Source organism: Salmo salar, chromosome ssa11 (assembly GCF_905237065.1).
Source record: "Salmo salar chromosome ssa11, Ssal_v3.1, whole genome shotgun sequence".
NCBI classification, from domain to species: domain Eukaryota; kingdom Metazoa; phylum Chordata; class Actinopteri; order Salmoniformes; family Salmonidae; genus Salmo; species Salmo salar.
In genome coordinates this window covers 63,499,924-63,572,012 of record NC_059452.1, presented here as the reverse complement: position 1 = coordinate 63,572,012, position 72,089 = coordinate 63,499,924, and the positions used below count along the sequence as shown (strand labels likewise).

Genomic DNA, 72,089 nt, shown 5'->3' with positions numbered 1-72,089 from the left:
AGATATATTGAAGCAACATCTCAAGACATCAGTCAGGAAGTTAAAACTTGGTCGCAAATGGGTCTTCCAAATGGACAATGACCCCAAGCATACTTCCAAAGTTGTGGCAAAATGGCTTGAGGACAACAATATCAAGCTATTGGAGTGGCCATCACAAAGCCCTGACATTTACATTTTAGTCATTTAGCAGCTCTTATCCAGAGCGATTTACAGTATTGAATACATTCATTTCATTTCATGCTTTTTTCCCCCTTTTTTTTGTACTGGCCCCCCGTGGGAATCGAACCCACAACCCTGGCGTTGCAAACCCCATGCTCTACCAACTGAGCCACAGGGAATGCCTCAATCCTATAGAAAATGTGTGGGCAGAACTGAAAAAGTGTGCGCGAGCAAGGAGGCCTACAAACCTGATTAATTTACACCAGCTCTGTCAGGAGAAATTGGCCAAAATTCATCCAACTTATTGTGGGAAGGTTGTGGAAGGCTACCAAAACGTTTGACCCAAGTTAAACAATTGAAATTCAATGCTACCAAATTCAAATTGAGTGGATGTAAACTTCTGACCCACTGGGAATGTGATGAAAGAAATAAAAGCTGAAATAAATCATTCGCTCTACTATTATTCTGACATTTCACATTTTTTAAATAAAGTGGTGATCCTAACTGACCTAGGACAGGGAATTTTTACTAGGCTTAAATATCAGGAATTGTGAAAAACTGATTTCAAATGTATTTGGCTAAGGTGTATGTAAACTTCCGACTTCAACTGTGTGTGTGTGTGTATAAATATATATATATATATATATATATGTGGAAAATGTCAAGAACTTTGAAAGCTGTCGCTTAGAATACAGATAATTCTCGAATGATACAACCTAATCTTATGAAATGTTTTGGTGAACATGACAGATTTGATTACAATGTCTAAACGATTTGAGGAAATGACCAACATGCATTATACATACTGTGTGGCCTTCCAATGCTATGCCGACATCTATAATCAAGCCTCATCAATTCCCAGCTACAATTGGCTAATGCAGGTCATTATGTCCCAGGAAATACTGAGAAATGACTTCCTTTCAGGGTAAACAAATGAAAAGCCCCGGCGAACGCAGAGGAGGTTCTGCATGGACGGGCTAATGATGGCCTGTGGTTTCAAGTTGCAAGAAAAGGGCTACTTAAATGGAAAACCTTGATGGGAAACTACTCAGACATAAGTACCACAAATCAATGGAGTGTTGAATCAAGGCCTGCATATTTATTATGAAGTAATAGAGGAGAACATATGACGATGTTTATTCATTGAAGGGAGATGACAGCTCTAGCTGATCCAATCCATGGAGTATCTAGTTGACTGCATTATTTGGTTCCTTAAGACATCAGCTGACATTTGTTCTTGGCATTATTGTACCCTTGTAACAATGGTAACCGTCTGTGATTGCCACACCACACACACGCACTGCACAGTATGAAGATCACCACTCATGGTGCAAATGGAGGTATTCAGGTAACAATATAGTGAAGGTGAGCTTAGAATAATAGAGGAGTTAGTTTATGAAGTAGTCTATGCAAAAAAAACATGTACTGTACTTAGTTTCCTGATGCAATGTGATGGATCATTCTCTTTGGCTTGCTAATTTAGAACAGTATACTCTTCCTGCCTGTACATCTTCTTTCTCATTCTGTACATGAAGATGGCGCTGCAGTGGATAGCAGCCGTCTTATGGGCTCCTGACCAATTCTGGTATTTTTTCTACGCTGATCATAATGTCTCCGCCATCATTTTCTATGACAGTAAACCGTTTCTGGACATGAGGACGGCGATCACTAACCTTGATTTGGATGAACATTTCTACTTCAACGAGTTGACAGCTCTGGACATTCTGCTTACTCCGGACAAGGCCCTATTTCCCGGGACTCAAAAGAGGAAACGGCGAAAGCGAGGCAGGCGAGGCACCATCCTGACAAGACTACATCGGCGAGAAAATATAAGTTAATTGAAAATCTGTAATATCTTATGTTTCTGGCTGAACGAAGACATGGATATACACTGAGTGTACAAAACATTAGCAGCAAAGCATTTCCATGACATATACTGACCAGGTGAAAGCTATGATCCTTTACTGATGTCACCTGTTAAATCCACTTAAAATCAGTGGAGATGAACAATAGGAGAAAGGTTAAAGAAGGATTTTTAAGCCTTGAGATAACAGACATGGATTGTGAATGTGTACCATTCAGAGGGTGAATGGACAACACAAAATATTTAAGTACCTTTGAACGGGGTATGGTAGTAGGTACCAGGAGCACCGGTTTGAGTGTGTCAAGAACTGCAACACTGCTAAGTTTCACGCTAAGCTGTGTCATGACTGTCCTGATCAGGTCAGGTCACAGGAGACCACAATCCTACAGGGTATCTCTCAACCCCCAACAGAGGAGGAAAGATCTAGGGGTCTGAAGATGTGGGGGTTTTATGACCCCTCACGCCCATGATAGTCTTAGGCCACAGAGAAATTCCTTTGTCCTCACTATGGAGAACTGGCCTCAGAACATTAAACATGCAATAAAGGGACTTTGGAACAATGGTTTCCGTCAGCCACAATGGTGGTCATGACGATAGATGGAATATGAAAATGTATGTCATTTTTGTTTCGTTATTAAAAGTTAACAAATGACGTTATTATGAAAACATTGTACCTTTAAGAGTTTTCCCAGTATATGCCTGATGTTTATACATTGCACGTTGTGTGGAAAATATCCAAATCAAAGAGAATGTTTTGGTAAAGATGAGATGTGAAGTTAGTGTCTAAAATTGGATTTGAGTAAAATCTAGGCCTTGTCCCTTAACTTGGTATGCCCAGAGAACTGCCCTAAAGGCAGTTATGCCCACTTCTGACCCGAGGGTATAAGACAGGAGAATGGAGAATTAACATAGCAGACTAAGTGACCCCAAGCTGCAGCGAAGATCTAACAAAGTAAACGAACCCCAAAACGAAACACAAGGTTGAAGACAAAGAAATGTTTTTCTACACGAGCTACGGATGAGTAGCTGTGTCTAAGCGGGTGAATTCAAGCCGAACCACCTAGCCTCCACTCTCCATTGAATCGTGGTATCTACACTGTTTCATTCCAAAGCTGTGAGCTCTGAGCTACAGAGCTGTCTGTCCTCAGAAGACGCCTTTCAGAGCAAGGGCGAGGGATCATACCACTAAGCCAAGAAGGACACTGACATCGTGAGGACAATCGGAGAGTTGCGCCGGAGAAGTGCGTCATTGAGCAGCCTAAACGACCCACGCGGAGCTTCCCACCTGAGACCTCCAACACGTAATTACATCATTATATTCTGACCCATAAGAGCGGCAGTTCGGGGCAAGGCTAGGTTTAAATAAGCATAGCTGACAAATGAACCCAAATGTATATCTCTCTCGTGTACTTTCTTTTTTTCTCTCTCTTTGAAATCCCCATTTTGGGTAACACGCGCCATAGTGTGTTGGCCCATTATACTCAGTCCTAATCAATAGCCTAGACTGTGTTTTGTGTATGTGTATTTTTATCATCATTTTAGCTTGCTAGTAAATAAATAATCAACTAAGATTGGTGTGGTAAACTCATTGGTGTAGCCCGGGTTCATGCAGATTCCCAGATTATGCGACGTTCAGACATGAGACTAGAGGTTGATTAATTTAGCGACTGTTGTAAAATCGATATTCTGATATTCTTTGAGTTAATTTGGGAATGGGAAACTCAATAAAACTAATTTTCCCATGGTGCCCCAGGTTAATGAGTTAATAATTGCTTGATTCATTGCTTAATTCATTTAAGCACGCAATTATAAACAGTTAATCATTCGATGAGCAACAGTCGTCACATTAACTAATACAACGTCACGACAGCTGTTTCCCGTGTGTATCAAGAATGGTCCACCACCCAAAGGACATCCAGCCAACTTGACATAACTGTGAGAAGCATTGGAGTCAACAACATTGGCCAGCGTCCCTGTGGAACGCGTTTGACACCTTGTAGAGTCCATGCCCTGACGAATTGAAGCTGTACTGAGATGAAAATGGGGTGCAACTCAATATTAGGAAGGTGTTCCTAATGTTTTGTACACTCAGAGTACATCTCGTTGGTTTTTCTAATCATTGCCAAGACCGGATGGCAGACTTGGGTAAGAGGAAAGGAGGAGGGGTGTGTTTCTATGTTAACAACAGCTGGTGCGCAATCTCTAATGTTAAAGTCCAGAGTTTTTGCTCGCCGGTGTTAGAATACCTCATGATAAGCTGTAGACTATTCTATTTACCAAGAGAGCTTTCATCTATATTTTATATAGCTGTCTATTTACCACCACACACCGATGCTGGCACTAAAACTGCACTCAACAGGCTGTATAGGGCCATAGGCAAACAAGAAAATGCACATTCAGAGGCAGCGTTTCTTGTGGCTCGTGATTTTTATGCAGCAAATCTGAAATCTGTTTTACCTAATTTTTACTCGCATGTCACCTGTGCAACTATGGCCTCAAAATTCTAGATAACCTTTACTCCACACACAAAATGCATATAAGGCCCTCCCCTTTCACAAATCATACCATCACTCTATCCTCCTGCTTCAAATAGAAAGTAAAGTGATGCGTCAATACGGAATTGTTCCCGTGAAGTGGATGCTAACTACAGGACTGTTTCACTAGCACAGACTGGAATATGTTCCTCAATTCATCCGATAACATTGAGGAGTTTACCACATCAGTCATCTGCTTAATTAATAAGTGCAACGATGACGTCATCCCCACATTGACCATACGTACAGTACATTTTCCAACCAGAAGCCATAGATTAGACATCATTCGCACTTAACCTGTTAGGGCTAGGGGGCAGCATTGACACGGCTGGATAAAAAACATACCCGATTTAATCTGGTTACCACTCCTACTCAGTAACTAGAATATGCATATACTTATTACATATGGATAGAAAACACCCAAAATTTTCTAAAACTGTTTGAATGGTGTCTGTGAGTATAACAGAACTCAAATGGCAGGTCAAAACCTGAGAGATTCCTTTACAGGAAGTGGCCTGTCTGACCATTTCTGGAACTTCTTTGCCATCTCTATCATTTACTAAGGATCTCTGCTCTAACGTGACACTTCCCACGTCGTCCATAGGCTCTCAGAGCCCGGGAAAAAAGAGAATGTCGTCATTCCAGCCCCAGGCTGAAACACATTATCGCCTTTCTCAAGTGGCCCATCAAGAGACACTAGCTTATGCGCGTGACCCCGACCGCCCCCGCCTTTGGGATTTTTTCCTCTGTTTGCCGAAAAGGAGATTCCCTGTCGGAATATTATCGCTTTTCTACGAGAAAAATGACGTAAAAATTGATTTTAAACAGCGGTTGACATGCTTCGACGTACGGCAATGGAATACTTTGAATTTTATTGTCAGGAATTGCGCCAAGCGCGCGACACTTCTTTACTATTTCGGATAGTGTCTGGAACGCACGAACAAAACGCCGCTATTCGGATATAACGATGGATTATTTTGGACCAAACCAACATTTGTTATTGAAGTAGACGTCCTGGGTGTGCATTCTGACGAAGACAACAAAAGGTAATGACATTTTTATAATAGTAAATATGATTATGGTGAGTGCTAAACTTGCCGGGTGTCTAAATAGCGAGCCCGTGATGCCTGGGCTATGTACTTAGAATATTGCAAAATGTGCTTTCACCAAAAAGCTATTTTAAAATCGGACATATCGAGTGCATAGAGGAGGTCTGTATCTATAATTCTTAAAATAATTGTTATGCTTTTTGTGAACGTTTATCGTGAGTAATTTAGTAAAATGTTAGCGAATTCCCCGTAAGTTTGCGGGGGTATGCTAGTTCTGAACGTCACATGCTAATGTAAAAAGCTGGTTTTTGATATAAATATGAACTTGATTGAACAAAACATGCATGTATTGTATAACATAATGTCCTAGGGTTGTCATCTGATGAAGATCATCAAAGGTGAGTGCTGCATTTAGCTGTCTTCTGGGTTTTGGTGACATTATATGCTGGCTTGAAAAATGGGTGTCTGATTATTTCTGGCTTGGTACTCTGCTGACATAATCTAATGTTTTGCTTTCGTTGTAAAGCCTTTTTGAAATCGGACAGTGTGGTTAGATTAACGAGAGTCTTATCTTTAAATGGCTGTAAAATAGTCATATGTTTGAGAAATTGAAGTAATAGGATTTTGAAGATTTTGAAAATCGCGCCACAGGCTGGCAGTGGCTGTTACGTAGGTGGGACGAATTCGTCCCGCCGGTCCCATAGAGGTTAACTAAAAGCTAGAGTTGCTGCTTTCAAGGAGCGGGACACTAATCCGGACTCTTATAAGAAATCCTGCTCTGACGAGCCATCAAAACAGGCAAAGCGTCAATACAGGACTAAGATCAAATCCTACTATGCCGGCTCTGACACTCGACAGATGTGGCAGGTCTTGCAAACTATCACAGATTACAAAGGGAAACCCAGCCATGAGTTGACATGCAACACAAGCCTACCAGAGAAGCTAAATGCCTTCTATGCTCATGTTGAGGCAAGAAACACGGAACCATGCATGAGAGCATCAACTGTTCAAGACGACTGTGTAATCTTGCTCTCCGTAGCCGATGTGAGTAAACCTATAAACAGGTTAAAATTCACAAGACTGCTGGGCCAGGCGCTTACTCAAAGCATGCGCTGACCAGCTGGCAAATCTCTTCACTCACATTTTCAACATATCCCTGACCCGGTCTGTAATACGAACTTGGTTAAAGCAAACGAACTTGGTTAAAGCAAACCAACATAGTCCCCATGCCCAAGAAGGCCAAGGTAACCTGCTGTAAGGGCTGTCGTCATGGAGAGAAGTGGACCAAAATGCAGCGGAGTTCGTGTTCGTCATCTTTAATGCAAACGGAACACTATACACTTACAAAAACAATAAACAACCGACAGCTAAACAGTACTGACAGCATAACACACTGAACAGAAACAATTACCCACAACCACAAGGAAAAACACACACTACTATAAAGGACTCCCAATCAAAGGCAACTCAACACACCTGCCTTCAATTGGGAGTCCAACAACCAACTCACACGTAACACAAAAATCTCTGCAACGTCCTGACCAAAACTAATACAATTGTTCCCTCTGCTGGTCAGGACGTGAGACCTGCCTAAATTACTATTGCCTATCAACCCCAGTCAACTGCCCTGCACCCCCCACAGCAACTCGCCCAAGCCTCCCCTATTTCTCCTTCACACAAATCCAGATAGCTGATGTTCTGAAAGAGCTACAAAATGCGGAACCCTAAAAATCAGCCGGGCTAGACAATCTGGACCCTCTCTTTCTAAAATTATCTTCCGAAATTGTAGCAACCCTTATTACTAGCCTGTTCAACCTCTCTTTTTTATCATCTGAGATTCCCAAAGATTGGAAAGCTGACGCGATCATCCCCCTCTTCAAAGGGGAGACACTCTAGACCCAAACTGCTACAGACCTATATCTATCCTACCCTGCCTTTCTAAGGTCTTCGAAAGCCAAGTCAACAAACAGATTACTGGCGATTTTGAATCCCACCGTACCTTCTCCGTTATGCAATCTGGTTTCAGAGCTGGTCATGGGTGCATCTCAGCCACGCTCAAGGTCCTAAACGATATCATAACCGTCATCGATAAGAGAAATTACTGTGCAGCCGTATTCATTGACCTGGCCAAGGCATTCGACTCTGTCAATCACCACATTCTTATCGGGAGACTCAACAGCCTTGGTTTCTCAAATGACTGCCTCGCCTGGTTCACCAACTACTTCTCTGACAGAGTTCAGTGTGTCAAATCCGAGGGCCTGTTGTCCGGACATCTCTGGAAGTCTCTATGGGGGTGCCACAGGGTTCGATTCTCGGGCCGACTCTCTTCTCTGTATACATCAATGATGTCGCTCTTGCTGCTGGTGATTCTCTGATCCACCTCTATGCAGACGACACCATTCTGTATAACTCTGGCCCTTCTTTGGACACTGTGTTAACCTGTTAGGGCTAGGGGGCAGTATTGACACGGCCGGATAAAAAACGTACCCGATTTAATCTGGTTACTACTCCTGCCCAGTAACTAGAATATGCATATAATTATTGGCTTTGGATAGAAAACACCCTAATGTTTCTAAAACTGTTTGAATGGTGTCTGTGAGTATAACAGAACTCAAAATGGCAGGCCAAAATCTGAGAAGATTCCATGCAGGAAGTGGCCTGTCTGACAAGTGGTGTTTCATCTTGGCTCTTTTTATTGAAGACTGAGGATCTTTGCTCTAACGTGACACTTCCTACGGCTCCCATAGGCTCTCAGAGCCCGGGAAAAAGCTGAACGATATCGGGGCAGGCTCTGGCTGAAACACATTATCGCTTTTGGCAAGTGGCCGAACAGAGTACTATGGGCTTAGGCGCGTGCCCGAGTCGACCAAATGCTTTATTTTCTTTTGTCTGTTTACCTAAACGCAGATTCCCGGTCGGAATATTATCGCTTTTTTATGAGAAAAATGGCATAAAAATTGATTTTAACCTGTTAGGGCTAGGGGGCAGCATTTGCACGTCTGGATAAAAAAAATGTACCCGATTTAATCTGGTTACTAATCCTACCCAGTAACTAGAATATGCATATACTTATTATATATGGATAGAAAACACTCTAAAGTTTCTAAAACTGTTTGAATGGTGTCTGTGAGTATAACAGAACTCATTTGGCAGGCAAAACCCTGAGACATTTTCTGACAGGAAGTGGATACCTGATGTGTTGTATTGCCTTTAAACCTATCCCATTGAAAAACACAGGGGCTGAGGAATATTTTGGCACTTCCTATTGCTTCCACTAGATGTCACCAGCCTTTACAAAGTGTTTTGAGTCTTCTGGAGGGAGATCTGACCGAACAAGAGCCATGGAACGATGATGTCCCATTAGACACCTGGCGGGCGAGTTCATGTTGGGTACCCTCGTTCCAATACGTTATAAAAGAGTATGCATTCGTCCACCTTGAATATTATTCATGTTCTGGTTAAAAAGGCCCTAATGATTTATGCTATACAACGTTTGACATGTTTGAACGAACGTAAATATATTTTTTCCCCTCGTTCATGACGAGAAGTCCGGCTGGCTTAGATCATGTGCTAACAAGACGGAGATTTTTGGACATAAATGATGAGCTTTTTTGAACAAAACTACATTCGTTATGGACCTGTGATACCTGGAAGTGACATCTGATGAAGAGAATCAAAGGTAATGGATTATTTACATAGTATTTTCGATTTTAGATCTCCCCAACATGACGTCTAGTCTGTATCGCAACGCGTATTGTTCTGGGCGCAGTGCTCAGATTATTGCAAAGTGTGATTTCCCAGTAAGGTTATTTTTAAATCTGGCAAGTTGATTGCGTTCAAGAGATGTAAATCTATAATTCTTTAAATGACAATATAATATTTTACCAATGTTTTCTAATTTTAATTATTTAATTTGTGACGCTGACTTGACTGCCGGTTATTGGAGGGAAACGATTTCCTCAACATCAATGCCATAGTAAAACGCTGTTTTTGGATTTAAATATGAACTTGATAGAACTAAAAATGCATGCATTGTCTAACATAATGTCCTAGGAGTGTCATCTGATGGAGATTGTAAAAGGTTAGTGCATCATTTTAGCTGGTTTTATGGTTTTGGTGACCCTGTCTTTGACTTGACAAAACATTACACACAACTCTTGTAAATGTACTGTCCTAACATACTCTAAATTTATGCTTTCGCCGTAAAACCTTTTTGAAATCGTAAAACGTGGTTAGATTAAGGAGATGTTTATCTTTCAAATGGTGTAAAATAGTTGTATTTTTGAAAAATTTGAATTTTGACATTTATTTGGATTCAAATTTGCCGCTCTTGAAATGCACCTGCTGTTGATGGAGTGCACCACGGGTGGCACGCTAGCGTCCCACCTAGCCCATAGAGGTTAAACAGCGGTTGACATGCTTCGAAGTACGGTAATGGAATATTTAGAATTTTTTGGACACGAATTGCGCCATGCTCGTCACCCTTATTTACCCTTTCGGATAGTGTCTTGAACGCACGAACAAAACGCCGCTGTTTGGATATAACGATGGATTATTTTGAACCAAACCAACATTTGTTATTGAAGTAGAAGTCCTGGGAGTGCATTCTGACGAAGACAGCAAAGGTAATAACATTTTTCTTATAGTAAATGTGACTTTTCTGAGTGCTAAACTTGCTGGGTGTCTAAATAGCTAGCCCTGTGATGCCGGGCTATCTACTGAGAATATTGCAAAATGTGCTTTCACCGAAAAGCTATTTTAAAATCGGACATATCGAGTGCATAGAGGAGTTCTGTATCTATAATTCTTAAAATAATTGTCATGCTTTTTGTGAACGTTTATCGTGAGTAATTTAGTAAATTCACCGGCAGTGTTCGGTGGGAATGCTAGTCACATGCTAGTCACATGCTAACGTAAAAGCTGTTTTTTGATATAAATATGAACTTGATTGAACAAAACATGCATGTATTGTATAACGTAATGTCCTAGGGTTGTCATCTGATGAAGATCATCAAAGGTTAGTGCTGCATTTAGCTGTGGTTTGGGTTTATGTGACATTATATGCTAGCTTGAAAAATGGGTGTCTGATTATTTCTGGCTGGGTACTCTGCTGACATAATCTAATGTTTTGCTTTCGTTGTAAAGCCTTTTTGAAATCGGACAGTGTGGTTAGATTAACGAGAGTCTTGTCTTTAGAATGGTGTAAAATAGTCATATGTTTGAAAAATTGAAGTTTTTGCATTTTTGAGGTTTTTGAATAACGCGCCACGGGATTACACTGGCTGTTACGTAGGTGGGACGATTTGGTGCCACCAAACCTCCAGACGAGCTTCAATGCCATACAACACTCCTTCCGTGGCCTCCAACGGCTCTGAAATGCAAGTAAAACTAAATGCATGCACTTCAACCGATCGCTGCCCGCACCTGCCCGCCCGTCTAGCATCACCACTCTGGACGGTTCTGACTTAGAATATGTGGACAACTACAAATACCTAGGTGTCTGGCTAGACTGTAAGCTCTCCTTCCAGACTCACATTAAGCATCTCCAATCCAAAATAATCTAGAACCAGCTTCCAATTTCGCAACAAAGCATCCTTCACTCATGCTGCCAAACATACCCTCATAAAACTGACCATCCTATCGATCCTCGACTTCGGCGATGTCATCTACAAAATAGCCTCCAACACTCTACTCAACAAATTGGATGCAGTCTATCACAGTGCCATCCATTTTGTCACCAAAGCCCCATATACTACTACTGCGATCTGTACGCTCTCGTTGGCTGGCCCTCGCTTCATACTCGTCGCCAAACCCACTGGCTCCAGGTCATCTACAAGTCTCTGCTCGGTAAAGCCTCGCCTTATCTCAGCTCACTGGTCACCATAGCAGCACCCACCCATGGCACGCGCTCCAGCAGGTATATCTCACTGGTCACCCCCAAAGCCAATTCCTCCTTTGGCCGCCTCTCCTTCCAGTTCTCTGCTGCCAATGACTGGAACGAACTGCGAAAATCACTGAAGTTGGAGACTCATATCTCCCTCACTAGCTTTAAGCACCATCTGTCAGAGCAGCTCACAGATCACTACACCTGTACATAGCCCATCTGTAAATAGCCCATTCAACTACCTCATCCCCATACTGTATTTATTTATTTATCTTGCTCCTTTGCACCCCAGTATCTCTACATGCACATTCATCTTCTGCACATCTATCACTCCAGTGTTTAATTGGTATATTGTAATTACTTTGCCACCATGGCCTATTTATTGCCTTACCTCCCTTATCTTACCTCATTTGCACACACTGTATATAGACTTTTTCCTCTGTATGTTTGTTTATTCCATGCGTAACTCTGTGTTGTTGTATGTGTCAAACTGCTTTGCTTTATCTTGGCCAGGTCGCAGTTGTAAATGAAAACCTGTTCTCAACTATCCTACCTGGTTAAATAAAGGTGAAATATAAAATAAATAAAAAAAAGGTCAGCAAGCCAAAGAAGGTAATCATGGACTACAGGAAATGGAGGGGTGAGCACGCCCCCATCCACATTGATTGGGCTGTAGTGGAGTGGGTCGAGAGCTTCAAGTTCCTCGGTGTCCACATTGCTAAGGAATTAACATGGTCCACACACACCCACACAGTTGTGAAGGGTAAAAGCGCCTCTTCCCCAGGAGCCTGAAAAGATTTGGCATGAGCCCTCAGATCCTCCAAAAGTTCTACAGCTGCACCAATGGGAGCATCTTGACTGGCTGCATCACCGCCTGGCACGGCACCCGACCGCAACGCGGTGAGTACAGCCCAGTACATTGCTGGGCCTGAGCTCCCCGCCATCCAGGACCTCTATACCAGGCAGTGTCAGAGGAAGGCCCCAAAAATGGTCAAATACTCCAGCCACCCAAGCCATAGAATGTTCTCTCTGTTACCGCATGGCAAGCAGTACCAATGCACCAAGTCTGGCACCAACAGGACCCTGAACAGCTTCTACCCACAAGCCATAAGACTACTAAACAAGACTGCTAAATAGCTAATCAAACGGCTACCCGCATTGACCCTTTTTTGCACAAACTATCTTGCATTGACTATACATACACAATGGACTCTACCCACATACTCACACATACTTACACTGATACCCCAACACACGCCCACAACATGCGCACACATGAATACTGACGACACACACACCACACACACGCTGCTACTATGATCTACTATCTATCCTGTTACCTAATCACTTTACCACTATCTATATGTAGTGTACATAGCTATTTCAATTACCTCGTACCCCTGCACATCGACTCGGTACTGGTACTCCCTGTATACAGCCCTGTTATGTTTACTCATTATTGTTATTCATTGTGTATTTATTCCTCATGTCACCATTTTTTATGTTTTATTTATTCTCTTGATCTTTAACTCTACATTGTTGGAAAAGGACCCGTAAGTAAGCGTTTCCTTGTTAGTCTACGCCTGTTGTGACGTGACAAATAAAATGTGATTTGATTTGACATTGTAGCCATACTGAAATATGGCGCATACAGAGCAGTCTACAAGTAATTGGCGTTGAGATCCAATTAGCCATTGACAAGTATCAAATTTTTTGAGGTAACAGCCTGATAGTAATCCAAGTGGAAAAGCCTGAGATCAACTAACACAACCTTGCAGAGCTTAGAAGAACCATTGAAGTAGGACACTGTGAACATGCTGTAATTGCCAAGATATTACCCACTCTGAACTTAAAGAGAAATCCTCTCCATTACAGTAGAGGTCAATCACACATTTTGCCCTGGGAATAAAATAACACTGCAAATTAATTTTTGCAATATAAAGCTGCTCAACAGCAAATGTTAGCCCCCAAAACTAAATTAGCATAAACATGAGCTAGCTGCCAGCAACCAGCTAATCACCGTAAATAGATGCCAAGGGTGAAGTAGCAGGCTCATCTGATTTAATGCGCTTTAGGAAAGGGCTGCCCTTTATAGTGCTACGACCCATAAAAATACTCTTATGGGAGAGTTTTAAATACATGCATGCCCCATACATTTTTCATAGGGAGTCTGTAGTGGTTACTACAGAATGAAATCGGACACACCTGAAGCTGATTAGGTTAAAATAGTACACTATAAAGCTGAGTAATGCCCAGCAAAAACTGAAGGATACAAATGATTTAGCTATGCACCCTGTTCCAACCGAGAGACTTTATGTGAGGAAGACAGGACAAAACTGGGGACATTTATTAAATGGAGGACACATTACATAAATAAAAATCACACCAGGAATGAATCTGCACTTTAGTCTAATTTACCAGAGATGTCGATCCTTCAATACAGCAAAAGCAGAAACCATGGGTTACTGTATGTAACCCCGGGGCCCTGTGTCCTATTCGCTGAAAACATATTCAATCACGCCTAACAGGCCAATCTGCACTTTGTGGGCATGAGCTCCACGTATCTATAAAGCACTCGCAATGCTCTTGTTTCCTCATCGAACAAACTGCCTCTAACATGAGTGGTGAGATGTCTCCCTCATCTCCTTCAGAGAACTGGGGTTACATACCATAACCCATAGTTCTCTTTTAGTCGACTCAGTTCGACATCTCACTATGGGACACTTGCAATACGCCATTGGCCCGTTTCCTGAAAAACCTGTGTTGTGGTACATGGTAGTGTACCTGATCGATCCTACTCTGGACTGTGTGCGCCAGGGATGGCATAGTTACGTCCAAACGATAGAACCTCACAAAGGAATAACCCTGGGAGTTGCAAAGAAAAAGCCATACCTCAGACTGGCCAATAAAAAGAAAAGATTAAGATGGGCAAAAGAACACAGAATCTGGACAGAAATATGGCTTTTCCATTGCAACTCTGCCTAGAAGGGCAGCATCCCGGAGTCGCCTCTTCACTGTTGACGTTGAGACTGGTGTTTTGCAGGTACTATTTAATGAAGCTGCCAGTTGAGGACTTGTCTGTTTCTCAAACTAGACACTCTAATGTACTTGTCCTCTTGCTCAATTGTGAACCGGGGCCTCCCACTCCTCTTTCTATTCTGGTTAGAGCAAGTTTTCGATGTTCTGTGAAGGGAGTAGTATACAGCGTCTTATGAGATCTTCAGTTTCTTGACAATTTCTCGCATGGAATAGCCTTAATTTCTCAGAACAAGAATAGACTGACGAATTTCAGAAGAAAGGTCTTTGTTTCTGTCCATTTTGAGCCTGTAATCGAACCCACAAATGCTGATGCTCCAGATACTCAACCAGTCTAAAGAAGGCCAGTTGTATTGCTTCTTTAATCAGCACAAACGTTTTCAGCTGTGCTAACATCATTGCAAAATGGTTTTCAAATGATCAATTAGCCTTTCAAAATGATCAACTTGGATTAGCTAACACAACGTGCCATTGGAACACAGGAGTGATGGTTGCTGATAATGGGCCTCTGTAGATATTCCATTAAAATATCAGCCGTTTCAACAAGGACATTTCTAGGTGACCCCAAACTTTTGAACGGTAGTGTACATACCACAACCAGAAGGCATGGATTACAGGCAACATTTGCACTGAGCTAAAGGGTAGAGCTGCCACTTTCAAGGAGTGGGACTCTAACCGGGAAGCTTATAAGAAATCTCGCTATGCCCTCCGACGAACCATCAAACAGGCAAAGCGCCAATACAGGATTAAGATCGAATTGTATTACACCGGCTCCGACGCTTGTCGGATGTGGCAGGGCTTGCACAAAGGGAAGCACAGCCGAAAGCTACACAGTGACACGAGCCTACCAGACGAGCTAAATAACTTCTATGCACGCTTCGAGGCAAATAACACTGAAACATGCATGAGAGCATCAGCTGTTCCAGACGACTGTGTGATCACGCTCTCTGCAGCCGATGTGAGTAAGACCTTTAAACAGGTCAACATCAACAAGGCCGCTGGGCCAGACGGATTACCAGGACGTGTACTGCGAGCATGCGTTGACCAACTGGCAAGTGTCTTCACTGACATTTTCAACCTCTCCCTATCGGAGTCTGTAATACCAGCATGTTTCAACCAGACTACCATAGTCCCACTAAGGTAACCTGCCTAAATGACTACCGACCCGTAGCACTCACGTCTGTAGCCATGAAATGCTTTGAGAGGCTGGACATGGCTCACATCAACACCATTATCCCAGAAACCCTAGACCCACTCCAATTTGCATACTGCACCAACATGATCCACAGATGATGCCATCTCTATTGCACCCCACACTGCCCTTTCCCTCCTGGACAAAAGGAACACCTATGTGAGAATGCTATTCATTGACTACAGCTCAGCGTTCAACACCATAGTGCCCTAAAAGCTCATCACTAAGCTAAGGACCCTGGGACTAAACACCTCCCTCTGCAATTGGATCCTGGACTTCCTGATGGGCCGCCCCCAGGTGGTAAGGGTAGGAAGCAACACATCCGCCACGCTGATCCTCAACACGGGGGCCCCTCAGGGGTGCGTGCTCAGTCCCCTCCTGTACTCCCTGTTCACTCATGACTGCACGGCCAGGCACGACTCCAACACCATCATTAAGTTTGCTTATGACACAACAGTGGTAGACCTGATCAAGGACAACGATGAGACAGCCTATAGGGAGGAGGTCAGAGACCTGACAGTGTGGTGCAAGGTTAACAACCTCTCCCTGAACGTGATCAAGACAATGGTGATGATTGTGGACTACAGGAAAAGGAGGACCGAGCACGCCCCTATTCTCATCGACGGGGCTGTAGTGGAGCAGGTTGAGAGCTTAAATTTCCTTGGTGTCCACATAACCAAGACAGTCGTGAAGAGGGCACAACAAAACCTATTCCCCCTCAGGAGACTGAAAAGATTTGGTATGGGTCCTCAGATCCTCAAAAGGTTTTACAGCTGCACCATCGAGAGCATCCTGATGGTGCAGTATGGTATGGCAACTGCTCATCCTCCAACAGCAAGGCACTACAGAGGGTAATGCGTATGACCCAGTACATCACCGGGGCCAAGCTTCCTGCCATCCAGGACCTCTATACCAGGAGGTGTCAGAGGAAGGTCCTAAAAATTGTCAAAGACTGCAGCCAGCTCTTCGGCTGCATCAGATTCACAACTGTCAGTGTCCATGCTAGCTGTGCTAACAACAAATGTAGAATTACTGATGCTAGCATTAGATGTGCTCGTGGAAGCAGAACAACTTTTGTCGTTGAGAGGTGCAGGTGTAGTACTGCTGGTAGTAGCAGTACTACCGGTAGAGCTGGTATTTGTCTCTATGGACGCGGGCCTTAATTTTTTTTAACCATTCATTTTCGAGCAAACGGAATGAGCAGCAGCTACATTTTGCTCCATAAGGACCATTAGTGGAATTCCTGCGAGAGAGTAACGGTTTATGTTCATTATTTGACAAGGCTACCTGTATTTGACATTGTGTTGTTATTTCGCTGAACACCAGATGTAATTTTATTTTTGGCAGTGAAACGAGGCTTCTCAGGTGAGAATCACATTTTTATTTGGCGTACCCCCAGTACCCCAGTTTGGGAATACCTGTAATAGCTGATGATACAGTATGTGACACAGTATGTTTTCCCTGATGTGCTCATGTGTTGCCAGCCCGTAGCCTGCCAAATCTGTGTGTGTCAGTAGGCCCAATGTGAGTAGAGAATGAGACGTCCCTCCAAAACCTGACCTGACATGACAAGATACTGCAGTCCAGGGTAATATCATATCATATGCCACTGCCAGCAACATAATAAAGAAAGACACAATGAGTGCTGAATGCTGATTCAGTCTTCTAGCTGTCCATATTGAGCAGGGCTAGCCTAGCCGTGTTTAGCATCGGCTGCTTCCCGGAGCTCCTGCCGCTTGGCCTTGCTGTGCTTATGCCTCAAACAAGAGGAGGATGAAATAGCTTTTTTCTCTCCCTTGGCAGCTGATCAGAGAAGTACTACTGGCTAATTGAAAAAAGTGATTAAGTGGCAGCTTTAAACTGGCCCGCATACTGATCACTGTTGCAATGTTGCAAAATTGCGGGAAGTAAAGAGGAGAGGATGTAGACTTGGAGCCAGCGTGGGCCCGAGCATTACCCGTCTGCAATATTAAAGGCCCCAGGGTTTTTCTCTAATAGCCAGAAGTTGATCAACGACACAGTTTTTTGGCAAGACCGCCAAACTGGAGGAGTGAGAGAAGGCAGAGCACATAATGAATAAGTGCTCCAGGGCAGAACAAAAGATCTGACTGTGTGTGCTTTTGGAAAGTTACATTGTTTGCACAGTCAGCGTTTATACCTGTATCCACAGCTTGTGATGACTTAAAATTGTATAAAATGCTGCAATATTTATCTGGACACCACAACTTGTAAAACTTGTCGTAAAATCAAACAGACTTACCTGTGGTAATGAAGGCCCTTTAATCTTGGATTGGTAAGGGATGTGCCATAGAAAGTGGTGTCTATTACCACTAAGCAGCAAAGTCAGGCTAGAAACTGTAAAACAGCTGTCCACTATTGATTAAAAAAAACACAAGGTGAAGAGCTCTTTCCCTCAGAGCAACCATAGCCTCGAAGTCATAGCCTTTTAATAAGTGGATCTATGAGGAGTGGACGAAGCCACTTAGAGGTCATTAACCCTAACCCTCACACACATCATTTCCACTCTGGTTCTGATGAGGGAGACCTCAATGCCACTAATTCAGTTACAAATCCCCCATGACCACAACACATCCATTCTCACATACAGTGGGGGAAAAAAGTATTTGATCCCCTGCTGATTTTGTATGTTTGCCCACTGACAAAGAAATTATCAGTCTATAATTTTAATGGTAGGTTTATTTGAACAGTGAGAGACAGAATAACAACCAAAATATCGAGAAAAACATGTCAAAAATGTTATAAATTGATTTGCATTATAATGAGGGAAATAAGTATTTGACCCCATCTCAATGAGAAGGATTTCTGGCTCCCAGGTGTCTTTTATACAGGTAACGAGCTGAGATTAGGAGCACACTCTTAAAGGGAGTGCTCCTAACCGCAGCTTGTTACCTGTATAAAAGACATCTGTCCACAGAAGCAATCAATCAATCAGATTCCAAACTCTCCACCATGGCCAAGACCAAAGAGCTCTCCAATGATGTCAGGGACAAGATTGTAGACCTACACAAGGCTGGAATGGGCTACAAGACCATCGCCAAGCAGCTTGGTGAGAAGGTGACAACATTTGGTGCGATTATTCGCAAATGGAAGAAACACAAAAGAACTGTCAATATCCCTCGGCCTGGGGCTCCATGCAAGATCTCACCTCGTGGAGTTGCAATGATCATGAGAACGGTGAGGAATCAGCCCAGAACTACACGGGAGGATCTTGTCAATGATCTCAAGGCAGCTGGGACCATAGACACCAAGAAAATAATTGGTAACACACTATGCCGTGAAGGACTGAAATCCTGCAGCGCCCGCAAGGTCCCCCTGCTCAATATGCCCGTCTGAAGTTTGCCAATGAACATCTGAATGATTCAGAGGACAACTGGTGAAAGTGTTGTGGTCAGATGAGACCAAAATGGAGCTCTTTGGCATCAAGTCAACTCGCCGTGTTTGGAGGAGGAGGAATGCTGCCTATGACCCCAAGAACACCATCTCCACCGTCAAACATGGAGGTGGAAACATTATGCTTTGGGGGTGTTTTTCTGCTAAGGGGACAGGACAACTTCACTGCATCATTTGACGGGGCCATGTACTGTCAAATCTTGGGTGAGAACCTCCTTCCCTCAGCCAGGGCATTGAAAATGGGTCGTGGATGGGTATTCCAGCATGACAATGACCCAAAACACACGGCCAAGGCAACAAAGGAGTGGCTCAAGAAGAAGCACATTAAGGTCCTGGAGTGGCCTAGCCAGTCTCCAGACCTTAATCCCATAGAAAATCTGTGGAGGGAGCTGAAGGTTCGAGTTGCCAAACGTCAGCCTCGAAACCTTAATGACTTTGAGAAGATCTGCAAAGAGGAGTGGGACAAAATCCCTCCTGAGATGTGTGCAAACCTGGTGGCCAACTACAAGAAACGTCTGGCCTCTGTGATTGCCAACAAGGGTTTTGCCACCAAGTACTAAGTCATGTTTTGCAGAAAGGTCAAATATTTATTTCCGTCATTAAAATGCAAATCATTTTATAACATTTGTAACATGCGTTTTTCTGGATTTTTTTGTTGTTATTCTGTCTCTCACTGTTCATATAAACCTACCATTAAAATTATAGACTGATCATTTCTTTGTAAGTGGGCAAACGTACAAAATCAGCAGGGGATCAAATACTTTTTTCTCCCACTGTACTACCTCTTCAGTTAGTTGTCATGACATTTTTAAGGTTAAAACATTGTATATGAATGGTCTTATCATGGAGGACCGTCATGTTACCAATGGTGCTGGTTTTTCCCAAGTTATTGAAGGCATTGCATGTGTAGGAGTGTGTGTAATGGTGGCTTTCCTGAAGTGGAGCTTGGAGACTTTCCCTCTGTAGGAGACAGACAAATAGGGAATGAAACATTTTTCAATGAGCGTGACCCGAGCCTTCCATCCACATACAGCACATAGAGGGACCGGAGCAAGCCAATTCTATTATGTGCTCTTTTAAAATAATTCAGATGATATGAAATCAGTTGAAATTTGAAACCATTCCTGGGTTTAATTTGTTGATACTGGGGAACTATGGTATTATTTGCCAGTGTGAGCATTCAGTATTAACAGACAGACTTGTTTATTCCATATACAAATGCCACCATTTTGTTTGACAAACCCAGGAGCTATTGAATTGTGTTGCGAATACCATTAGGCTACGTGAGTGGTGAGACAGACATAACCTAGGCCTATGGCACTAGGCTACCAGCCACGCAGCGAGAGTGGAGTAGAGAACTGTCAATTAGTATCCCTGACTGCTAGCTCACGCGAAAATGGGTAATGATGGCAAAATAGACCAACATCGAAACAGGTGCTGCGCGAGTAAAATACCCTGTTTGGAAGGATTTTGGAGTCATTGTGGTCAAAGAGGACAACAACCCGGAAGATGGATACACAGCCTGCAAAAGTCCAAACAGGTTGCATATTTGTTTACGATAATTCAGTTAATTATCAGTTAATTATTACATTATTTCAGGCTTTCGTTCATTTATATCAGGCCATATAAAGTTTCAACCTGTGCGGCTGATAAAGTTTGAGTAGCCTATAGCCTACTAAATAAATGAAGGCTATTTTTGCATTCAATTCTGGAAATTGTTCATTTAAGTTTCAATTATATTATTTGATTATCTAAGCAATATTGAATGTAAACATTGTTTTGTTATGTCGGCTACAGGCTTTCATTAGGTAAGAAGAAGGCTAATTAGAAAGCTCTTTTTCAAAGCGATTTGAGTTGCCACTAGGTAGGTTTTCATTGACCCAGTTTTTTTGACAAAAGCAATGTCGCAACAACAAAAAATCATTGCCACATGTGTAATGAAAACTGACAATATAAGATACATTATCAACATGATCAACAACATTTTTATCCGTTCATCAGGGGTGGATTTTTTATTTTCTCAAACTTTCTTTATTGCAACAAATAATGATGGAAAGTGTTTTTCAAATAAATGATGATTGACAAATAACTTTGTCAACACGTAACTATTAAAGCTCCTTAATTCTAAATGCCTACTGCTTGCTAAATTGATTTTTTGATCTAGAAGAAAATGTTTCTTTGCAGGATAAGGATTGTCCTGACTTTCAAGAATGTGTGAATTGCTTCACCTTGCTTTTCTGGTTGACTGGCAAGTTTCACCATCCAATTACTGTATTTCAGATCTACAGGAGTGCAAGTTTCACTATGACACGGACCGTGGCAATATATTGGCACATGACAATTATTAGAATATGGCAAATATTAGGATATGACTTCGCGGGCTCCTTGAGACATGGAACAGATAGGAGAGAGGACATAGGCTACATGTATGTCACCAATTTATTAGGACTGATGCGCAATTTGCCTAAATGGGTAATGGAAACACTTCAGCCACTTCATTTTATTCGACACTGTAGGTTTTTGCGGGGGAAAAAACATGTTTTTGTCGGTGTGATGTCATTACGTCCAGCACTTTTTATCAACATAAGATAGTTCAATGGAAATGCAAAAATCTGCCCTGATATCAGGTGGGGCTCAGAATTACTGTGACCAAAACTGACTGGTGCAGGACTCTATGGAGAGGTGAAGGGGCAGGTGTCCAGCCCCGATCAGATACCACCAGAGGTGTGTTGGAAATGTTTAGGTGGTTGTGGGGGTGGGTGTAAATAACATTCACGCCACCTCAGCGTGAACCAAAACAGTCATGCAAGCTGCCAACTCGTCATTCCTCCCTACAACTGTCAGCCAGAATCTAAATACGTCACGAATAAAGAGCTTGTAATCAAATGAAATAAAAATTTTGAAGGATGGGATGAATCCTAAAAGTCTTAAGTTCTTAATAAGTTTATAACGGATTGAGGAGGACTAACTTACTCTTTCCTTTGTTAAAACTTGGTGTCTTTGAGTTTGTTCCTGACAGTGGCTATCTCGACACCTTCCTTGTACCACTTGAATTTGGGGGGTGGGTTACCCCCTCCAAGCTCGCACTTCAGAAATGTCTTCCTCCCCTCCATGACCTCCACACTCTTCATTTCCTTCAGCTTGGGCTCAGCTGTAACACACAGAACCAGGTCAACAGTCAGTCATACAGCGGATACAGTTGGTCAAAACTGGTTCACTTCATGCCTGAGTGTGGCTGGGTGGGTAGCACCGCCACAACACTAGTTCACATATGTTCTCCCACACCTGAGACCTCCCGGGTCCAGGCTCTCATTTCTTAATTGCCTCTCTCCCCTTTTTATATTTGTCTCAATAAAATACATAAAGGGGAATGAGATTCCAACCTCCTTAAAACACACACACACAAAAAAACAGGTTCACGTCACTTCTAATGACACCGTAATACCAGTCGGGAAAAGTGGGACCGTGTACTAGTACATTTGATTAGTGTACCAATAAAACCTAGCTGCACACAGGTCTGATGTTCAAGAATAAACTCTATTTTGGCAAAAACATACACATTAATCAGCAGCCTACAAGAGGCCGTGCAAGTTTCCAAAGATCAATTGGCTTATTCCAAACCTATTCCACGGTCACAATGCCACCATTGAAATAGAGTTTGTTCATAAACATCGGACCTGTGTGCAGCTATGTGTTATCAGTACACAGTCAAAGTAAGAATTTTGATTTCACTTGTTATTGTCATTGGAGGGAGGGGGTGTAACCTCCCTGGGTGTGTTTGAGCCTTGGCCAGTCAACAGAGCTTTGAAATGTCCACTCCATGTCAGGGGGAAGCCATGACTGATCACGATTAGCCCCAGAGAGACAGAGGTTGCATTCCAAATCGCACCCTTTTCCCCACATCATGCACTGCTTTTGACTAAAGCCCTATGAGCCCTGATTAAAAGTAGTGAACAAGGTAGGGAATAGGATGCAATTTGGGACACAGAAGAGAGAGGTAGAGAAGCAGCTTTCCAACAAAGTCAAAGAGGTGTTGCCTGGGTGACAACAGATTGGACTGGAACCCCTTGCATTACTGCTCCCTGTTGTGAAATTCATTATGGCCTACTCTACCGTCATTTCGACAAATCTGAGCCATTGCACAATCCCATGAGAACATGCTATACTTTGGCATTTCGTAAAATTGAATATTTCTACAGGTAGGCTTGGAAGATAAGAGTTAATCACAGATGAGAAATGAACTATCAACTACTTAAATTCATACTTTATGCACTGTTTCTTTCAGCAATCCATTGTGTTAGCTCTTTGAAGAAGTGCTTGATCTTATTCTACTTGCAATGCAAACAATTACCCCAATTACTCTAGATTCAATTACTGTTCTGTTGCTACCATGTTGTCATGTTGTGTTGCTACCATGCTGTGTCGATGTCTTAGGTCTCTCATTATGTAGTGTTGTAGTGTCTCTCTTGTCGTGATGTGTGTTTTGTCATATATTTTTTATTTATTTATTTTATTTTTAAATTCCAGCCCCTGTCCTTGCAGGAGGCCTTTTGGTATGCCGTCATTGTAAATAATAATTTGTTCTTAATTGACCTGCCCAGTTAAATAACGGTTAAATCAACAACAACAAAAAATGTACTGTCTCTTTGTCCAGTACGAAGGAAAATAGTTTTGCAAACCAATGCTAACTAGCATTAGCACAATGACGAAGTCTAAATGAAATCCATTTATTTGTCAAATGCACCGAATACAACAGTGAAATGCTTACTTACAAGTCCCTTAACCAACAATGCTTTAAGAAGTTAAGAAAAAAAAGTGTTAAGTAAAACATTTAAAATAGAAAATAAAAGTAACAAATATTTAAACAGCAGCAGTAAAATAACAAGCGAGGCTATCTACAGGGCTATCTACAGTACATAGTCAATATGCGAGGGCACTGGTTAGTTGAGGTAAAATGTACATGTAGGTAGAGTTAAAGTGACTATGCATAGATTATAAACAGAGAGTAGCAGCAGCTTAATAGAGGGATCTGGGTAGCCCTTTGATTAGTTGTTCAGGAGTTTTAAGGCTTGGGGACCTTGTACCGCTTGCCGTGCAAAATGGGTATCTTCAAGCAGTAAAGTATACCTTCAAATCCACAGGGGCAAAAGGTCAGTGTAGCCTTTTTTTTGTCATTTAGCAGATGCTCTCATCCAGAGCGATTCACAGGAGCAATTAAGGTTAATAAGTGCCTTGCTCAAGAGCACTTCGACTGATTTTTCACATAGTTGGCTCAGGGATTCTAACCAGCAACCTTTCAGTTACTAGTCCAATGCTCTTAACCACTAGGCTACTTGCCGTTCCAAAACTACCTGTCTGACAGAACTCAGTGTGTGGCACATGAGGGCATGAGTTTCGATTAGCTTAAAAAAGTGGGTCCATCAAGAGTACATTTTGAGGAATGTTATTTTTACACTGTATATAAATCCCCACTCGGGGGGCTCCCAAGTGGCAAAGCAATTTAAGGCATTGCATCTCAGTGCTAGAGGCGTCACTACAGACCCTGGTTCGATACAAGGCTGTATCACAACCGGCCGGGATTGGGAGTCTCATAGGGTGGCGCACAATTGGCCCAGCATCGTCCGGGTTAGGCTGTCATTGTAAATAAGAATTTGTTCTAACTGATTTGTTTAGTTAAATAAAGGTTGACTAAAACAAATACAAATATACACAGTTGAAATCGGAAGTTAACATACACTTAGGTTTGAGTCATTACAACTTGTTTTTCAACCACTCCACAAATGTCTTGTTAACCTCTCTACGGTAGGGGGCAGTATTTGCACAGCCGGAAAAAAAATGTACCCGATTTAAACTGGTTACTACTCTTGCCCAGAATCTAGAATATGCATATAGATAGAGATGCAACAGAAGGACAACAAATTGTCAGACAGGGCACTTCCTGTATGGAATCTTCTCAGGTTTTGGCCTGCCATATGAGTTATGTTATACTCACAGACACCATTCAAACAGTTTTAGAAACTTTAGAGTGTTTTCTATCCAAATCTACTAATTATATGCATATCCTCGTTTCTGGGCAAGAGTAGTAACCAGTTTAAATCGTGTACGTTTTTTATCCGGCTGTGCAAATACTGCCCCCTATCCCCAACAGGTTAACAACCTATAGTTTTGGATGAACGTACTTTGGTGCAAAAAGTGCAAATCAATCCCAGAACAACAGCAAAGGACCTTGTGAAGATTCTGGAGGAAACAAGTACAAAAGGATCTATATCCACAGTAAAAATAGTCCTATATTGACATAACCTGAAAGGCCGCTCAACAAGGCAGAAGCCACTGCTCGAAAACCACAAAATAAAAGCCAGACTACGGTTTGCAACTGCACATGGGGACAAAGATCGTACTTTTTGGAGAAATGTCCTCTGGTCTGATGAAACAAAAATAGAACTGTTTGGCCATAATGACCATCATTATGTTTGGATGGAAAAGGGGGAGGCTTGCAAGCCGAAGAACACCATCCAAACCGTGAAGCACAGGGGTGGCAGCATCATGTTGTGGTGGTGCTTTGCTGCAGGAGGGACTGTTGCACTTCACAAAATAGATAGCATCATGAGACAGAAAAAGTATGTGAATATATTGAAGCAACATCTCATGACATCAGTCAGGAAGTTAAAGCTTGGTCGCAAATGGGTCTTCCAACTGGACAATGACCCCAAGCATTCTTCCAAAGTTGTAGCAAAATGGCATAAGGACAACAAAGTCTAGGAATTGGAGTGGCCATCACAAAGCCCTGACCTCAATCCAATAGAAAATTTGTGGCCAGAACTGAAAAAGCATGTGCGAGCAAGGAGGCCTACAAACCTGATTCAGTTACACCAGCTCTGTCAGGAGGAATGGGCCAAAATTCACCCAACTTATTGTGGGAAGCTTGTGGAAGGCTACCCGAAACGTTTGACCCAAGTTAAACAATTTAAAGGCAATGCTACCAAATACTATTGAGTGTATGTAAACTTCTGAGCTACTGGGAATGTGATGAAAGAAATAAAAGCTGAAATAAATCATTCTTTCTACTGTTATTCTGACATTTTATATTCGTAAAATAAAGTGGTGAGCCTAACTGACCTAAGATAGGGAATGTTTACTAGGATTAAATGTCAGAAATTGTGAAAGACTGTCTTTAAATGTATTTGGCTATGGTGTACGTAAACTTCCGTCTTCAACTGTATATTGGTAGTAATGTAAAATCTACAAATCTACATTTGTATGCTGATGACACAGTAGTTTATTCCTGTGCCTCTAACACTGACAATGCTTTTCAGAACTTACAGTCATTTGACAACATTCAGAAACAACTTTACCAACCTGAAACTTGTGCTGAATGCCAGCAAGACACAGATCATGGGTTTTTTCCAATCTCAAAGCAGACAAATGGAGTCACTTCAACATTTTAACTGTAAATGTTCAAAACATTTAAAAGGTGTCCTCTTATAAGTGTATTGGTATGTGGATAGATGAGCATGTTAAAATGTTATCCAAAAAGCTGAAATTGAAGTTGAGTTTTTATTTCAGGAATAAATTGTGTTTCTTTATATCAGTCAGGGAAGACCTTGTTCAATACGTTTCTATCTGTGCTAGATTATGGTGATATTGTTTACATGCAAGCCTCAGCCAGCACCCTTAAGATGCTGGACACTATCACAGGGGGCTTAAATTTATAACGAATACAGAGGAACATTTTGTTGACAATTGTGATTGTTTTAATGTATTGTATTACATCGTATTGTGTTGTATGTACACGCTGACTACTTCCTGCTGACCTCCTCGAAAAATAGGTTTCTAACTTCAAGGGTCTTTCCTGGTTAAATAATGGTTAAATAAAATTAAAAACCTGTGTCATGGTTTGTCAATGCAGCTGTTGATGAGAGTAGTTAATAAGGAATTAGGCTAATGCAAGGAAAGACGCCTCGCCACCCACAGACTGGCAGTTAGTGGTTTTTCTGTCTCACAGAAAATGTTTACTCTTGGGAACCCATTGTCAGTCAATGCTGTGTGGTTGTGTGTGCATGTATGGGTTGGTCTTTCTTTGTTCGAAGAAATCAGAAATCATCCCTGAAAGCAATGCCACAGCTTTGACATCACATCATCCAAATCGTAAAAATATAATGCCATAACATTGCTCGATGCCAGAGTGAATCTGTGAACCAAATGTTGAAAGTGACCCAAATCACATACTGTTTTTTATGGATACATATTTTTATAGATGATTTGTTGGTATTCACACGTACACCATTAACTACATTATGTGCACCATCATGTAATACGTACACAAACAAGAAACTCTGTTGGGCTCATAATCCTATCGACCATGAATGAAGAGGTATTTGTTCAAACCTACACCACTAGTTTGCACTGAGACTATGTCAATATTTGAGCAATAGTAGTCAATATTTGTCAATATATTACACCATTTTAAAGAAAAACTTCTCGTTAATCTAACCACATTGTCCGATTTCAAAAAAAGCTTTACAGCGAAAGCAAAACATTAGATTATGTTAGGAGAGTACTAGACAAAAATAATCACACAGCCATTTTCCAAGCAAGGACATGTGTCAATAAAACCCAAAACACAGCTAAATGAAGCACTAACCTTTGACGATCTTCATCAGAAGACACTCCTAGGACATTATGTTACACAATACATATATGTTTTGTTCGATAAAGTTCATATTTATATAAAAAACAGCATTTTACATTGGCGCGTGATGTTCAGAAAATGTATTCCCACCAAAACGCCCGGTGAATGTGCACATCAATTTACAAAAATACTCATCATAAACGTTGACAAAATATAGAACAATTATTTTAAGAATTATAGATAGACTACCCCTGGATGCAACCGCTGTGTCAGATTTTAAAATAGCTTTACGGAGAAAGCACATTTTTCTATATTCTGAGTACATAGCTCAGCCATCACGGCGAGCTATTCAGACACCCGCCAAGTTCGGGGCAACCTAAACTCAGAATTAGTATTAGAAATATTCTCTTACCTTTGTTTGAAATAATCCATATTTATGTATAAATACCTCCATTTTGTTCGTGCGTACAGATCACTTATACAAAGGCATAACGCGCGAGCGCGGAACGAGAGACGAAAAGTCAAAATGTTCCATTACCGTACTTAGAAGCATGTCAAACGCTGTTTAAAATCAATCTTTATGGTATTTTTTAACGTAAAATTGAGATAATATTCCAACTGGACAATAGCATATTCATTCAAGAAGAAAAAGAAGGAACGGCGTGCTCGTGTGACTGCGCATATCCAATCCCTTTGTTGTCAGGCAGACCACTCAGTAACTGAGCTCCTATTATCTGCCCAGTGACAGGAAAATGCTCAAACCACTTTCTGAATGCTTTTGGACGCTTGCGTCCCACCTACTCAACAGCCAGTGGAATCCCGTGGCGCGATATTCAAATACCTCAAAAATGCTAAAACTTCAATTTTTCAAACATATGACTATTTTACACCATTTTAAAGACAAGACTCTCGTTAATCTAACCACACTGTCCGATTTCAAAAAGGCTTTACAACGAAAGCAAAACATTAGATTATGTCAGCAGAGTACCCAGCCAGAAATAATCAGACACCCATTTTTCAAGCTAGCATATAATGTCACAAAAAACAAAACCACAGCTAAATGCAGCACTAACCTTTGATGATCTTCATCAGATGACACGCCTAGGACATTATGTTATACAATACATGCATGTTTTGTTCAATCAAGTTCATATTTATATCAAAAAACAGCTTTTTACATTAGCATGTGACGTTCAGAACTAGCATACCCCCCGCAAACTTCCAGTGAATTTACTAAATTACTCACGATAAACGTTCACAAAAAAATAACAATTATTTTAAGAATTATAGATACAGAACTCCTCTATGCACTCGCTATGTCCGATTTTAAAATAGTTTTTCGGTGAAAGCACATTTTGCAATATTCTGAGTAGATAGCCCAGCCATCACGGCTAGCTATTTTGACACCCACCAAGTTTAGCCCTGACCAAACTCCGATTTACTACTAGAAAAGTTTGATTACCTTTGGTGTTCTTCGTCAGAATGCACTCCCAGGACTGCTACTTCAATAACAAATGTTGGTTTGGTTCAAAATAATCCATAGTTATATCCAAATAGCGGCGTTTTGTTCGTGCGCTCAAGACACTATCCGAAGTGTAAATAAGGGTCACGAGCACGACGCATTTCGTGACAAAAAAATTCTAAATATTCCATTACCGTACTTCGAAGCATGTCAACCGCTGTTTAAAATCAATTTTTATGCCATTTTTCTCGTAAAAAAGCGATAATATTCCGACCGGGAAAGCGTGTTTACATACAAAGAGAGAGAAAATAAAAGCATGGGATCCCCTCGTGCACGAGTCTGAGTCTCATAGTACTGTGACCGGCCACTATCCAAACGCGCTACTGTTTTTCAGCCAGAGCCTGCAAAGCCACGATTCAGCTTTTTGCCGCCTTCTGAGAGCCGTAGGAAGTGTCACGTAACAGCAGAGATCCCCTGTATTGGATAGAGATAATCAAGAAGGCCAAGAAATGGTCAGACAGGGTACTTCCTGTACAGAATCTTCTCAGGTTTTGGCCTGCCAAATAAGTTCTGTTATACTCACAGACACCATTCAAACAGTTTTAGAAACTTTGGAGTGTTTTCTATCCAAAGCTAATAATTATATGCATATTCTAGTTTCTGGGCAGGAGTAATAATCAGATTAAATCGGGTACGTTTTTTATCCGGCCGTGAAAATACTGCCCCCTACCCATAACTGGTTAACGTGCCCCCAACCGATTGTGTTAGTTTGCCCTAAACTTTTTTTTAACTTATTTTGTACATAATGTTGCCGCTACCATCTCTTATGACCGAAAATAACTTTAGGACTGCGATTAATCGCCAGGGATTGGCAGAATCCTTCATTTCCTTTAATGAGTCTGAAAAGGCCAACGCGAATGATATACTGCTTTCTCGGTAACAGGCCCAGATCCCCTTGATTTGCGTGGAGGAGGCGGAGAAAAAGGGTCCGGAGGGCAGGCTGCCTTCTGAGAATTCGTAGGCGATCAAATAAACCACCATTCTTCTAGCAAACGTGTAGTCCTTGGACAATAAAATAGATGACCTATGAGGAAGATTAAACTACCAACAGGACATTCAAAACTGTAATATCTTATGCTTCACGGAGTCGTGTTGCTGTTGTAGACGAATTAACCTTGTCATGTGTCCTTGGCCTAGCGGCCTTTCAGGTTATGTCAATATAGGACTCGTTTTACTGTGGATATAGATACTTTTGTACCCGTTTCCTCCAGCATCTTCAAGGTCCTTTGCTGTTGTTCTGGGATTGATTTGCACTTTTCGCACCAAAGTACATTCATCTCTAGGAGACAGAAAGCGTCTCCTTCCTGAGCGGTATGACGGCTGCGCGGTCCCATGGGGTTTATACTTGCGTACTATTGTTTGTACAGATGAACGTGGTACCTTCAGGCATTGGGAAATTGCTCCCAAGGATGATCCAGACTTGTGGAGGTCTACAATTTTTTTTCTGAGGTCTTGGCTGATTTCTTTTGATTTTCGCATGATGTCAAGCAGAGGCACTGAGTTTGAAGGTAGGCCTTGAAATACATCCACAGGTACACCTCCAATTGACTCAAATGATGTCAATTAGCCTATCAGAAGCTTCTAAAGCCATGACATAATTTTCTGTAATTTTCCAAGCTGTTTAAAAGGCACAGTCAATTTAGTGTATGTAAACTTCTGACCCACTGGAATTGTGATACAGTGAAATAATCTGTCTGTAAACAATTGCTGGAAAAATGGCTTGTCCTAACCGACTTGCCAAAACTATAGTTTGTTAACAAAAAATGTGTGGAGTGGTTGAAAAACGAGTTTTAATGACTCCAACCTAAGTGTATGTAAACTTCTGACTTCATCTGTAGTAGTGCATTAGGATATATAGTTAATAGGGTGCCGTTTGGGACGCAGCCATATTGTTCCATGGGTTTTATCTATCTCTCCTCTGCCACAGATCAGTCATGTTTTGGTTGTCGAGGACACAAAGGGCCTATTTTACAACCACAACGCTGGGCTGTAATCTGTCCAGGTCAAGCAGAGAGGAGGCTACATAGGTTTTCTGGGTTCGTTTGGAAAAGGAGATGGAAGACAATGTAGAAGCCGTTTGTGTTTATCTATAGTAATTGTTGTGGTACACAGTAGCAGAAGACTTATGTAGCAGAGATGCAGCAGCCTATATAGAGAAACTTGGTTTTGTTTTCGTCGTTGTCGCTCATAGATGGGCAACACTGCCATCTAGAGTGCAACTACAGTTAATACAAGAGCTGAGATGAACCTACATGAGATGAAGCCAGGAACACCTCTATCTTTCAAGACAGACTCAAACAACCCATCATCAGGCTATGTAAACATACATGGGTCAAAGTGCCATGACCCGATTTTACAGACAGTGCAGAGAAATGCAAAACAACTACATCTGTTAGAGCCGATTCAGACATATTTGTATAAAAGACAGAACATACAGAGCTCCATGTATATTTGTGTAAATATATTAAATATGAATGTATATGATGAAATATTAGGTACGTACCTTTATGATTTATATTTACCTGATTGAGATGTATTCATTTGTTGTTAGTGTAACTTCGTTTTTGTCCCCCCCTCTTGCCCATTCGTTGTACTGCGGTAAGTGTGTTAGGATAAAGGCAGGTAGTTGGGCCTTCAGGGGGAGGAGTCCTTGCTAGATGAGGGAGCGGAATAGTTTTTTGACCATACAGACAGGTCATATTATGTATTTTCCATATCAAGTAATCTATGTTTTACGTTGATTGGATAATCATTTTCCTGTTAGATATAAGAAGAATAAACATTTTTGTTGCACCATATCCCTGGATCACATTGAATGTTTGGCTGTTTGGAAACCTTGAGTGTGGACTGTGCGTCCCAAACAACCCCGCTTCAGGCTTGGGCAGTGGCTATGGTAAAGAGGAAAGGAAGCCACTACAACATCATATTGAGAGAGATCTTTTCTACGGCCTTCTCTGATATATGCATGATCAATTATCAACACTCAGGGTGGGGACAGACAGCGCATCTCAAATGGAGCGCAGTTCACAATGCATGTATCATCTCATCAGCTGGTAACTTTTTTTGTGACAAGTACATTTGCTGCAGAATAGCCTATACTACAGTAAAATTAGGACTAATATATATATATATATATATATATATTATATATATGAAAGCACATCTCCATCTGGCTATCAGGGTTCACCTTATGTTTTTATTGTGTGTGCATATATATGTATATGCCTTGCGAAAGTATTCATTCCCCTTGGCGTTTTTCTTATTTTGTTGCATTACAGCCTGTAATTTAAATGGATTTTTACATGGATATCATGTAATGGACATACACAAAATAGTCTAAAATGGTGAAATGAAATAAATAAATGAAAAAGTGGTGAGTGCATATGTATTCACCCGCTTTGCTTTGAAGCCCCTAAATAAGATCTGGTGCGACCAATTACCTTCAGAAGTCACATAAATAGTTAAATAAAGTCCACCTGTGTGCTAAGTGTCACATGATCTCAATATATACACACCTGTTCTGAAAGCCCCCAGAGTCTGAAACACCACTAAGCGAGAGGGCACCACCAAGCAAGCGGCACCATGAAGACCAATGAGCTCTCCAAACAGGTCAGAGACAAAGTTGTGGAGAAGTACAGATCAGGGTTGGGTTATAAAAAAATATCAGAAACTTTGAACATTTCACGGAGGACCATTTTTAAATCCATTATTAAAAAAATTTAAAGAATATGGCACCACAACAAACTTGCCAAGAAAGGGCCGCACACCAAAACTCAGACCAGGCAAAGAGGGCATTAATCAGAGAGGCAACAAAGAGACCAAAGCTAACCCTGAAGGAGCTGCAAAGCTCCACAGCGGAGACTGGAGTATCTGTCCATAGGACCACTTTAAGCCGTACACTCCACAGAGCTAGGCTTTATGGAAGAGTGGTCAGAAAAAAGCCATTGCTTAAAAAAAAATAAACAAACATGTTGGAGACTCCCCAAACATATGGAAGAAGGTACTCTGGTCAGATCAGACTAAAATTGAGCTTTTGGCCATCAAGGAAAACGCTATGTCTGGCGCAAACCCAACACCTCTCATTACCTCGAGAACAACATCCCCACAGTGTAGCATGGTGGTGGCAGCATCATGCTGTGGGGATGTTTTTCATCGGCAGGGACTGGGAAACTGGTCAGAATTGAAGGAATGATGGATGGCGCTAAATACAGAGAAATTCTTGAGGGAAACCTGTTTCAGTCATCCAGAGATTTGAGACTGGGACAGAGGTTCACCTTCTAGCAGGACAATGACCCTAAGCATACTGCTAAAGCAACACTTGAGTGGTTTAAGGGAAAACGTTTAAATGTGTGTGTGTGTGTGTGTGTGTGTGTGTGTGTGTGTGTGTGTGTGTGTGTGTGTGTGTGTGTGTGTGTGTGTGTGTGTGTGTATATATAATCATTTTATACAGCTGCAGAGTTTTAAAACAGCTTGAATGTTGTTGCTATAAATCAGTGTGCACGCGAGCACGTTCTCTCTTTCCATCAATTCAATTTAAATTGCATGCAAAATAGATCATGTGTATATATTAATCTTGAACAGGATTGAGTGTACAAAACATGACAGACTATCCAGGTGAAAGCTATGATCCCTTGATGTCACTTGTTAAATCCACCTTTATCAGTGTAGATGAAGGGGAGGATAAAAGATCCTCTCTTCTCGAGACAACCATTAAGACATGGATTGTGTATGTGTGCCATTCAGAGTTTGAATGGGCAAGACAAAAGATTGAAGTGCCTTTTGAACGGGGTATTGCAGTAGGAGCCAGCCGCACAGGTTTGAGTGTGTCAAGAAGTGCAACGCTGCTGGGTTTTTCACGCTCAACAGTTTCCCATGTGTATCAAGAATGGTCCACCACCCAAAGCACATCCAGCCAACTTGAAACAACCCTGGGTAGCATTGGAGACAACATGGGCCAGCATCCCTGTGGAACGCTTTCGACACCTTATACAGTCCATGCCCCGACAAATTGAGGCTGTTCTGAGGGCAAAAAGGGCTGCAACTCAATATCATGAAGATGTTCCTAATGTTTTGTACAGGAAAAAAAAGTATGAAATGAAATGTATGCATTCACTACTGTAAGTCGCTCTGGATAAGAGCGTCTGCTAAATGACTAAAATGTAAAAAATTTAAAATGTTGTGCACTCAGTGTATGTACTGTATAAATGATATTGGTAAATGTGTGACGTAGCGCTTTATGGGGCACCAACTTTTAACATAGTAATGATATAAATATCCATGTTTTGATTGTATAGAAGAGTTGGTTGTTTAGCAACCGACACATGCGCAAAACAGACAGGGCTGGCTTAGATTGCACATGTAAACTATTTTGTCTCCAATGTTTATTGAAAACAAAACAAATTCAAAGAGAATTTGTTGTCTCAAATGCATCGTTACAGTTGTTTGTTAACTAGCTAGTGATTTATTTTTGCCATATTAGAAGAGACGTGACAGTCAAAAAACAAGACATTGTTTCAAGAACAAGTAAGGTCCCACAGATCCCAAGTAAGGTGCCACACATGTGGTTGAAGGAATTGCCCATAGTGCTCCAAGACAAGATTGTGTCGAGGCACAGATCTGTGGAAGGGTACCAGAAAATGTCTGCAGCACTCCACCAATCAGGCCTATATGGTAGAGTGGCCAGACGGAAGCCACTCCCCAGTAAAAGGCCATGTTGGAGTTTGCCAAAAGGCACCTAAAGGACTCTCAGACCATGATAAACTAGATTCTCTTGTCTGATGAAACCAAGATTGACCTCTTGTGCCAAGCGTCACATCTGGAGGAAACCTAGCACCATCCCTATGGTGAAGCATGGTGGTGGCTGTCATGGTGGTGGCCTTTAACTGAGGAGTGGCTTCCGTCTGGCCACTCTACCATACAGCTCTAGGATGAGTCTTGGTGGTTCCAAACTTCTTCCATTTAAGAATGATGGAGGCCACTGTGTTCCTGGGGACCTTCAATGCTGCAGACATTTGTTGGTACCCTTCCCCAGACCTGTGCATCGACACAGTCCTGTTTTGGAGCTCTATCGGCAATTCCCTCAACCTCATGGCTTGGTTTTTGCTCTGACATGCACTGTCAACTGTGGGACCTTATATAGACAGGTGTGTGCCTTTGCAAATCATGTCCAAACAATTGAAAATACCACAGTTGGACTCAAATCAAGTTGTAGAAACATCTCAAAGATGATCAATGGAAACAGGATGCACCTGAGCTCAACTTCGAGTGTCATAGCAAAGGGTCTAAACACTTCTGTAAATATATATTTTTTTAAATTTACAAAGAAATCTAAAAAACGGTTTTCACTTTGCCATTATGGGCTATTGTGTATAGATTTTTTTAGAATAAGGCTGTAATGTAACAAAATGTGGAAAAAGGGATGGGTTCTGAATACTTTCAGAATTCACTCGACACTGGAGTTGCTTACCAAGAAGACAGTGAAAGTTAGTTTTGACTTAAATCTGCTTGAAAATCTATGATCCTCAAGGGATCATAGCTTTCACCTGTATTCACATGTTTTGTACATTCAGTGAATATTACATTGTCTTTTTATATTATCCGCATTTTTATGAATACAACTCCACTGATTACAATCTCTCTTTAGATATATAACATACCTATTCAAAATCACCTGTTGAGATATGTTATCTGTGTTGGTATTGATTTTTCACAGTAGAACAGTGGTACTCATTGCGCGGGCCGCATCCTATTTTCCATTCATAATACACAACAATGACACAATTATAATTCAATGTTGCCTGAATCACTTCATTGAATATATCTATTGTTCCCTGGACGGCAGATAGATGGCAGTATAGCGCAGCTGTTGAACGGAAAGGCCAAAGTAGAATGTTTGCCGAAATATAACGAAACTTCTCAGCTACAACGACCGACATATCAGTTTGCTATTAGCTAATTTTGCAGTCTGGTCGACATGGATCGATTTATTGTAAAAAAGAAACGTAAATCTATTGAAAATGAAGGAGAAGAGCTGGAGAACGTGACAGCTATGAACGAACAACCACATGAGAACCAAGAAAGTCAGGAAGATGGAGGCGGGGAAATGCAGCTGGAAAACTTGGCTCCGGTGGCTAAGAGAAGGATATAGTCGACTAAAGAAGAACACAAAGTTCCAAGAGAAATAGACAGACAAGTATTTTTTTGTACTGCATAATGGGACTATTTCACTTTGTCTTATTTGCCTGAAGGCAGTCAATTGTTTTAAACGAGCAAATTTAGAACGACATTTCCAGTCACACCATGTCCACTTTGACAAAACATATCCGCCACAAAGCAACTTCAGAAACAACAAAATAGCGCAACTTAAAGGATAGCTCAAAGAACAACAACAAATGATGGACAGATCTCGCACTTTTGCAGAGAAAACATATGAGATTGCTTGAATAATCGCAAGAAACCTGGCGGCCTTCACAGATGCGGAGATTGTCAAAGAATGTTTTTTTGCCTCAGCCGAAATATCGTATGCTGATTTCACAAACATGCAAGCTATTTTAAAGCAAATTAAGACTGCAACTCTCAGATTCGACCATAGCAAGACGCATAGAAGACATCGGTAAGCAACTGATTACTGACATATCCGTGGCGCCGTGTTTTAGTATTGTGCTTGACGAAAGTGCTGATGTAAGTGACATTGCCCAATTATGTGTTTGCGTCCACTTCCCAAAAAAAAGGGTCGTTCAGAGAGGAACTTTTATGTTTACTGCCCCTTCAGGGACAAACACGAGGAGAGGATATTCTGAAAGCCATTGTTACATTTTTGCTGATAATCATATAGACTGGTCAAATCTGGCATCTGTGTGCACTGACGGCGCCCCAAACATGTGAGGGAAGGAGAAGGGACTCAACAATGAACACTGAATCAAAAACAGAGAAACAGACTGACTAATGCACACCTGGATTGCCTCAAGGACAGCAACAACAGATTATAAATTTAGAATGAATTCAGTCAAGGAGCAAAAGGGACATTTTCGCTCCAACTACTGAGGTAACCCTTAATATGGGTCTTATACATGTGATGTAGCCTATTTGATGTGTGTATGTATATATTTGTGATGTGCTGTACATCAAATCATTTGCTTGTGCTCTTTTGCTGTGGTTTTTACTAGATTACTTGTAGTTTTTCATGTTGTTTGTCTGTAATTTTTGTAATGACTTGGCGCTGCCTATCTTGGCCAGGACGCTCTTGAAAAATAGATTTTAAATCTCAATGAGCCCTTCCTGGTTAAATAAAGGTTAAATAAATAAATAAATAAATTGCTCTGAATTTGCTCTCAATTGATAATTGATAATATTGGAAAAAAAGTACAGCAAATTATAGATATGTGCGGCCCTTTGAATGATTGTCTCAACCCAAAGTGGCCCCATTACAAAGAATAGTGAGTGACACTGCAGTAGAGCATGATTTTACTAATATGGATGCTGGCAATATGGGTCAGGGGATTCCTGTAAAGGCTCACCACTACTACTCTGCCCACAGCACAAAATGTAAGCTATTATTAGCTACTCTTAATGTATGGTCACTCCACTTCAATCCACAGACAATCGACTGAGCATCCTTGCGTTTCACACTCAGGCCATACAAAGTTGATTTACTGTTTAATGTCGTTCTTTAAAAGTAATTTCCTCACCATCTTAAATAAGCATGCCCCTCTCAAAAAATGTAGAACTAAGAACAGATATAGCCCTTGGTTCACTCCAGACCTGACAGCCCTCGACCAGCACAAAAACACCCTGTGGCGGACTGCACTAGCATCGAATAGTCCACGCGATATGGAACTTTTCAGGGAAGTCAGGAACCAATACACACAGTCAGTCAGGAAAGCAAAGGCTAGCTTTTTCAAACAGAAATTTGCATCCTGTAGCTCTAACTCCAAAAAGTTTTGGGACACTGTACAGTCCATGGAGAATAAGAGCACTTCCTCCCAGCTGCCCACTGCACTGAGGCTAGGTAACACTGTCACCACTGAAAAATCCACGATAATTAAGAATTTCAATAAGCATTTCTCTACGGCTGGCCATGCTTTCCTCCTGGCTACCTCGGCCAACAGCGCCGCACCCCCCACAGATACTTGCCCAAGCCTCCCCAGTTTCTCCTTCACCCAAATCCAGATAGCAGATGTTCTGAAATAGCTACAAAACCTGGACCCATACAAATCAGCTGGGCTAGACAATCTGGACCCTCTTTCTAAAATTTTCCGCCGCCATTGTTGCAACCCCTATTACCAGTCTGTTCAACCTCTCTTTCGTATTGTCCGAGATCCCTAAAGATTGGAAAGCTGCCGCGGTCATCCCCCTCTTCAAAGGGGGCGACACTCTAGACCCAAACTGTAAAAGACCTATATCCATCCTGCCCTGCCTTTCTAAAGTCTTCAAAAGCCAAGTTAATAAACAGATCACTGACCATTTCGAGTCCCACCGTACCTTCTCCGCTGTGCAATCCGGTTTTCGAGCTGGTCACGGGTGCACCTCAGCCACGCTCAAGGTACTAAACGATATCATAACCGCCATCGATAAAAGACAGTACTGTGCAGCCGTCTTCATCGACCTGGCCAAGGCTTTCGACTCTGTCAATCACCGTATTCTTATCGGCAGATTCAACAGCCTTTGTTTCTCAAATGACTGCCTCACCTGGTTCACCAACTACTTCTCTGAGAGTTCAGTGTGTCAAATCGGAGGGTCTGTTGTCTGGACCTCTGGCAGTCTCTATGGGAGTACCACAGGATTCAGTTCTCGGCCGACTCTTTTCTCTGCATATCACCTCCACACTACCTGACACCCTAGACCCACTCCAATTTGCTTAACGACCCAATAGGTCCACAGACGACGCAATCGCCATCACACTGCACACTGCCCTAACCCATCTGGACAAGAGGAATACATATGTAAGAATGCTGTTCATCGATTACAGCTCAGCATTTAACACCATAGTGCCCTCCAAACTCGTCATTAAGCTCGAGACCCTGGGTCTCGACCCCGCCCTGTGCAACTGGGTCCTGGACTTCCTGACGGGCCGCCCTCAGGTGGTGAGGGTAGGTAACATCTCCACCCCGCTGATCCTCAACACTGGGTCCCCACAAGGGTGCGTTCTCAGCCCTCTTCTGTAGTCCCTGTTCACCCACGACTGTGTGGCCATGCACGCATCCAACTCAATCATCAAGTTTGCAGACGACACTACAGTGGTAGGCTTGATTACCAACAACAGCCAGATGGCCTACAGGGAGGAGGTGAGGGCCCTCGGAGTGTGGTGTCAGGAAAATAACCTCGCACTCAATGTCAACAAAACAAGAGATGATGTGGACTTCAGGAAACAGCAGAGGGAGCAGCCCCCTATCTACATTGACGGGACAGTAGTGGAGAGGGTGGAGAGTTTTAAAGTTCCTCGGCGTACACATCACGGACAAACTGAAATGGTCCACCCACACAGACAGTGTGGTGAAGAAGGCGCAGCAACCTCAGGAGGCTGAAGAAATTCAGCTTGCCACCAAAAATACTCACAAACTTTTACAGATGCACAATCGAGAGCATCCTGTCGGGCTGTATCACCGCCTGGTACGGCAGCTGCTCCGCCCATAACCGGAAGGCTCTCCAGAGGGTAGTGAGGTCTGCACAACGCATCATCGGGTGCAAACTACCTGCCCTCCAGGACACCTACACCACCCGATGTCACAGGAAGGCCAAAAAGATCATCAAGGACAGCAACCACCCGAGCCACTGCCTGTTCACCCCGCTAACATCCAGAAGGCGAGGTCAGTACTGGTGCATCAAAGCTGGAACCGAGAGACTAAAAAACAGCTTCTATCTCAAGGCCATCAGACTGTTAAACAGCCATCACTAACATTGAGTGGCTGCTGCCAACATACTGACTCAACTCAAGCCACTTTAATAATGGGAAAATGTATGTAATCAATTTATCACTTGCCACTTTATATTATTTATATTAGATAATGTTTACATAACCTACATTATTCATCTCATATGTATATACTGTACGCCATGCCATCTACTGCATCTTGCCATCTTCATGTAATTAGATGTATCACTAGCCACTTTAAACAATGCCACATTATATAATGTTTTCATAACCTACATTACTCATCTCATATGTATATACTGTACTTTATACCATCTACTGCATCTTGCCATCCTGATGTAATGTATCACTAGCCACCTTAAACAATGCTGCTTTATATGTTTTCATACCCTACAATGCTCATCTCATATGTATATACTGTACTCCATACCATCTATTACATTTTGCCTATGCCGTTCGGCCATCACTCATTTATATATTTTTATGTACATATTCGTATTCATTCCTTTACACTTGTGTGTACAAGGTAGTTGTTGTAGAATTGGTAGATTACTTGTTAGATATTACTGCATGGTCGGAACTAGAAGCACAAGCATTTCGCTACACTTGCATTAACACCTGCTAACCATGTGTATGTGACAAATAAATTTGATTTGATCAACGATGTCGCTCTTGCTGCTGGTGATTCCCTGATCCACCTCTACGCAGATGACACCATTCTGTATACATCTGGCCCTTCTTTGGACACCGTGTTAGCTAACCTCCAAACGAGCTTCAATGCCATACAAAACTCCTTCCGTGGCCTCCAACTGCTCTTAAATGCTAGTAAAACTAAATGCATGCTGTTCAACCGTTCGCTGGCCGCACCCGCCCGCCCAACTAGCATCACTACTCTGGACGGTTCTGACTTAGAATATGTGGACAACTACAAATACCTAGGTATCTGGCTAGACTGTGAACTCTCCTTCCAGACTAATATTAAACATCTCCAATCCAAAATTAAATCTAGAATCGGCTTCCTATTTCGCAACAAAGCCTCCTTCACTCACGCCGCCAAACATACCCTCGTAAAACTGACTATCCTACCGATCCTCGACTTCGGCTATTTCATTTACAAAATAGCCTCCAACACTCAGACTGCATCCAGTCTTCTGAGTAATCACAGTGCCATCCGTTTTGTCACCAAAGCCCCTTATACCACTCACCACTGCAACCTGTATGCTCTAGTCGGCTGGCCCTCGCTACATATTCGTTGCCAAACCCACTGGCTCCAGGTCATCTATAAGTCTATGCTAGGTAAAGTTCCACCTTATCTCAGCTCACTGGTCACGATAACAGCACCCACCCATAGCATGCGCTCCAGCAGATATATCTCACTGGTCATCCCCAAATTCAACACCTGCTTTGGGCGCCTTTCCTTCCAGTTCTCTGCTGCCAATGACTGGAACGAATTGCAAAAATCGCTGAAGCTGGAGACTTATATTTCCCTCGCTAACTTTAAACATCAGCTAACCGATCACTGCACCTGTACACAGCCCATCTGTAAATAGCCCATCCAATCTACCTACCTCATCCCCATATTGTTTTCATTTACTTTTCTGCTCTTTTGCACACCAGTATTTCTACTTGCACATCACCATCTGCTCATCTATCACTCCAGTGTTAATTTGCTAAATTGTAATTACTTCGCTACTATGGCCTATTTATTGCCTGACCACCTCACGCCATTTGCACACACTGTATATAGACTTTCTTTTTTTTCTATTGTGTTATTGACTGTACGCTTGTTTATTCCATGTGTAACTCTGTTGTTTGTGTCGCACTGCTTTGCTTTATCTTGGCCAGGTCACAGTTGTAAATGAGAACATGTTCTCAACTAGCTTACCTGGTTAAATGAAGGTGAAACAAAAAAATTTAAAAAAATATATTAAAAAAATGGATTCCACACTTCACATTTCATTTAAACTATTAATTTTAACGAAACTAACAATTCACTTCACCATTGTAGTAGTTGGGATTCGGTTAAATTTCAGTGAATCAAAAATTATAATTTGTGAATTGCAAACAGTAATATTAGGAAGAAAGATTAGCTGTAGCTTTCCTTTTAGATGATGTGGCTTCAAAACTTGTTTTGTCGATAATTCAAGTTGATTAGGGCAGTCAATTGATGGGACATTGCAAATCAATAGATGCTAGTCAGCCAGCAAAGTAAACACTTCTGAGGTAAGATGAAGAAAATGTGTGCTTGCTCCATACCCTGACCAGGACTACTGGTTCCTGTGACTGTCGTTCCAAAACCATTATACTAAAAGGCTTAAATGTATTGTTAACTTGTTATGGATAGGGGGCAGTATTTTCACGGCCGGATAAAAAACGTACCCGATTTAATCTGGTTATTACTCCTGCCCAGAAACTACAATATGCATATAATTAGTAGCTTTGGATAGAAAACACTCCAAAGTTTCTAAAACTGTTTGAATGGTGTCTGTGAGTATAACAGAACTCAAATGGCAGGCCAAAACCTGATAAGATTCTGTACAGGAAGTACCCTGTCTGACCATTTCTTGGCCTACTTTGTCATCTCTATCCAAAACAAAGGATCTCTGCTGTAACGTGACATTTTCTAAGGCTCCCATAGGCTCTCAGAAGGCGCCAGAACGTTGAATGATGACTTTGCAGTCTCTGGCTGAAAAACAGTAGCGCATTTGGTAAGTGGTCGATCTGAGAACAATGAGACGGACGTGCGCGCGCGGAATATTATCGCTTTTTTACGAGAAAAATCGCATAAAAGTTGATTTTAAACAGCGTTTGACATGCTTCGAAGTACGGTAATGGAATATTTTGAAAATTTTTCTCACGATACACGCCGGGCGCGTCACCCTTCGTTACCCTTCGGATAGTGTCTTGAACGCATGAACAATGGATATAACTATGGATTATTTGGAACCAAAACAACATTGGGTGATGAAGTAGAAATCCTGGGAGTGCATTCTGACGAAGAACAGCAAAGGTAATCCAATTTTCTTATAGTAAATCTGAGTTTGGTGAGTACCAAACTTGGTGGGTGTCAAATTAGCTAGCCCGTGATGGCGAGCTATCTACTCAGAATATTGCAAAATGTGCTTTCACCGAAAAGCTATTTTAAAATCGTACACCGCGATTGCATAAAGAAGTTCTGTATCTATAATTCTTAAAATAATTTATGTTTTTTGTGAACGTTTATCGTGAGTAATTTAGTAAATTCACCGGAAGTGTTCGGTGGGAATGCTAGTTCTGAACGTCACATGCTAATGTAAAAAGCTGGTTTTTGATATAAATATGAACTTGATTGAACAAAACATGCATGTATTGTATAACATAATGTCCAATGAGTGTCATCTGATGAAGATCATCAAAGGTTAGTGCTGCATTTAGCTGTGGTTTGGGTTTTTGTGACATTATAGGCTTCCTTTGAAAATGGCTGTGTGATTATTTTTGGCAGGGTACTCTCCTGACATAATCTAATGTTTTGCTTTAGCTGTAAAGCCTTATTGAAATCGGACAGTGTGGTTAGATTAACGAGAGTTTTGTCTTTAAAATGGTGTAAAATAGTCATATGTTTGAGAAATTGAAGTTATGGCATTTATAAGGTATTTGTATTTCGCGCCACGCGATTCCACTGGCTGTTGACTAGGTGGGACGCAAGCTGAGTTGCCTCCCACATTAACATGGTTTACAATTCAGACGGTTTCAAATTATAGATATTCCTTCAGTGACAGGAAATGTTATTTGAAAACAGGTATGCTAGTGGGCTGGTAAATATATTGGGGGCTACACACTAGTAGAACTACTATTTCTATGTAAATAAAGGCATGCTAAACCCTTGTATCCACATGCTAGTCCTACCTGCTTACCACTGTACAAACGACTTGCAATGATTGACATGTTAATTCCATGTACATTGAATGTACAGGTAGACTAGTGAGAGTCTTGATTACCTTAAATCCTCAGACAGAAACGAGCAGTCATTTTTCTTCTAGCTGAATATGACTGTGCCAGTGAACTCCAGATAAGGTAGGTCATCCTCTAGAACATTTATTTTAGAGTCCTGTTTGAACCTGTTGAGAGAGAGAGAGAAAAAAAGTTACTTATAACCCCATAGGCGGGTAGACTATATTACCCGCCATTTTCAACACATGGGAGAATGTTTCATTATCAGCCTTGTGTTTTTCCACAGAACTGGGCATAATCAGGTTTACTGTGTTGAAGGAAATATGCAAATAAAATACCATTCACTAATGTCCGTCATTGTGCACCTGTTCCTGCTGCTTGTACATAAATGTACATTTCCAGTACATACATCACCTATGCAAATGATAGAAGAGTTACAGTCTGAACCATATGTAAGGACTCATCTAATAAACCTCTATACAGCAACACATGGTGTACCTATGAACCGCTTTAATTAAACTCAGATCGTATTGATAATACTACAAATACAACCAGTTCACAGTCGTGGTTAAAATAAATATTGCATGCACTCATAACACTGAATATTTAAATGGGTTGAGAGAAACAGTGCGATGGTTTTATTTAATTATGACCCTGCACAGCTCAGGTGGATAGGTAAACATAAGCACATTAGAGAGCCTCACTGAATTGAAAATTAACCACACCTTCATAGCCAAACTCATACAGCCATTGGAAAGCATGCGGAGGCCCGTAGACCTGTACTACTGGAGAAGTCGACATACTGTGTCTGTGATATTACCATCTGTTAAAAAAACATGTTTTTGTTAACTATCTTGGACTATACATGTGAGTACTGTTAAGTCTTAAATTACCTGTTTAGGTTAATATTTTTCAGTAGTTTCTCTTCTACATCCGCTCAGGTAAATTCTTGTAAGTCATGTTTGAATTTGTCAGGGGGAAAGAGTTAGCCAAGAATAGTTACAGCAGAAGAGAACACAGTGACATGAGTCTATATCCTTACTTCCAACATGTTCTTCTTACAAATACAGCTTCAAACAGCTTTTATTCCTTAGTAAGCTAAATTGTCAGTTTTATCAGTTAAGAACAAGAAGGCCCGCACTCTGTTGAAGCTCCCAATTCACTGCTTTATTGAGAAAGTTTCATGTTTAAATGTTTTGGTACCTACTGGAGAGCTCTTCTTTGTCTACACCCATTCAGTCTCGTTCACACCCTCTTAAGCTTTATCCCCACCCATCTCTTTAACTGTTGATCTGAGGTTTCTGTCCTAACAACAGCAGTGAAGCACCCATGCTAACTGGCTAACGTTGGCTAGCTTGCTAGCTGCTTCCAGACACAAATGAGAGAACAGCTCACTGACCATTTCACTCGCCCAAGCAGAGCTGGTTAAGCTGTTTTTATGTTATCCAGAGCGTTGGTGACTGCAACTGTGCTGCTGGCAACAATCTACGCTTTTTTTGCCAACATTTACTGACACCGGCCATATTCAACGGGTGTTGAGCGTTCGTAAATTAATCTGTTATTCTGTGTCTAGCTACGTCTATCAACAGTTGTCGCAGTGACATTCTCTAGCTAGCAAAACAATTAACCATAATCCCAACTCATGACGTCTCTTTAACTGGCAAAGAAAATGGCTCTGAGATACGAATGATAAGATCATACACATAACGTTAGCTAGCAAGCCAGCCAGCTAACGTTAGGTAGCTAGCTAACAGTACACTAACTTTAAATGAAAACGATTTTGTCAAAATTAGAAACATGTAGTCTACATTTTCAGATATTATCTTACCTGTATACATCATGGATGGACTTTTCTGCCTGTCACGGATGCCATGGTTTCCCTTAGTTTGAAGATGTAATCCGGAGACGGGTGTTTTCTCCATTTCCTTCGCTATCGTACTCTAATTCCATTGATTTAAAAATGTTAACTTCCAGAAAGTGGAGAGCAACATTTATGCAGTTCTACTACACAGTATATTTTTTTAAAGGTCGCGTTAGACAGGATTACCTACACATACTGACCAGCTCAAACAGACAGAAGCGAGCTATATGGCAGACCAATCCGAACTCATCTCTCAGTATGTCCATCCCACTCATTATCTCATCCAATCATGGCTAGCGGGAAGGTTGCTGGCATCTCTTTGGCCAAACCAACTACAGTAGGCTCATAATTTAACAATTGTATTCGTGTTTACAGATGGCATACAAGTTTGTTATGAAGACACATGAAAGTCCATATGTTCCAGATGGCTTCTCTGCCCCCAAAAAATGCATTTTGATAAATAAAAAAGTTTATGTTCAAATGGCTCTCCTGTGAAGTAATGACCCGCGACGTACGCCTACTTTCCTGAAACGAGTCACATATCATTCATTCACTCGGGATGTTAGTACAATATTTTATCGTCTGTTCAAAACCTTGAAAACCGTGACATTTTGAAGCCAAGTAGACTGTTGCGTTATTGAATGCAGCGTGTTTTTTTCCCCCCTTGCAGTGGGAAAAAAAACGGATTGAATCAATAGAATAATTTGCATATAGCGCACTAAAACAATATGACTATACTCCGAGTCGATATTCACGTAATAATAAGGATTTTCCCTCGACAACACACACAGATTGGAGGGAAAAAAGTTATTTCCAATTGACCCCCATTGTAAAAAAGAAATCTTCGGCATGGGAAATTTGGGGACCTGGTCTCCAAGTAGGCTACACGTAGCTATGTGTGTGGAACACATTTTATCACAGGTAAGAAATGTTTACTTGTTTAGTATAGTCCGTTTGTAACTCCACTCATAACTTGTAGCCGTATAGTTGTTGGTCTTGGGTAGCTTAAAGATATATATTTTATTGCAATAATAACAGTATTACACATCAATACAGGGACATTCCTGTGGTTCCAATGAAAAAAATGAAATAATAGAACACCAGGTGACCCCCCCCCAAAACAAAATAATAATTCAGGACATCATTAATATGTGACAAGGCAATGAGACATTAACAAACCCTCAAAGAGACATGACTTGTAATAATTTTTCAAATTTTTTAAGTTTCACAAGTTTGAGGGATTTATAAAATTGGGTAGCTTAAAGATGCACTATGCAAAAATCGCTTCGCCATTTCCTGGTTGCGAAAATTCTAATAGTCATCTTATTTCAGTTTCTGTGACAAAATAAGCAAGTATAGTTTAGAGAAGCATTGTACCATCTAAACCACTGTGAAATATCTTTTCCATAACACAAAATATTGTATTTTCAGCTGTTTGAAGCTGGTGTACAAATCCGAATGTAAAAGAACGGGAAGCATAGAAATAGTGCACATAGTACAGACCTAGCGCTTCTTAGACTTGCTTTCAATGATAATGAAAGCTCTATAACTCACAACTCAAGTCTATGTGAATTTGGTTGGGTTGGCCAAAAAATTACATATTGTAGCTTTAATGTTGTGGTTGGTAGGTAGTTAGCTAACCATAGGCGGAAATCCCAGGGGGGACGGGGGTGACACGACCCCGCCCATCCTGGGAAAAATATGATTAGTCCACCCCAATATATCACTGTAAACATAACTATGTAATTTAAATAATATTAATAATACGCAATGAAAGCAATTGTGCTGATTATAGACACTTAATAGCGCGTTTTTAAGTTTCAAAAGATTGCGACCCCCCACCCTTTGCCTCACAATGGTTTGATCCACTGCCAGTTCCTTAGTTGGCAAGGTAACAGAGGGTTCGTATCTACTGTCTGAAAGGCACGCAATGAACGTAACTGACGTGAGGTTCATCCAGTCAATCGCGCCATAACAATGTTTTGTTTTACGTTGGCAGGGTTCACACACACACACTACCTGAATTTGGAGAGCTAGCGCACAAACATTAACTATTAAGCTAGCTAGTACCTATTCCATTTATGTGGCGTCCGTCAAAGATGGAATTGTCAATTTATTCCAAGATCAGCATGTAGATGTAAGTTAGTGCTTCAAAGTCCCTGTGATAAGGTTAGCGATAAACTGAAGTCCAATCTGAACAGAACTACACTCTGTTCTACCATTGTCTAAAATATATCTAATGGTCTCGTTGCAAAAGCTAAATTGTCGCAAGGGAACTTTTATTTATTTTATTTCACCTTTATTTAACCTGGGTAGCAAAGACTATAGCAAACACCACTGAAACGGAATTGGTGCTCGCAAGCTTTGCAAATTCAGCTATTGTTGGAAGCCAGCCAATATGAAACAAACTATATTAAAATTACAAAAGGTTGCAGCATGTTGTGTAAATGGTGAACTCATACAGCTGTCAACTCTTGTCACTGCAATCCATTTCACATTTGCTAGCTACCTTTTAGATCGAAGTCCATATAGAATGATGGAAGATAAGATGATAGAAGCCCATCTCCTACTGTAAATAACCTACACACTGTGTGTGTGTAGCCAGCCAGCCAGCCAGCCAGGTAGAAAAATGGCAGAAAAAATAAAAAGACGGACATCAGAGTATTTTTCAGTGCACCAAAACGCAAAGTAAGAACCCTAGTAGCCTAATATCTCAAAGACTAGTTGATAAAATGTTCATAAGAAAGAAGTGAAATGCTAATAGAAATGTTTCACAATGATGTCATTAGGCAGAGCAGGCAACAGATGGCACACAGACAGCAGAGTTGGGGACAGATATGCAGAGACAGGGAGTCTCAGGTAAGTTTGAGTCTTTGTTTGGCAACATTATGAAAGGTTCTCATTTTTTTTACTGGTTAAATAGGGACATAATTGGAAAATGCCATAGATACCCCCAATCTCAAATTAAACTGGTGACTGAACTAAGATTTGGTATTGCTGTTGTGATAAATTGTGTAGTTTTGGGTACCGGTAGTTAGGAGTACGGCAAACACCTTATTTATTTTCTAGGAGACAGACTGTGAGTCAGTGAGGGTGGTGAAAGGGAAAGAGCCAGGGAGAGAGACTTCAGAGGACAGTGTCACAGCCACGGCAGGACCAGGTGTCACCCTTGTTGCCAGCAGCACCAGTATAGGGGACAGTGGCACAGCATTGTCCAGTTACCTCAGTGATGGCACAAAACCATATCAGCCACACCCACAATTTATAGAACCGCAAACTCTTGCCAACAGAGTGTTGACATTTCAAGAGAGATGGTTTCACGATTTCCCCTGGCTACATTATAACCCATCAATAAAAGGAGTGTTGTGTTTTCACTGTAGCCAAGGGTTTTCAAGCCAGCCATCTTTTGGCCAAAGAGCAGATGCTGCCTTCATTAGTGCAGGATTTAGGAACTGGAGAAAAGCCATTGAAAAATTCACAGCACATCAAAACTGCCAAACCCACAACCACTTTGTAACTGTAACAGCACACCAGCTAAATCCAAATCAGTGCCCAGTTATCCAGCGCATGGGGTAAACAGCAGGAGGACGCAAGGCATTGCTTGATGAAAATTGTTAGTTCGGTGCGGCATGTAGTAAGACAGGGACAAGCCTTTAGAGGCCACACGGATGACAGTGGGAATTTATACCAGCTTTTGAAACATAGAGCAGAAGAGGATGATCACATTTTACTGAAGTGGTTAACAGAGCGTACCACAATGTACACAGGCCCCAAAGAACAGAATGAAATACTGAACATCATGGCCAATACAGTCATTCAAGGCATTGCAGCTGAGATTAGGTCTCTTCCAATTGTACAATTTTCAGTAATTGTTGATGGTACTCAAGATGTCTCTGGTGCTGAACAGGAGAGTGTCTGCCTGCGTTATGTTGACCATGACCTTGTCCCTCACGAGGAGTTTATTGGGCTATACAGGGTGTCGGAGACAACAGGCGAGGGCATTGCGAAAGTGGCAACTGATGTGTTGTTGAGGCTCAATTTGCCCATGTCTGGCTTACGTGGGCAGAGTTACGATGGTGCCTCAAACATGGCAGGAAAATACACAGGTGCACAGGCAATTGTGAGGAGGCAGCAGCCATTAGCCCTCTATGTGCATTGTGGAGCACACTGTGTAAATCTGATTACACCGGCTGGCTGCACAGCCTCCCCACTGATCCGGGATTCCCTTTCTTGGGTCCATCAGTTAGGTGTCCTCTATGGCCAGTCAGGACAGTTTAAGAGCATGTTTGAATCAATTGCCACGTCCAAAGATACAAATCTGACCACCCTGAAACCCCTATGTCCAACAAGGTGGACTGTGCGGAATACTGCTATTAGAGCTGTGCTAGGGCAGTATGAGCGGGTACTAAGCAGCCTAGAGGAGATGGCAAAAACTGCATCCAAGACAGCTTCAACTGCCAGTGGCTTATTCGAGAACTTCAGCAAAGGCAAGACTGTGTTGGGCCTCACACTTGCCTCTGCTGTTCTTGGAGAGCTTGAATGTCTAAACATTTCACTGCAGAAGAAAACTCAGACTGTCTCTGGTATGCAGGCTGCAGTCGAGTGTGTGCGGTCATCTCTTAGGGGCAAGAGAAATGACGAAAGCTACCTTGCACTGTATGAGAAAGCAACAACATTGATTGACTCTATTGAATCCATTGAATCGCACTCAAGACGATTTGCTGGCAAAGCAGTGGATCACTATAGGACAGAATTTTTGTAAGTGTTGGATGGTGTGGAGGTTCAGTTTGGCAACCGTTTTGACCAGGACAGTCTAAACGTCCTGCAAAAGTTGGAAAGAGCGCTTCTCACGGGGGAGTTGGATGAGTCTCTAGATCAGTACCCAGAGCTGAACATAGATTCTCTTTCAGTGCAGATCCCTCTCTTTCACAACAAATACCCCGGTAGCAGCAGTGGAGAGGCAGCAGAGGTCCTCAGGAGGCTTCCAGTGGAGGTGCGGGGGTTGTTTGACCAAGTTGAGGTGCTGATCAGAATTTTGTTTGTGGTGCCAGTGTCTTCATGTGAGGCTGAGAGGAGTTTCAGTGCACTCCGTAGGTTAAAGACTTGGCTACGGGCTAGCATGGGCCAAGAGAGACTGAACGGCGTAGTTGTCTGTAATGTACATAAAGACAGGCTGGACAGTCTCAAGAGGGAAAATATCTGCCAGCAATTTGTTGGATCCATTGAAACCTGCAGACATATGTTCGGTTCTTTTGTTTAGTAGTGTGTGTAGCAGTGAGGGGTACTGGAACCCCTGCATATTTTGAGGCAAGGCAGGCAAGGTTTTGAGCGGTCCTCAGGGACCTCCACCCCCTCTATATGATATGTAAAGTCACTGGACACCTTGTGGTACTGAATATGTTCATTACACATTTTTATTTCACGGACCCCTTGCAATTACACCAGGGACCCCTAGGGGTCCATGGACCCCTGTTTGAGAACCCCTGGTGTATAGTATGATATTTTTTCTTTTGTTTAGCAGTTTTCAGTTTTTAGTACATGACAGTACACTTACTAATTATTTATTTCATGTTATTTTATTTAAAATTGCATACTTTGTGTGACATACTTGTCCATAGCTGCTGTTTGAAGAGTTGAGACACTGACTGAAGGATATTTTGGTTGATTTATTTGGGTTATTCATTGAAGTAGTTATTTTGCTTTTAGAACTGTACTTATTTTTAGCTTTTTGTTCTTGTAAAGCTATTGCAGTAGACTCAGGCCAGTGGCACATATTTAATGACTATATAAATGTTTCAGAAAAAGTAAAATTAAAAGGTCAATTCAATACGGAGAACAACTTTGTTATGTTACTCAATGGAGATTATTTCAGACGAGATCACACCATGTTCATTGTATTTACGAAAACTGCACCCATACAGTGTACCATTGCCACCTACTGGCCTTTCTTGTTATTGCTGGTTGTAAACACAAATACCTGCAGACATACTGGACTGATAAGGAACACTGCTATAACATTTACATTTTTTTTTGTCATTTTAGCAGACGCTCTTATCCAGAGCGACTTACAGTAGTGAATGCATACATTTCATTGATTTTTTTTCCCCATACTGGTCCCCCGTGGGAATCAAACCCACAACCCTGGCGTTGCAAACACCATGCTCTACCAACTGAGCCACACGGGACCACATATAACTATTATTATTAGTAGTATTAACCTGTTGGGGGTAGGGGGCAGTATTGACACGGCCGGATAAAAAACGTACCCGATTTAATCTGGTTACTACTCCTGCCCAGTAACTAGAATATGCATATAATTATTGGCTTTGGATAGAAAACATCCTAAAGTTTCTAAAACTGTTTGAATGGTGTCTGTGAGTATAACAGAACTCATATGGCAGGCAAAAACCTGAAAGGATTCTATATGGGAAGTGGCCTGTCTGACAAGTTGTTGTTCATCTGTGCTCTTTTTATTGAAGACTGAGGATCTTTGCTCTAACGTGACACTTCCTACGGCTCCCATAGGCTCTCAGAGCCCGGGAAAAAGCTGAACGATATCGAGGCAGCCTCTGGCTGAAACACATTATCGCTTTTGGCAAGTGGCCGATCAGAGTACTATGGGCTTAGGCGCGTGCACGAGTCGACCCCATGCTTTATTTTCTTTCGTCTGTTTACCTAAATGCAGATTCCCGGTCGGAATATTATCGCTTTTTTACGAGAAAAATGGCATAAAAATGGATTTTAAACAGCGGTTGACATGCTTCGAAGTACGGTAATGGAATATTTATAATTTTGATATCAGATTGTCGCCCCTGTAGCTAACTAGCACTCACTCACTCATGTGGCTGCTAGCACCATCATGAAAAGCGACATGAAGGAAGCTCTATTACGTGAGAATGCTAGGGAGCAGGCAATGTTGAAAAGTAATCATTAAACATGTTTTACTTTTCTTTTCTTAAATGTAGTTTTGTAATTGACTAAAACAAGCAGGTAACAAGAAAATTACGTTTGAATTTTAAAAAACATTTTTGCTGTGAGCCAATGGTAACCACAATTTGTTTCCCCCATCTTTTATCTAATACCGACTGGGACTATACTGGTGGTCAGCGCACTGCTCTATATTTTGTCAATCAATTACCATGTGCCTTCCACTAATTTATTAATGTTGAAAAGATTGGTAGGTAAGCCTTTATATTTTCCTTCACAGCATCTTTGTCCACGGCGACAGCGTTATTGCAGCTATCTACCTTATAAAGGCAGTTCTTTGCAGTAAATTCGCTTGCTGTGTCAAATTAAACTGTACTGCTCAAATTAGGATTAGGTTGTCTCTTTAAACCGTGGGATTTCGCTGCTGGAAATGGAAGGGGGAGAGAGTTGGATGGGTTCATTGGATTCATCAATCTACCGCTAACGAAGCAGGTCGTCACTAGTTAACAAAGCCACAACATCATAAACCCCGCCTATTTCTAAAATGTATATTCTTAAAATGCGATTTTAATCCTTAACCATACCAATAACCGTATGCCTAACCCTAACCTTAAATTAAGACCCAAAAGCTATTTTTTATTGTTATTTTTTACGATAAAACCAATTTTGACTTTGTGGCTTAGTGACTAGTGGAAACCACCGAAGCGGCGCCCTCTGAAGAGACTGTCCGGGAGAACTGTCAGATGCAGGAAAGGGGGTAGCTAGGTAACCCGTCTTGCCAAGGGTTACGATGAAAATGGCACCAAACGTTACTAATGCTTGACCTTTAAATCCGGACGCAGAAACTCGATCAGCTGAATACTCCTGTCAGGTAGCGGTCATTTCAGATCATTCCAGGTATCTTTCAAATTTAGCCTACTATAGCAATAAACTGTCTGTCTAGCGAAACTAATAAGGTTACATGAAAGCATGTTGGCTGGTAATGTCAGGCAATTTGTCGTGTGCTTAACTGTGTTGGAAACGAAATAATGATGTCTGATACAACATATTCAAGAGGGATGGAAAGAGACAGAGGAAGGATTACATCAGATTCTATGGCGAGAGGCGCATATCCTCAACAGTATGTTCACCCTGGCAGTCAGCAGCAGGGCATAGACATTCAGGAGCTTGCCTCTAAACGTGTCGACATCCAGAAGAAACGGTTTTATTTGGATGTAAAACAAAGTGCACGGGGCCGATTCCTAAAAATTGCAGAGGTTTGGATTGGAAGAGAACGTCACGATAACATCAGAAAGAGCAAATTAACGCTGTCCATGTCAATGGCACCCGATCTACGTTATTGCCTGGGGGACTTCATTGATTATTACGCTCATATTGGGTTGAGAGGTGGCCTGGTACCACGGCCAGAAGAGCAGAGCAATGGCCAGGGCCGCCCGCACGATTCCCGCAGAAGACCGCAGGATCATCACGCAGCATCAGTGTCTCCCACTGGCTCTGCGGTGTCGGAGGAACATACTCATCGCGTCCTGAAGAGTGAATTCATTGAGAGAGACAATAGAAAGTACTATCTGGACCTGAAAGAGAACCAGCGAGGCAGGTTCCTCCGCATCAGACAGACTGTCAGCAGAGGGCATGGGGCCATCGGTTACTACGGCCAAGGCATCGATCAAACCATAGTGTTGCCGGCTCAAGGGCTAATCGAATTCAGAGATGCACTGTCGCAGCTGATTGAAGACTACTGCGATGATGATGCCACGGATGAGCTTGGAAGAGGCAATGGGAACCATGAGGAATCCACCGAGTTTCCCGATGCAGCATCATTCCGAGTGGACAATAAGAGGTTTTATTTCGACGTTGGTTCCAATCAGTATGGTGTCTTTTTAAAGATTAGCGAGGTAAAACAGCCATACAGGAACACCATAACGGTCCCCATGAAAGCCTGGGCCAGATTTGGAGATAATTTCATTAGGTATGAGGAGGAAATGCAGCGAATTTTCACCTGTCACAAGGAGAAGAGGACAGAGACTCGCGAGGACATTGAAGAACAAGAGGATTGACAATGGCATTATATGGCTGTAAGAGGTTTCTAGTGATGGTGGGTTAAAACAGGGATGGAAAAAGCTAAACATGACAATATCCTAGAACATATGAAAAAGTATTCTTAATGTACCTCTATTAGGCCTATGTCTCTTGTCAACTAGCACTTTTGCTTTGTTCATGGTCATTCCTGTTTCAATCATACCATATATTTCGATTATGGCATCCGTTTTGAAATTGGTGCAGCAGGACGTGTTGCCAATTGAAAAATGATATTCAAAAGTCTAAATGATGATATAGGTAATTTATGTGAATCAAATCTCTCTTTTTTCATTGTGGTTGACTGAGTGTGTGAATGAAATTTACGTGTGCGCATGTGATTGTCTGATTGAGGAAAAAAAGGTGAGACATTAAAGTGTACACGTCCTGTCCCCCACAAACATTGGTAGGGGGTTAATGTAAGATATACTGCTGAATGCTAGACATGATATTGTTGTTTAAACAGCAACAATAATTTGTGTAGGTAGCGCTTCATGATTTCATTTTATAGAATAAGGGACAGTTTGGTTGAGGGTTCGCCGACCATCACGGACGAGCTCCCTGCCTATGTCATTACACTATAATCAGAGCCGGCTGCAGACAATTATCAACTAGGAAATCAGATTTTCAACATGTTGATGCTGTATTTATAATTATATAAAATATATGCAACGATTTTCCACCAACAGGTTTATGTGCCAAAGCACTACACACAACCAATAAGCAATTCATAACTGCATACAGAATACCGACTTCGAGCACATCATCATGGTTTGCGTTTTCAACATCCCATTTAAATAGAGTATGTCAATCCGGACAAACAGGGAATACATCTTTCCCTACTCAGTATCGATGGCTTGGCTTGACAATCTCTGAATGTCATTTAACTTTTTGCTATTTTGTAACTGATGTTTCTTTCCATTCATGGAATGGCAAATGCGCAGTTTGGATGCTGGAATTGTATTCGTTAGTGGAGTGGATGAACGTGCGCAGGTAGCCTACAGGAGACTTTTGAAGTAGCCTAATCGGATTTAAACATTGTGACTGGTTGTGTTTATTGCACACATAAAAGGTAATACATTTAAAAAGTAAAAGTACAAATATTTTGGCTATATTGAAGCGTTAGGTTCTAGGTCGAGGAATAGCCACTCGGATCAGAAAGGAGGCAGAACGCACAGTAAGCTTTCCTGAATAACTGGGCCTGCTAGAAGCATAGGCCTATGTGGCTACACTATTTTAAAAAAGTCAGGAGAATGATGATCAGCCACAGACAGCGCATCAGTATCAGAAATGTAAATACAGCCTGACTGTCCTGCACTATGCCTTTCAAGACATTATAATCTGCTGAGAGTAGACCCACAATTTATCCAAATGGAATGAAACGTTCAATTAACTGCTTTTGAGCATTTATTCAAATTACATTATTACTTGTACTTACTTGAAAATAATAATGCAAATATTAATTGCATTGCGGTGTTGTAGGCTAGTCTAGGTAGGATCATTTTATTGTCCCTATGGCCATACACATGTAATTAACTGTATAACAGAGCCAGCAATAAAAATAATAACATAATTGAAAGATAAAATAAAAGTTGTACCCCATGTAATAATACTAAACAACCTTTGTAGGCTACAACACCTAGCGACCTCACCATGATATTTGAGCCTTTTGGGATTGTAGTGAACAGTGGGGCAGGGAATAGAACTCAGATACCTGGCGTGATAGACAAACACCCTATGCATCGTGTCAATAGGGTTAACCCACTTGCTTGGAATTGTAACGTGGCACATATAGCAAGGTTTGCTACACTGCCCCCTCCTTACTCGAAGGCACATCCCTGTGCTTCGACTACTCAGCCCCCTAGCATGTCCGAGCCATCGCACAGCCGCCATCCCACTCTTGACACTAATGTAGGAAACGGCAGGACAAGGATGTAAAACCGGTGCTGTGTTCGAATACCCATACTAACATACTGTATACTACATACTTAATGATTATATACTATTAGTTCATTTTAGTATACTGTAAACAAACAGTAGCCTTTCAGTTGAGTGTACTAGCGCTCTGCCCGTCTACTGGAAGTTGATTATGTTGCGATGCAACCTCTTGCTAGCTTGTTAGCATAACATATGACTAGCTAGACATGTTACGATTTCGGGTGTGTTCGTAAATTAAATATGGAGTGCCAGAGAGCGCTCAGAGTTAGCTCTAGGCGTTTGTAAATCCAGAGCTTTGTCATGTTCATTTGTAAAAATCAGTGTTTTCAATCTCGGAGGCCACACTGGAAGCTCTGAGGAGTAGGGTTGATCTGAGCGTTCTGACCACACGACGGTAGTCAAGCACCCAAGCTAACTGGCTTACTACTTCCAGACACAAATGAGAGAACACCTCACTCTGACCATTTTACTCGCCCTAGCAGAGCTGTTTAGGCTGTTTTCATGTTATCCAGAGCGTTGGTGACTGTGCTGCTGGCAACAGTTTAATGTAGCTTTTTTTGCAACGTTTACCGACACCGGCCATATTCAACGGGTGTATCTGCTCTCGTTGGAATTCGGCTGCCTATTTTCCACCATTTTCTTAAAATCTGAAAACGTTGTGAAGCCACGCCCATTGTCTGAATAATTGCATTATAGGCCCTAAAAGCATGGAAATAGTGTCCACTGCTTGTATAATTCGTATTTTAGCGAATTTAGTAAGACATTCGGGGACTTTTGGCATGCTAACTATGACCATACTATGAAAAATAAGAATACTACATACTCAATTTACATCACAAATAGTATGGTTAGTGCGGTTAGTATGAGTATTCGAACACAGCTATGGTCACTGGCTTGAAAGGCAAACACGCTATGCATTGCGCCAATAGGGGTAACCCATTTAGTCGGAATTGTATCAGGGCTCATATAGCGAGGATTGTTATAGTATAATGGTTTTAGAATGACTGTCACAGGGACCAGGGCTTGAGTCCCAGTCAGGGTACCCCCTAATCCACTATATTGGTATCAGGCAGGTGTTGCAGAGCACCCTTGAAAGCATGTTCCAGCCGAGTTTAAGTCATTGTACATTTGTGTTAGGCTAGCAGTGTTTCTGTCAGGTTTCTGTACTCAACCTGGTTTCAGAGCATTTTGTATTATTCTGTACGTAAATCCGAGACACTCCATTTAGTATGATATGTTACCTTTGGTATGGTTACATAAGGCATATGGTTACTAAATGGAAAAAGAACAGTAATCTGCAACTTTTCAACTACTTACAACTTTTTAGCTACTTTACAACTACTTAGCATGTTAGCTAACCATTCCCATAACCTTTTAGCTAACCCTCCACCTAACCGTAACCCTTTTAGCAAACCCTAACCCTTTAACCTAACTCCTAAGCTTAACCCTAACCGTAACTCCTAACCCCTACCCTAGCTAACGTTAGCCAGCCTGCTAACTAACATTAGCCACCTAGCTAGAATTTGTAACATATCTTACGTTTTGCAAATTCGTAACATATTGTACGTTTTGCAAATCGTAACATTTAATGTGATTTGTCATCTGTAACATATCATACAAAATGGGTGATGGACATCAACAAATGAATACATGCCAAATGAAACGTAACATATATTGAATGGAGTGCTTCTACATCTGCATTACTTACTGTTTGGGGTTTTAAGCTGGGTTTCTGTATAAGCACTTTGTGACATCTGCTAATGTAAAAAGGGCTTTATAAATACATTTGATATGAGTGTCTCAGATTTACATACAGCATAATACGAAATGCTCTGACACCAGGTTGCTGTACTGCACATGTGATGGCAGAGTATACAAAACAAATGTGCACCCGATTGACAAATCATTATGATATCATTCTGCCAGGTAGGCCCACTTTGCAGTCAACATTTAAATTTGTACAGATTTTGATTCTCATGATTCGATTCACCACGATATAACTGAACCCAAACTACGACAATGGCGAAGCATATCATTAAATTCATCAAAAATAATTGTTTAAAAATAATAATTTCATATGAAATGAATCAATAATTTTTTTTTTTTACTATTTTGAGAAAATGTAAAGAGGGGCATCCGTTGTATAATAATTACAATTGTATGGCATAAACATGATTAATAAGGGAGCTTTTTGAGCTGCGGGTCAAATCAAAATCAAATCAAATGTCTTCACTGTTGTTTCATGCACAATGATGCACCTGACATCTCTGCTGCCTATCAGCTATTCCTCTGTTCTTGTGGATTTATATAGACAATTGTTGCAGATTCTTTTTGGATTTTATGTGTGGTATGATTGCTAGTTAAGTAAAATATTGCAGGTCTGGAAAAACGATCCATCTACCACTATTGTCACTATGGGTAGAGGGCAGGATAGAGTTGACTGTATAGTAAGCACTCAGAAAAGCGTAGTGCATAAGGGAAGTACCAAAACACCTTGATAGGCGAGGCGCATGCAAGAAGATGAGAAAATGTGGCTATATGGAATAAATTATATAGTAAAACGTGCAAAATGGGGAATGTAAACCAGGTAAAAAAAATGCACTACCCTCCCCGGCACCCCACCAAAAACCAGTAGGGATGCTGCAATTACTTAGTTATAACGGAAGTCTTGCATCTCATATATACACACAAACAATGTTGATGGAAATATAGGCTATTATTCACACGATCTACCTGTATCGCACCACTGAGCACAGTAGATATTCATTCCATGTTTAAGGGTGCATCCCAAATAGCCTATATGGCTCTGGTCAAAAGTATTGGACTATATAGGAAATAGGGTGCATTTGGGACATGATCTTGATGTAGCCCTAAAGCTGCTCATGATCCAGAATTTCAACACTTAAGAAGTGAAAATTCTCATGCCTTCACAAATCTTACAATGATACTTGAAACATTGAGATCCAGCCCATGCAGCTTTTAAAATGCCTCAGATACCCTTACTTACAGGTGCAACTTAGTGTGGCCCCAAAATGATCCTTATCTCATTAGCTGTGTTCGAATACCCATACTAACATACTGTATACATACATTGGTTCATTTTAGTATACTGTAAACAAACAGTATCGTTTCAGTTGAGCGTACTAGCGCTTAGCCTGTCTACTGGAAGTTGATGCTGTTGCTATGCAACCTCTTGCTAGCTTGTTAACATTTACATTTACATTTAAGTCATTTAGTAGACGCTCTTATCCAGAGCGACTTAGAAATTGGTGCATTCACCTTATGATATCCAGTGGAACAACCACTTTACAATAGTGCATCTAAATCTTTTAAGGGGGGGGGTTAGAAGGATTACTTTATCCTATCCTAGGTATTCCTTAAAGAGGTGGGGTTTCAGGTGTCTCCGGAAGGTGGTGATTGACTCCGCTGTCCTGGCGTCGTGAGGGAGCTTGTTCCACCATTGGGGTGCCAGAGCAGCGAACAGTTTTGACTGGGCTGAGCGGGAACTGTGCTTCCTCAGAGGTAGGGGGGCCAGCAGGCCAGAGGAGGATGAACGCAGTGCCCTTGTTTGGGTGTAGGGCCTGATCAGAGCCTGAAGGTACGGAGGTGCCGTTCCCTTCACAGCTCCGTAGGCAATCACCATGGTCTTGTAGCGGATGCGAGCTTCAACTGGAAGCCAGTGGAGAGAGCGGAGGAGCGGGGTGACGTGAGAGAACTTGGGAAGGTTGAACACCAGACGGCTGCGGCGTTCTAGATGAGTTGTAGGGGTTTAATGGCACAGGCAGGGAGCCCAGCCAACAGCGAGTTGCAGTAATCTAGACGGGAGATGACAAGTGCCTGGATTAGGACCTGCGCCGCTTCCTGTGTGAGGCAGGGTCGTACTCTGCGAATGTTGTAGAGCATGAACCTACAGGATCGGGTCACCGCCTTGATGTTAGTGGAGAACGACAGGGTGTTGTCCAGGATCATGCCAAGGTTCTTAGCACTCTGGGAGGAGGACACAAGGGAGTTGTCAACCGTGATGGCGAGATCATGGAATGGGCAGTCCTTCCCCGGGAGGAAGAGCAGCTCCGTCTTGCCGAGGTTCAGCTTGAGGTGGTGATCCGTCATCCACACTGATATGTCTGACAGACATGCAGAGATGCGATTCGCCGCCTGGTTATCAGAAGGGGGAAAGGAGAAGATTAATTGTGTGTCGTCTGCATAGCAATGATAGGAGAGACCATGTGAGGATATGACAGAGCCAAGTGACTTGGTGTATAGCGAGAATAGGAGAGGGCCTAGAACAGAGCCCTGGGGGACACCAGTGGTGAGAGCGCATGGTGCGGAGACAGATTCTCGCCACGCCACCTGGTAGGAGCGACCTGTCAGGTAGGACGCAATCCAAGCGTGGGCCGCACCGGAGATGCCCAACTCGGAGAGGGTGGAGAGGAGGATCTGATGGTTCACAGTATCAAAGGCAGCAGATAGGTCTAGAAGGATGAGAGCAGAGGAGAGAGAGTTAGCTTTAGCAGTGCGGAGAGCCTCCGTGACACAGAGAAGAGCAGTCTCAGTTGAATGCCCAGTCTTGAAACCTGACTGATTAGGATCAAGAAGGTCATTCTGAGAGAGATAGCAGGAGAGCTGGCAAAGGACGGCACGTTCAAGAGTTTTGGAGAGAAAAGAAAGAAGGGATACTGGTCTGTAGTTGTTGACATCGGAGGGCTCGAGTGTAGGTTTTTTCAGAAGGGGTGCAACTCTCGCTCTCTTGAAGACGGAAGGGACGTAGCCAGCGGTCAAGGATGAGTTGATGAGCGAGGAGGTGGGGAGAAGGTCTCCGGAAATGGTCTGGAGAAGAGAGGAGGGGATAGGGTCAAGTGGGCAGGTTGTTGGGCGGCCGGCCGTCACAAGACGCGAGATTTCATCTGGAGAGAGAGGGGAGAAAGAAGTCAAAGCACAGGGTAGGGCAGTGTGAGCAGGACCAGCGGTGTCGTTTGACTTAGCAAACGAGGATCGGATATCGTCAACCTTCTTTTCAAAATGGTTGACGAAGTCATCCGAAGAGAGGGAGGAGGGGGGGGAGGATTCAGGAGGGAGGAGAAGGTAGCAAAGAGCTTCCCTAGGGTTAGAGGCAGATGCTTGGAATTTAGAGTGGTAGAAAGTGGCTTTAGCAGCAGAGACAGAAGAGGAGAATGTAGAGAGGAGGGAGTGAAAGGATGCCAGGTCCGCAGGGGAGGCGAGTTTTCCTCCATTTCCGCTCGGCTGCCCGGAGCCCTGTTCTGTGAGCTCGTAGTGAGTCGTCGAGCCACGGAGCAGGAGGGGAGGACCGAGCCGGCCTGGAGGATAGGGGACAGAGAAAATCAAAGGATGCAGAAAGGGAGGAGAGGAGGGTTGAGGAGGCAGAATCAGGAGATAGGTTGGAGAAGGTTTGAGCAGAGGGAAGAGATGATAGGATGGAAGAGGAGAGAGTAGCGGGAGAGAGAGAGCGAAGGTTGGGACGGCGCAATACCATCCGAGTAGGGGCAGAGTGAGAAGTGTTGGATGAGAGCAAGAGGGAAAAGGATACAAGGTAGTGGTCGGAGATTTGGAGGGGAGTTGCAATGAGATTAGTGGAAGAACAGCATCTAGTAAAGATGAGGTCAAGCGTAGGGGGGGAAGGTGAGAGGGTGAGGTCAAAAGAGGAGAGGAGTGGAAAGAAGGAGGCAGAGAGGAATGAGTCAAAGGTAGACGTGGGGAGGTTAAAGTCACCCAGAACTGTGAGAGGTGAGCCATCCTCAGGAAAGGAACTTATCAAGGCGTCAAGCTCATTGATGAACTCTCCAAGGGAACCTGGAGGGCGATAAATGATAAGGATGTTAAGCTTGAATGGGCTGGTAACTGTGACAGCATGGAATTCAAATGAGGAGATAGACAGATGGGTCAGGGGAGAAAGAGAGAATGTCCACTTGGGAGAGATGAGGATTCCAGTGCCACCACCCGCTGGCTCGATGCTCTAGGGGTATGCGAGAACACGTGGGCAGACGAAGAGAGAGCAGTAGGAGTAGCAGTGTTATCTGTGGTAATCCATGTTTCCGTCAGCGCCAGGAAGTCTAGGGACTGGAGGGTAGCATAGGCTGAGATGAACTCAGCCTTGTTGGCTGCAGACCGGCAGTTCCAGAGGCTGCCGGAGACCTGGAACTCCACGTGGGTCGTGCGCGCTGGGACCACCAGGTTAGAGTGGCAGCGGCCACGCGGTGTGAAGCGTTTGTATGGCCTGTGCAGAGGGGAGAGAACAGGGATAGACAGACACATAGTTGACAAGCTACAGAAGTGTTGTTTCTTGTATTATTATGTGTTATGTATTAACATAACACATATTCAATCTGGAGTGCCAGAGTGCGCTCTGGGCGTTTGTAAATCCAGAGCATTGTCAAATTCAGAGTGTTTTGCTCTCGGAGCGTTGATCGCACACGCTGGACGCTCTGGCCGAGGAGAAGGGTTGGTCTGAGCATTCAACGGCAGTCAAGCACCCAAGCTAACTGGCTAACATTGGCTAGCTACTTCCAGACACAAATGAGAGAACACCTCACTCTGACCATTTTACTCGCCCTAGCCGGGCTGGTTAGAATGTTTTCATGTTATCCAGAGCTTTGGTGACTGTAACTGTGCTGCTGGCAACAATTTAATTACACTTTTTTTTGCCAGAGGTTTACTGACACTGGCCATGTTCAACAGGTGTTGAGCGTTTGTAAATTCTATGACCAATAAGCATACTATATTCTCATTTCACGTCACGAATAGTACGGTTAGTGAGGTTAGTATGAGTATTCAAACACAGCTATTGTCTTTTACAAGTTATTTAATGCATTTGACTGTGTAATTTATTAGCATAGTATTTGTGCTGAGTGACTAACCGACATTTTGGTTTTCAAACAACTAATTGATGTCAGTTCAGTTATTTGAAGTACATTTTTTATTTATTTCTGTGAGCTTGATGTGCAGTTTCTGTAGAGATAAATCAGATCAAGCCTGAACTGTGCGATGTCGTAGGGAGTTGTAATTTCCAACGGGCCAATATTCTACATAGTTTAGAGCAGGAAACATGGTAATTAACTACAATGACCATAATCCATTGAGCGCCCACTTAAACTTGGCCGGTCTGTGCGGAGCAAGACACAGAGATTGAGAGAAGAGAGAACATGCCTTCAAGAGGTATAGAAAGCAGTTGCTTAGTGAGCCTGAAAATACATGATCTAAGTGATTAATAGTTGGTATTCAGCAGTAATAAAAGTATGCCTTATTTACTTTGAAGAACTACTAAACTAGTGATTTTGTCAGACATCATAGGCAGCAGCTCTATTTGAGGACTTAGAATGAAATAAAAGTAATCAAATAATACTAATATTTTAGTAAAGTAATGTGATTAAATTATGGTTAATACGTGATACGCAGTAATGGGCAGTCACTACCATCATGGGCCTTAAAAAAAGATTTCTGTGTTACAGTATTCAACCCACATATTGCATAGTGCATTTAATGTCTAAAAATATTATGAAAATCGAAAACCATGATTATTTTTTAATAATCGAACCGAAACCGAACCGACCTCAAAAAGCACTAATCGCTCAGCACTACGTGAAAACATAATTTGTCCTCACATGAATTTTAGATTATCTGCCATACTATATTTTTAGTTTCAAGTCATGCTGACACTTGTGGTGCTATAGAAAGGAGCATCGCTCCAAACACAGATCATCTTTATTGATATAGGCTTTGTTGCCTACTTGTAATAGTCTCAACACATGTAGAGGCTGGTTAGACAGCAGACAGTTGAAAAATGTGCCCTTGTCACATGCCCAAATTAGGTCTTTAAAAAAGACCGGTGATATTCTGTTACAAACTTCCTCCACATCTAATTTGTTGCCACATTTTAGACCCCTGGAGCTTTATTAGACAATTTTTATCATTTAGGGGCTGGGTCCAGGAAACGGCACCATAGACTTATTGCCAGATAAGGTGATGGGGCTGATATGTTCAGTGACATAAAATGTCCTATGCTGATGACCTAATCCATACACTTTATTAGTCTAAACATCTCTTCATATGTCTGAGTGCCAGACAAACGATCTTGCAGTACTAGTAAGGGCTTAACATCTTGCTTAAACAGTACTTCAATTCAAATTGTTTGTTCTAGTTTTAACCAACGTTCTGTGCCAAAACTCCAATTTTACCTTTCCCTTGCATCTGGTGACAAAGGATGTATGAAATAGTCTGACAGAGCATTCATATTTCTTAGTTTTCTTTTTGACTACAACTCCCTAGCAACTATGTCCCTTGCGTTACAGGGTCTATAAAACAGCGGTTCTTCTGCAGACCTAAAATTGACCAATTTAATTTGCTGTACATTTAGATCGCCATATGTTTGTTCCGCATGGAAGATCCATTGAGGAGAGATGAACCAAATAGAACAGTCAGAATGCATCATACTCATGCTACTTTCTGTGTTAACATATTGTAGTTTCCACAAGAATGCAGTTGACTGAATCTCAAGGGAAGAGGTACTGTGTATATGATAAAAAAAAGGATGGGTCAATAACAAAATAGGCAAGGTTAAAAATCATTGCCTCTAAAACAAAACTTGATTTTATGATTTTTGATATCTTAAAGACATATAGTAGTTTCCTCATGAATGCAGTTGACTGAATTTCGAATCTCAAGGGATGAGGTACTGTGTATATAATGAAAAAAGAGTCAATGGTGGCAATCCAAACTTTTTTTATTTATATATATATATATAAAATATATTTAACCAGGTAGGCCAGTTGAGAACTGTTCTCATTTACAACTGCGACCTGGCCAAGATAGAAGCAAAGCAGTGCGACAAAAACAACAACACATAAACAAATGTACGGTCAATAACACAAAATAAATAAAAATAGAAAAATCTATGTACAGTATGTGTAAATGTAGAAGATTAGGGAGGTAGGGAATAAATAGGCCCTAGAGGCGAAAATAATTAGAATTTAGCATTAATACTGGAGTGATACATGTGCTGATGATGATATGTAAATAGAGATACTGGGTGCAAAGGAGCAAGTGGGTAAGTAATAATATGGGGATGAGGTAGTCGGGTGTGCTATTTACAGATTGGCTGTGTACAGGTACAGTGATTGGTAAGCTGCTCTGACAGCTGATACTTAAAATTAGACAGGGAGATGTAAGACTCCAGCTTCAGAGATTTTTGCAATTCGTTCCAGTCATTGGCAGCAGAGAACTGGAAGGAAAGGCGGCCAAAGTAAGTGTTGGCTTGGGGATGACCAGTGCAATATACCTGCTGGAGCGTGTGCTACGGGTGGGTGCTGCTATGGTGACCAGTGAACTGAGATAAGGCGGGGCTTTACCTAGCATAGACTTATAGATGACCTGGAGCCAGTGGGTTTGGCGATGGATATGTAGTGAGGGCCAGCCAACGAGAGCATACAGGTCGCAGTGTAGTGTAGTATATGGGGCTTTGGTGATAAAACGGATGGCACTGTGATAGACTACATCCAGTTTGCTGAGTAGAGTGTTGGGGGCTATTTTGTAAATGACATCGCCGAAGTCAAGGATCGGTAGGATAGTCAGTTTTACGAGGGTGAGTTTAGCGGCATGAGTGAAGGAGGCTTTGTTGCGAAATAGGAGGCCAATTCTAGATTTAATTTTAGATTGGAGATTCTTAATGTGAGTCTGGAAGGAGAGTTTACAGTCTAACCAGACACCTAGGTATTTGTAGTTGTCCACATATTCTAGGTCAGAACCGTCCAGAGTAGTGATGCTAGTCGGGCGGGAGGGTACGGGCAGCAATCGGTTGAAGAGCATGCACTTAGTTTTACTAGCATTTAAAAGTAGTTGGAGGCCACGGAAGGAGTATTATATGATGTTGAAGCTCGTTTGGAGGTTTGTTAGCACAGTGTCCAAAGAAGGGCCAGAAGTATACAGAATGGTGTCGTCTGCGTAGAGGTGGATCAGAGAATCACCAGCAGCAAGAGTGACATAATTGATATATACAGAGTAAGGAGTTGGCCCGAGAATTGAACCCTGTTGCACCCCCATAGAGACTGCCAGTCCGGACAACAGGCCCTCCGATTGACACACTGAACTCTATCTGAGAAGTAGTTGGTGAACCAGGTGAGGCAGTCTTTTGAGAAGTGAAGGCTATTGAGTCCGTCGATAAGAATGCGGTGATTGACAGAGTCGATGGCAGGCCAGGTCGATGACGACGGCTGCACAGTGCTACTGTCCTTTATCAATGGCGGTTATGCTATTGTTTAGGACCTTGAGCGTGGCTGAGGTGCACCCATGACCAGCTCGGAAACCAGATTTAATAGTGGAGAAGGTACGGTGGCATTTGAAATGGTCGGTGATCTGTTTATTAACTTGGCGTTCGAAGATTTTAGAAAGGCAGGGCAGGATGGACATAGGTCTGTAACAGTTTGGGTCTAGAGTGTCTCCCCCTTTGAAGAGGGGGATGACCGCGGCAGCTTTCCAATCTTTGGGGATCTCAGACGATACAAAAGATTGGTTGAATAGGCTAGTAATAGGGGTTGCAACACTTTCGGCGGATAATTTTAGAAAGAGAGGGTCCACAGATTGTCTAGCCCAGCTGATCTGTAGGGATCCAGATTTTGCAGTTCTTTCAGAACATCAGCTGTCTGGATTTGGGTGAGGGGGGGGGGGGGTTGGGCAAGTTGCTGCAGTGAGTGCTTAGATGTTGGCCAGGGTACAGGTAGCCAGGTGGAAAGCATGGCCAGCCGTGGAAAAATGCTTATTGAAATGATCGATTATCGTAGATTTATCGGTGGTGACAGTGTTTCCTATCCTCAGTGCAGTGGGCAGCTGGGAGTAGGTGCTCTTATTCTCCATGGACTTTAGTGTCCCAAAACCTTTTGGAATTAGTGCTACAGGAAGCAAATTTCTGTTTGAAATGCTAGCCTTAGCTTTCCTAACTGATTGAGTATATTGGTTCCTGACTTCCCTGAAAAGTTGCATATCGTGGCGGCTATTCGATGCTAATGCAGAACGCCACAGGATGTTTTTGTGCTGGTCAAGGGCAGTCCAGTATGGGGTGAACCAAGGGCTATATCTGTTCTTAGTTCTACATTTTTTGAATGGGGCATTCTTATTTAAAATGGAGAGGAAAGCACTTTTGAAGAGCAACCAGGCATCCTCTGCTGACGGAATGAGGTCAATATCCTTCCAGGATACCCAAGCCAGGTCGATTAGAAAGGCCTGCTCGCTTCAGTGTTTTAGGGAGCGTTTGACAGTGATGTGGGGTGATCATTTGACTGCGGACCCAGTACGCACGCAAGCAATGAGGCTGAGATCCTGGTTGAAGACAGCAGAGGTGTATTTAGAGGGCAAGTTGGTCAGGATGATATCTATGAGGGTGCCCATGTTTACGGATTTAGGGTTGTACCTGGTAGGTTCCTTGATGATTGTGTGAGATTGAGGGCATCTACCTTAGATTGTAGGACGGCCGGGGTGTTAAGCATGTCCCAGTTTAGGTCACCTAACAGTACGAACTCTGAAGATAGATGGGGGACGATCAATTCACATATGGTGTCCAGGGCACGATCAATTCACATATGGTTTCCAGGGCACAACTGGGGGCCGAGGGGGGTCTATAACAAGCGACAACGGTGAGAGACTTATTTCTGGAGAGATTAATTTTTAAAATTAGAAGCCCAAACTGTTTGGGCATAGACCTGGAAAGTAAGGCAGAACTCTGCAGGCTAACTCCGCCCCCTTTGGCAGTTCTATCTTGTCGGAAAACGTAATAGTTAGGGATGGACATTTTTGGTGGCCTTTCTAAACCAGGATTCAGACAGGGGTAGGACATCCGGGTTGGCGGAGTGTGCTAAAGCAGTGAATAAAACAAACTTAGGGAGGAGGCTTCTAATGTTAACATGCATGAAACCAATACTTTTACGGTTACAGAAGTCAACAAATGAGAGCGCCTGGGGAATGGGAGTGATAATGGGGGCTGCAGGGCCTGGGTTAACCTCTACATAACCAGAGGACAAAGGAGGAGTAGGGTAAGAGTACGACTACAGGCTAAAAGAACTGGTCGTCTAGTGATTTTGGAACAGAGAGTAAAAGGAGCAGGTTTCTGGGCGCGGAAGAATAGATTCAAGGTATAATGTACAGACAAGGGTACAGTAGGGTGTGAGTACAGTGGAGGTAAGCCTAGGCATTGAGTGATGATGAGAGAGGTTTTGTCTCTAGAGGCACCATTTAAGCCAGGTGCAGTCACTGCGTGTGTGGGGGGTGTAACATAAGGGCTAGTTTAGGCATATTGAGCAGGGCTGGAGGCTCTACAGTGAAATAAGACAAAAATTACTAACCAAAACAGCAATAGACAAGGCATATCGACATTAGGGAGAGGCATAAAAAAGAAGTACATGAAAAGCACAAGAATATTCAGGTTTTTCAGTGTGTTTTATTTTAATTATCTAATGTGTAGTATGGAAATTCCATTTGAATGATTTCATTTATTCTAACAGGAAAAGTTTAACAACTCATTATAGAAAAATCATTCAAAGCCCAACTTTCCTTCAAAATTTGTTTGTTCCCACATGCTTTAATTTCTATCAATATTTTAGAGTGCCCAGTGATTTTGTGTTTGAGATTAAGGCTTTAATGATGATCACAGAACCTTTGGGGCAAATTTTGCCTGCATCATTAATATCTCTAAAAACAAAGCCTTTTTTCCTCTCTTGGAGATGGAGAGAGAATATGAAGGGGGATGCACAGCTCATTTGCTCTTCGAAACACAAGCCTCCCTAAGAAAGCACTTTAAAAAACAGCACTTTACTCTGCTGCTTCTTACTCAATTCACATGGAGCGACCACATGATCCATGCATTGGTTTAAACTTTGAAGTGACAATCATGCACTTAAATTGCCACACCATGAAGCTAATCTTCGCCTAGATGTTGATATCATCCATTTTAATCTCAAAAGAGCTGCACCTTGAGATAAACTGATCCAGATAGTGGCCCTGAAGTCAATAGCCTACCCTTCATCTTTAAGTTTTGTTTAACCTGAACCACTGTGACACTTTTGAAATAAGGTCAAAATCTTACAGTGTTATGGCTTTCCGATGCTATTGTTTTGTCTATTTGGATTATTTTGTTGTAGTAATAACGACAGCTAGCAATGTCAAATGGAGTTGATATCTACCCTAAATTCTATATTTTTTTCACAATTTAAGTGAATAAACTTGAGCTTTTTGGGGGGTGGTAGGTAGCCTAGTGGTCGAATTTGGACTGTTATCATCTAAACAAAAGGTTTCTAACCTTTAAGCCTTGGAACTTCTTTACAATTTGATTGTATTGTTTTGATTTGGATGATGATTTTTATTAGTTTTTAGAACAAAGGTATGTTTGGAAAATGGAAAAGATTACCTGTCAGTCTGGTGAAAGAAATAAGAGGGAGATGTTTATTGCAACAGATTTCTATTGCATGAAACACCAATGATGTTCAAGCATGTTTAGGAGATTATAGTTTCAGAAGCATAGGCGACTTAGCACTCAAGCTCCACAAAACACTACTAACCACCTAACTGCAGTAGTGTCAACTAAAAGAAGAAGAAAAAAAGAGTTCAGGAAATGTGAGGACATCTTTAAATATGTTACTAATTTATAGTTGTGTATGTAGTGTGCTGTGAAGTATGGGTATTGGAGAAGCTTTGTTGGTTTGTTTCTTTTTGTGTTTATCATGCCATTTTTGCAGTAGAATTTAAAACTAAATGTCTATGGTAATGATATAAAAAATGAAATGGTGAAGCAAAAAAGTTTAGTGTATCTTTGGATAAATGTAATGTTAAAACATTAGCGTGTCCTGTAGTTCTATAGAATATTACATGACAAAACAAGAAAGCAATTGTTCTGTATTCTAGAACTTTCTTTAACATGTGTACTGTATTATTTCATGATCTACATGTATGGAACTGTATGAATATTCATTCAGTGCCTTGTAATGTTTGTAAAAGGTTGCAAAGTTTAGAAAACCAATCTGAAAAAACCCAAGTGTATGCATGCCAACAGTTGGGTCCTAAACTGAAAACAGAAAAAAATGAACTATAAAAAAGTGGTGCTATAACATATGAAGGTGCTTATATGGACCCCAGATGCATGCATGCAAAGAGGAAATGTCATGTTTATACATGTTGTGCAGTCACCAAATGACTCACAAGATGTCCTCCCAGAACACAAATGGTATAGTGTAACTGTAAATACTGTCAATGGAAGCCTCATCACCTATCAAGACATTTACTATCAACACTTTGCCACCAGTTTGCACCTGCCCCAGGGAGAGTCTGTCATTACTACAGCATTGATCAAATTATGTTTTGCTATCAACAAAATACATTCCTACAGACAGACAGACGGGAGACAGATAGAGACCTGTATCTCCTGCAGCTTTGGAGGCAGTCAGTCCCAAGGTGGCTGATACTTTCGGTAAAGGAAATAGGGATTGCATCAGTGATGCCAATTTACTGTAACGCTCCCTCTGTGATTATCACCAAAAGATCTATAGACAATCTAATTATTTATTTGTTTATGCTTTTTATTCAAATGTTTGTCTTTGAACAGCTTTTACATGTAGCAAGGTTTGAAGAGGGCAAAGCTAAAGATAATGCAGTCTTCAAAAGGTTGTGATGCGCTCTTGGGAAACGATTGTCATGGGATCAGATATTGCTTTGAAGGGTAAACATGATGCATTGCTTTGACGGGTAAACATGAAAAGGTGGTAGTTTTACAGTTGTATTAACCATCATTCCTTTTATTTTATTTTTCAATAAAAGTTTTACCAGATTAATGCAGTTGTGAAGCTTCCTGTGCGCTATCTCAATGTTAAGTTTGGTACCCCTTTAGAATAAGTGTCCCTAATACATACCCTGCTGGAAAATCCAGCTTGACCAGCTTAACCATCTTGACCTGCTCTGTACCAGCTTCAGTGCAGTACTAAGGTGGTATTCTGTGCCGATAGCAGTCAGTGTGCAGCAACCAAAGGTTGCTTGCCATGTCTGTCTGCTCATTGGAAGATGCCGCAGTTGTTGACATACATGTATTTACATAAGTGTGTCTACCTAGTACCCACCATAATGTGTACCTATCCACACTAATTATATGTACAGGTACACATCATGTACCTGCCTATAAACTACCATGTAAACACACAGAAAGGGGGATAGCTGTACAACCAA

At 41.9% G+C, this 72,089-nt stretch overlaps 1 protein-coding gene across 1 annotated transcript; it reads left to right on the top strand.

Moving 5' to 3' along the window:
* The first annotated feature begins 53,426 nt into the window (after positions 1 to 53,426).
* On the top strand, positions 53,427 to 56,636 carry LOC106562891 (purine-rich element-binding protein gamma-like). The gene has a single exon (XM_045689825.1). It carries the CDS (start codon positions 53,897 to 53,899, stop codon positions 54,923 to 54,925), a length of 1,029 nt encoding a protein of 342 aa, XP_045545781.1. The 5' UTR covers positions 53,427 to 53,896; the 3' UTR covers positions 54,926 to 56,636.
* Positions 56,637 to 72,089: the final 15,453 nt, after the last annotated feature.

Bases quoted from the DNA above. Each gene is read 5' to 3' on its own strand.
- LOC106562891 (XM_045689825.1), top strand. From the start codon at position 53,897: ATGATGTCTGATACAACATATTCAAGAGGGATGGAAAGAGACAGAGGA.